Source organism: Rhinatrema bivittatum, chromosome 6, assembly GCF_901001135.1.
Source record: "Rhinatrema bivittatum chromosome 6, aRhiBiv1.1, whole genome shotgun sequence".
NCBI lineage: Eukaryota > Metazoa > Chordata > Amphibia > Gymnophiona > Rhinatrematidae > Rhinatrema > Rhinatrema bivittatum.
In genome coordinates, this window is record NC_042620.1 from 159226307 (window position 1) to 159298395 (window position 72089).

A 72089-nucleotide genomic window follows, 5' to 3' on the forward strand; every position below is an offset into this window, starting at 1 on the left:
ACCTTTAATTATAGTATTTCCTGACACCGATCTAATTTTGTTTTGGTTGCATTGCTGCTACGTTGGATCGGCTTCCATGTTGTTTTATGGCACTACTGTAATGTCCAATTTATCTTGACATCATGATGAATCTTCTCTCTAGAAGCTTTCAACATTGCTCTCATGATTGCACTTTATTTTTACAAATTATGATAACAATGGTAACTGTATTCTCTCTGGTGTAAGTTAGGAGCTATGAAAACAAACAGCAACTCAGATCTATACTCTAAAGAAAATACTTTACCCCTAAAACCCACTCTGTAACACATTTTGCAGAGACTCCAGGTTACGGCGAATGGCTACCATGTTTTGTTTTCAGACACTCTTTAATGGATTGTGTGGTTTCTTCTGCCACCTACTGGTAGTTAAGAAAAAACAACATACCCACCCTGCTTTTCTAAATCATTTTTCAGCTCCATAACAGAAACACAGATTATCAGACGTGGCCTAAAAGTCAATCGGATATCAAGTACAGCAGGAAGGAATTGACATTTTCAGTCAAGCATGATCTTTTCTTTTTTGATCCTAACCATTCTCAATTCTCTTCACGGCCACCCTCAAGTCATTGCATTCTAGTAATAAAGGACAGTATAACATCTGACTGCACTTTAAACAAATGAAGGGTAGGCCATCCACCTTCTCAGCCAGGTTCATGCCATAACCGATCTTGCTATAATGCACTTTTACATGGCCAGGAAAAAAGAAACTGAAATGCAAGCAGAACTCAAAACAGCAGGCATCTAACCATCAGTCAGACTTCTGTCATAAGCAATCCATGTTTGCATCATCTAGTAGTCTAGTTTAAGGAAACAGTCATTATTCTAGGCAAAAAGACTATAAGGTCAAATGCCACTCTCATTGATCTAGGCACCTGTTCTGCTTATTTTCCACTAAACTCCTTCACTGGTACTGACAACAGTAATTCTCTTTCACTAGTCTGTGGATTTCAAAAAGAGTTATTTTAAGAAAGCAGACAACCTGTTCAAAAATTATGGTCTTCAGCCCAGCAAACTCTACAGAGGGATGAAGTACCGATGTATTCCTCCAGGCTGGAACGCTTTCATTTGGGCATCAGTGTGAAGAGACCCTCCCTTGAAAGGAATCTGACCTGCTGTACATTCCACCAGCCAAAGAAAATTCCCAGTTCTTTTGACATTCTTCTTTAGGCAAACAGTTGTTTCTGTCCACCGGTCTCATTTCCCTTTACCCCGTGTCTTCTGCCAGTGACACAGGAACAATAATCATAGCGCTATGAAACCCAAACCATCCCCAAATGGCGAATTCATTCCCTGCTACCAAGGTTCAAGATGAGAGAAGGCAAGAATCCTGGGCCCTTAAAATCCTCTGAGGAACAAACTGCTGAGAGGCAGGACTTCTCTGTCAGCAGTAAAGCAAGCAAAAACTGAGATATTATAATGACACTTTTTTTTTTAATACAAAAGAAGGGAAAAGCACATGGAACAAAAATCCTATTACTGTACCACACATTATCTAAATTTAATAGCTTCTGTTTCAGAAAAAGCAATGTATACCTGCACCCTAACGGGTAATTTTCAAAAAGGATTTATGCACATAAAAGTAGCATATGTCTTAATTTTCAAAAGCCCATTTTCACGCTTAAAGAGCATTTAAGCACCTAGATCCTTTTAAAAATTACCCGGTAAGGTTCCAAGTGCAAGAGCAACATTTCATTCAAATTTCATATTCCCTTGTTCAGACTGTGTCTAATTACCCAAATAAAGAAAAAAAATCATAGGAAAGATAAACTAACTTGCAAACTGCAATGCTCTACTGAATTTCCATATTTTCTTAGTAATCCATAGCTAACAAAAATCAGACCATTAAACACCCGATGGCGAGATCAGATCCAGGGAGCGCCCGAACTTTTTACAAGGAGGAAAAGGGCAAAGCTGGCAGGCAAACATTGCACGGGACGTGCCTCAAACGCAGACAATACCCTTCAAAATAACTGGCTCCAGGAAAACTGAAACAAACAAATAAATAAACTAACACGTTCAGCGTTCCCACTGCAGCAGAGCAGGCAGGGGAAAAGTTTATCCCTTGCAGCCAATAGCCCGCGGTGGCTCCGAGCCAGGGCTGCGTGTTTATCTCCGGCAGGATGAAGTCATCATTAAAAAACGGCATTCCACTTCTAAAGAAGAAAGGGGGGAAGAGAAGGGAAAAAAAAAAAAAGGTTAACCCTGCACGTAACACTGTGCCAGGCAAGGGAGGAGGGAAGGCCAGCTCTGGATCTGACGATTAATCACAAAAAAAGTTGTAACTTTTGCAGCGGGTCTCGCCTCCCACTGGGTGGAGTGGAGCCCTGGTTAAAGACACAGCCCGGAATAAGGTTTGCTGTCACTTTCCGCGCACCTGCTCCATCTTTTCCGCGCTGTCTCCCGCAGGGCGGACCCGCCGATCGATCGCGGCCCCCTCCCCCCCTCCCACCAGCCTTGCCCTCGCAATCAAAATCAAGCCTTGCGCTAAAACGCGACTTATTTCGCCTGTTTGGGGGGAGCTCGCCGCTGGAAGCGGGGAGGAAGGGTGAGACCGTCTTCTCTCAAAGCAAAGCACCGTCATGGGGGAAAACGCGGCGCAGGCCGAGAAGAGCAGCGCCCCGGCTCGCCGCAAGAGCTCCGAGGGGCCCGAGAGCCAGGAGCTGCTGGCGCCCAGCCCCGCCGAGTCCCCTAGCCCCAGCCCGCCGCTGGGCGACGGCTCGCAGGTGAACGCCATCACCGTGCTGACTCTGCTGGACAAGCTGGTGCACATGCTGGACGCGGTGCAGGAGAACCAGCGCAAGATGGAGCGGCGGCAGATCGAGCTGGAGCAGGCGGTGAAGGGCATCCAGGGCGACGTCACCAAGCTGGCCAAGAGCCACGGCGCCACCGGCAGCGCGGTCGGCAAGCTGCTGGAGAAGTCGCGCAAAGTCAGCGCGCACATGCGCGACGTGCGGGAGCGCATGGACAAGCAGTGCAGCCAGGTGAAGCGGCTGGAGAGCAACCACAGCCTGCTACTGCGCAGGAACCACTTCAAGGTGCTCATTTTCCAGGTCAGTGCTCTGCCTGTGCCCCTCTTCCAGTCCCATTCCATACCCCGCCCCCCCCCCCCCCATCCCCCCATAACAAGCTGGCCCAATCCAGTTTCTGATCTTCAGAAAGAAGGGTCCAGGAGAGTCCGATTTGAAATTTGAGTACCGGCCTTTCCAAAGACCTGCTCAAAGCCAGTTAAAAATTCAGGTACAGCAGATATTTCCCCTGCTCCCTGAGGGCTGCTTTCTAAACTGGTACCAGAGGCAGTGAAGGGCAAAGAGACCTGCCCAAGGTTACCAAGAACATCAGTGGGAGAAGTGGGATTTGACTGAGGACTTCTCTGGTTCTCAGCCCACTGCTCTAATCAGCTAGCCCACTCTTCCAATTGAAAAAGCAAGTGCCTCCACCCCTGCCCCTTTGTTATATTGTTCCAGCATATACCCAAACTGTTCCACAGGCCTTGACAGACCATCTAAGATCAATTAACATCACCACTCCCTCCCTGTCTAACGGGCAGATTCAGTAGAGTCCGCTGGAGAGCAGACGAACGCCCGCTCTCCCAGCGCGCGCACAGGCCACTCGCCTGTGCACGTGATTCTGTATTTAAATTAGGTGGTGCGGTAGAAACGGGAAAAAGGAGGCGCTAGGGACACTAGAGCGTCCCTAGCGCCTCCTTTTGGCCCGGAGCAGTAGCTGTCAGCGGGTTTGACAGTCGACGCTCAATTTTGCCGGCTTTGGTTCTCGAGCACGCTGACAGGCACGGGCTCAGAAACCGGATGCCGGCAAAATTGAGCGTCTGGTTTTCGACCCGACAGCAGCCGGCCCATTTTAATTTTTTTTTCTTTTTTACTTTTTTTACCCTTCAGGACCTCCAACTTAATATCACCATGATATTAAGTCGAAGGGTGCACAGAAAAGCAGTTTTTACTGCTTTTCTGTGCACTTTCCTGGTGCCGGCAGAAACTAGCGCCTACCCAAAGGTAGGCGCTAATTTCTTAAAGTAAAATGTGTGACTTGGCTGCACATTTTACTTACTGAATTGCGCGGGCATACCTAATTCGGCCCTCAACATGCATTTGCATGTTGAGGGCGCTATTCGGTGCCACGGGTTGAACGCACGTTTTCCACCCCTTACTGAATAAGGGGTAAGGGAAAATGCACGTCCCTGGGTAGGTTAACAGTGCGCTCCACTGATGTTCTTGGTACTGTATCGGCCTGTAAGTAATCTGGTAGACTCTGAGGGCAAATAAAGATCATGCACCTATCCAGTCTGCTCATTCACATCTCCTGCTCAGCTTTATAGTCCCTCCCTCTCCATAGGGTATCTAAAACTATATAGTTTCTAGGGTGGGGCCTTTGCACTTCAGATATTGCATTTTTGTATAGTTTGAATTCAAGTTAACTTTTTGGAAATGAAAAGTATTTCCCTTTATCCAGACTTGAAAATATTCTTGTATTTTCAAGACTCACCGTAGTAATTCTGATTTTTAAAGAAAAAAATAATTTTTCTGGAAGTCCATGTACTTAATTCTAAAGGGGTTTTGAATTTTAAAACTCCAAACCTGAGCAGAACTGAAACCCCAAATAGACCCCTGAAATCTGTATGTTGTGCTCTGCATATGACCTGCCCGTTTCTAAACAGTGAACACACAAAACTTGCCCTCCCTAAATAGGGAAGTAAAGTCAGATCTGTTCAGTCACTGGTTTACAAAAATGAATGACTTGTTGGAATATTGTACAGTATCCCATCACAGCTTTAAACATTTTCAACAGACAATAAAGTACAATTCCACAATAGCCTGCATAGTAATAAGCAATTTTTTTTGCTTCACTGGACAGTAATGTTGCTAAATTTGGTTGGTCTTATCATTTGTCTAAAAGAAAATATCTTTTGTCTGAGCCACTTAACTTCAGGTAAACCTATTTCTGTATCGAACACCGTTTGGTATCTGTGGGTGGACACTGCCTCCAGTTTGGGGTTTTGATAATACCATTTTAATAGTATGGTACAATTTATTGTGCCTTAATTGTTAAAGCCATTATGCAATACAGATTTATAAAGATAATAATTCCAACTTTCTATGGGGAGCATGCAGCGTGAAAAGTAAACTCCTATTGCCTTACATGGGCCTGTGAATAGATTTTCCAGAGATGTGGAACAGTTTTGGCACTCGGAACCTGCCAACATATTTACAGACGTATAAACACTGAGGGTAGGATTAAAACTTTTTATCCAGTTACAGTTGCTGCTTAATCTGCTGAAAATGCTCAAACTGATGAATCTGGCTGCTAGAGGCTTTTCTTTTATATATTTTTTTTCAGTGAATAAAGTCCTAGCTCGCAGGTGGTTGTGTAAAATAAAGTACATGGGAATAGTTACTTAACATAGTAACATTGTAAATAATGGCAGAAAAAGATTGAAATGGCTCCTCCAGTCTGCCCAGCACGGTTGTTAGGGTTGTCAACGCAGCTCTGTGCAGGTTACCATTGTGCTTTCTGTTTAGGGTTGTAACTGCCACTCCATGCAGCTACCCTGTGTTTTTGCTGGAAACAATATAATCATTTCATTGCTGTTGGCCCACTGTTACATGTAGGTTACCTCAGTGTTTTGTTTCCAGCTTCTTGCCAATAAGGGATCCTCTGTGTTTTATCCCATGCCTTTTTGAATTCTGCTCTTTTTCTTGACTCCACCACCACCCTTTCCATATAATAATTTTATCTGATGTTGTTCCTGAATGTATCTCCCTGTAGCTTTATTGTTTCCTTTCCATTGGAAAAGGTTAATTTGTTTGTTAAAAGCTTTCAGATATTAAAATGCTATAAAGCTGAAAAGAGCCACTGAGATTCTGTAAAGTGTTAAAGAATGGAATTCATCGATTTCTTTTAACATTGATATAATTTCTAGGTATAACAAAGTATCAATGGCAGCAACTTTTTTTTTTGCTAGAGTTGTTAGGTTATTCAGTTGTCATTTAAACAAAGCCAGACTATGAGTTACCTTTTTTGGGTCTCAAAATTTCTTTCATTCCTCATGAGATGCTAGTGTTTAAAAATTCCGAAGGTTGTTTTTCCATAGCCACGCCTTTTATGACTTTTAAGTAAACCAAGGCGTTACTGTGTTGATTCTCATCCGTTCTCTGCTGACAGCAAGGTCCTTCATGTTTATTTATTAATACATTTAGCTCACGCCTTTTCGTTGTAGCTCAAGGCCAGTTATATATTTCCATGCATATAATGTGTATAGAAAAATTCAGTAGGGACGCAAAAGAAAGGAAATCTAGAAATATCAAGAGATGAAGCAACAAAACCAAGAAATAGGCAAGTTAAGTCGGTGCCAGAAGAAGCTCAGCAGCCTGTATATGTATTTTAAAGAAACTAATATTCTGCTTTCACCAAGGAGCAACTTGTTTTGCTGCTGTATATGGATCAAGCTGGTGGAGAACTTAATGTAATTTTCAAAACTAGGCCCTTTAACTTTTGAGCCTTCTAACAATAATTTGCAACAGAGTAAATATGTTCTAGAAATCCACAGAAGTAGCTACAGGACACACAGACACCCTATCTTATTGCTGTTGTAGCTCCTGCAGCACTTAAAGCAAACATTTCTTCTCTCACATTATCCTGCCTCACACCTTTCTGCTATAGACGCCACAAACTGTATCAGATGGCTAATGGTAAAGCTTCAGCAATGCTTCTTATTGTTCTGCTCATAGTTGTTTTATTGCAATCCCATGCACTCGGTTTTCTATAGTTCTTAATATCAACTTACCTGGAGTGTTTTGTGTCATATCACAACAATAGCTATGGAAAAAAAAATTCTATGCATTCCTGGGGCTGAATAGCTACATTGGCATTTTGTATCTGTATAGTTCTGTGCACAGAGAAGTCCCTGACAATGAGGTCTCTGAAAGATCAGACACCCCTGTTTGGTATGCGATAAAAAAAATAAAGGGGGGAGGGGGTATGGGAGCGGCGGGGCCCATTATAGTGACGGAAAAAAGCGCACACGGGCAGTTCAGCACATTCATCAGTTACATATGACACACTACACAATACTTTTGTTTCGTGCCAGGTCAAAAATACTAACCTGTTTATGTAAACTATTATAAAACAATAGCAAGGGGGGGGGGGGGAGGAAGAAGCAGTTTGACAGATGCGTTTGCCAGACTCGGGAAAGCAACAGTGCTAGTGGTTTGGCAGATGACTCGGAGATAAGGAGAGCCGCAGGGAATTGCAAAATCCGGGATTGGGAGGAGCTCGCATGCCTAGAGCCGGATTTACTAAGTATTTGCTCCCACTCGGAGCCTACGGGGGGAAAAAGAAATGCTTGGTATACGCGGCGCTTAGTACGAAATGGCGGGGGTGCGACTGTGCGAATTCCCTTAAGGAAAGCGAACCCCAGCCCAGGGCGAGGCCTGGCCTCGCGGTTGCAGCCTCGGCGCTGGCCAGCGGGCGCTCCGCCTGCCCTGGCGGGGGCGCTGTGCTCTCCCAGGTGAGCTCGTGCTCTTTGTTCCTCGGTGCCCGCCGGAGCTGACCGCACCCTTTGCTTGTTCCACAGACTCCAGGGCTTTCCTCAGGAGCCCAAAAAGAGGGCTAGGATGAGCTGTACATCTGGGCTTTTATCTTTCATTTCTGAAACGGAAAAGAAATCGGTGAAAAAAAACCAAAAATCCCAGGCCTCCTCAACAGACTTTGAGAGGGGCCCAGCTGTTCGTTCCTGCTTTGTCCGTGAAAGTGTGAACATCCGCAGTTTTGAAATTTAAGATATCTGAATCTAGAAAACAAGATCCAAACATGGTTGCGCGGGTCCCTTTCTTCGTTGTAGGCGAACTTTAAAAAGCAGTGGAGAATGCCTGAAGTATTAATCTTGTTATGGTCTTTATTTGTTCGACTTCCCAGACAAAAATGTAAAATGAAAGAGAAAGAAACTGATAAAGACTTTCTACCTAAATGCAACTTATTCGCACATTAGCAACATAGGAGTTTAAGCGAACGTGCATTAAATATTTATTTCTCATAAGGACTTTTATATTGCTTAAAACCGAAACTACAGAACAATTTACAAAATAAAATACATTAAAATAATAAAATGCATTACATGCTAACTCATTGCTACTATAATCTATGCTCAGCTCTGCTTAGTTTACGAGTGAAATGCTATTCTAAATAAAATCCCTAACAAGCATTTTGCCACATCATAAAATCACGGGTTTTTTTTTTTTCCTGGCACTTTCCTTTTGCTTCCAATTTAATTGAATAAGGCTTTGTGGTGGTAACATAGTAATGACAGCAGAAAAGGGCAAGATGGCCCATCCAGTCTGCCTAACAAGCATCTTATGGGTAGTATCTGCTGCTCCATGCAGGATACTCCCTTGTTTCTCTCAAGGGTAGTAACAGCCACTCCGTGTAGTTAGCCCCAAGCCTTATAAGTGCAGTAATATTTACAGTCTCTCAAAACCAAGCAACTGTCAAAACCCATAAATTACTGCTAGCAACATTTTTACTGCGAGAGGAGCCTTCTTGATAATTCAGACAATGCTGCTTCTTTGCTTTGGGACTTGGCTGTAGAAGCCGTCCTGTGCTTTTTTCCTCTTATGTCTGTATATCAGTACTGCAGACTGTAAAAGTCAGGGTCCATGTTGGTTGTTGTCTGTATCCAGTTCCCCTCCCCCCTCCCCCCATCAAAGTGGTGAGCAATGTTCCAGTTGTATGTTATGACCTTTGATTTGGAACTTGACCCCTTTTTTTTTTTTTTTTTATAAGTGCACCCATCCTCAGCCAGGTATCTGGACACCATGAGCCTGCTCACTAGCTGTTACCCTTAGACCCTGTCATAACTCCTACCACTCTCGCATGCTGAGAACCCTGTCCCCACAGCATCCTCACTCCTGGCACTGGCCCTAGGAGCAGAAGCTCAGAAGTCGCAGCTGGATTTCCTGCATGGTGGTGCACAGCAGAGCCACTGGCCTGGCCCACCCACTATGTTTTGAGCAAACGTGTTTGTATTTCAGAGAAGTCCCAGCCTAGAATGAGTAATGATGGTCAGCACCGAGGGCCATTAGCTGTGCAGTGTTTTCTGTACTGTGCCCAGATCTAGAGACATGCTTCTTCCAGCTGCCCTGTCCTGAATCTACAGTGCCTCTGGGTGTGTACAAAAGTGCTAAAAGAAAGAAAAAGTGAAAATAAGGTGAAACCACCAATTGGACTAACAACCACCAGCGTGATCTCAGAACTTCACAGTACACTCAAACTAGCTGATATCAAGTGAAAATCCCCAGGGGTCCCTATTCACTCCCCTCCTCTCCAGCCCAATCCTAGCACTGTCCATCCTGTCTACATATCCTGACCCCAGAATTCTCTTCTCTCTCTTCTCAGCCCACTTCAGTACATTCTGATCAGTCTCCCCAGCTCAAGCCCAGAATGCTCTCCTCCTTCCCTAGCCCTTCTAGTACACTCTGACCTCTCTCTGCAGCCCAGAACTCTCTTCCCCCTCCTCACTCTGACCCCAGTGCTCTCAGCACACTCAGACACCCTCTCCCCAATCCAATCCAGAACTCTCTTCCCCCTCCCCAGCCTGAATCTAGTACACTTTGACCCCCTTCCCCAGTCCAACCAGAACTCTTCCTCTCCCCAGTCTTTCCCAGAACATTGAACCCCTCCCCAGCCCAAGCCCAGAACTCTCTTCACCCCCTCCAGCCTGAATCCAGAACTCTTCTCCCTCCTCAGCCCACTCCAGCACACTCTATGCTTTCTCAACAATCTTAGCACTCTCTTCCTCCAGCCCCAGCACATTCCAACCCTTCCCCAGCCTGAGCCCAGAACTTTCTAGCTTCCTGCCCCAGAATGCTCCAGCCCCATCTGTAGCTCATCCAGACCTCTGTTGCCCCCCCCTCTCCAGCCCACTCCAACCCCCTCCCAAGCCAAACCACAAGAATTTATAGCCCCTCGTTCCCCAGCCTGATCCCAGCATACTCCATCTCCCACTCCCCAGCCTGTTCCCACCACACATAAACCTCCCTCCCCAGCTCCACCCCAGCATTCTGTTCACCCCTTAGAAGCAAACTCCATCTCCCCATCACCTTCATCCTGGACATTTTCCACCCCCTCCACTCCCCCTCCCCATTTCTATCCTAAACCCAGCATTGTGATCCTCCCTCTGCCCTCCCCCCCCCCCCCCCCCCCCCAGCACCAACTTTACCCAATCCAACCAATTTTGCTATTTACTCCTCTCCAGTTCTGTGGCCCTCTTTTCCAGGCTGCCCATCACTGTGACTGACTCCATCTGGTTCCACGGCTCTCTAGAGCCTCTTGTGTCTGCTACGCATGAGGGCTTCTCAGCAGTGGGTGAGGTGTGCATGCTCATCTTACCAGTCTCCATGTCCGCTGGTCTCACAACAGAGCATGCGCACATAACTTGGAATATCTGTGCATACATGTATGCCTGGTACTCGGAATTGACAGCTGTACATTCTGAGCTAGGCGCCTAGCTCAGGGAGTACTCATGCAAGTTCTGAGCTTTGTCTGCATTGCACTCTGCCCCACAACCAAGTCTCTGACAGACACCACTTTAGTCTAAGAGGATGCCTTTCAAACAGCTGTGTGGTGGCATATTCATGTGTATATGGCCGTGCATCGTTTTACCATTTTATAACCCATGCGTATGTTAGACACACTTTTTACAACATTCTCACATTTCTACATTGCAACATATGCATGTGTGTAGACTTACACATGAACTATGCAATGCATTGACACCATGGTCATCAATGCATTAAACACACGTACCTTTCTGACCCATTTAAAAAATATACACGTGTATATTTTACACCCAAATGCAAAGTAAGAATTACTCGTGCAAGTCCCAGTTTATGCACATAAGTTGACCAGTTTTAAAACATGCAAGCGTAAATGAAATTAAACAGTTTACCAATTAGTCCACCAGTTCACCCAGCCCTTCTCCAGGTCATCAAGACCTTCCTGGTTCTCTAGCCTGAACTCCCCCCAGTTTATCCAGACTTCCCACCCGCTCAGTACTATACAATGGGGTAGATCTTAAAAAAGTACGCGCGGGCGTACTTTTGTTCGTGCAACCGGCGCAAACAAAAGTACGCCGGATTTTATAAGATACGCGCGTAGCTGTGTGTATCTTATAAAATCCAGAGTCGGCACGCGCAAGATTGCGCAAAATCGGCAGCCTGCGTGCGCCGAGCCGCACAGCCTGCCTCCGTTCCCTCCGAGGCCGCTCCGAAATCAGAGCGGCCTCAGAGGGAACTTTCCTTCTGCATCCCCCCACCTTCCCCTATCTAACCCACCCCCCCAGCCCTAACTAAATCCCCCCCTACCTTTGTTGTGCAAGTTACGCCTGCTCGAAGCAGGCATAACTTGCGTACACCGCCTCGCCATCCCCGGCACAGGCCGCAGTGCCGGGGGACTCGGGACCGCCCTCCCGGCCCGCCCCCGAACCATCACCACGCCCCCGGACCCGTCTCAGACCACCCCTGACCCCCAGACACGCCCCCGGACACACCCCTGACTTCCGACATGCCCCCGGACAAGCCCCTCCCGCCCCTTTTACGAAGCCCTGGGACTTACGCGTGTCCCGGGGCTTTGCTCATGTCGGCAGCCTATGCAAAATAGGTGCTCAGGGCTTTTAAAATCTACCCCAATATGAATAAACACATTTAATATCACTTACGCCAGATAATTAGTAGGTGTACAAATACATGAGTAAGTTGGATAATGTGCGAACGTGTCTTTTAATAACTTAATGCGGGTAAGTGTTGGCCCCACCCCAGAACGCACCTAGATCTCCCCTTGTTATTTTTACACGTGTATGTGCAAGCAAAAGTGAAAATACAAATGCATTTCTGACTTTTGTAAAATACGGAGTATGTTAGTAGAGGCTACTTATGTGTATATTTGCTAATTTTTATGTGTGTTTTATATTATATTTTGATATTGATTCTTTTACTGAATACTTGTAATCTTGGTCACAGCTGCAGTCTGGACAATGTATTTTTATTAGAGGGGGCAGGGAGGGGTTGCACTGACAGGCTGCTTTAAGAATGTTACGTTGGCTTGCTTTATTTTTTGTATTTAATTTTTTTTAGCATTTATTATTTTATATATTTGAATTAAAATAGTTGCAATAATTTGCACACACTGTTACAGTCAGCATGGTGGCTGTGGCACCACTCCCACAGCCCTTACATCACTGCTTTTCTAACCCACATTAAACTCTGTTTTGTCCTGGGACCACATCACTATTGTGCTTTTGGTTCCCTTAAGTTCAAGATAAGCGACCCTAACATGCAGGGCCATCCAGTATAAATAAAAGCGCCAGCGTGAGATCATGCAGTTCACAAAGGATACATGATTGGTTTCAGCATAAACTACAATATAGTGTTTTGGGTTGTTATGTAATGCAATTTTGATTAATTTATTATTTTATGCAAACCACATCAATGTTTTTTTTAATGATTTCGCAGTTAATCAAGAAATAAATAAACTAACCTTAAACTACTCTAAAAACATAACTTAGCAGTAGATGAGACTTGAAGTTAATGGTGTCAGGGGGTTAGTAAACACTCAAAACTTTGTAGACTTCAGAATCTAATATATTATAATCAACATGTATACATATCTGTTCATTTTCAGGCTGCAAATGAGATAATGATACATTGTATATCAATGACCTTTTTAAAGCAAAAATATTCTGAAAAGTAAAGAGAAAGGTAAAAAGAATTAGGAAGGCATAAATAATGGATGCCAAACCACTGACGAGTGCCTGCAAAAAAAAGAGAGCAAGAAAAATAAATAAACTTGCTCAGACTTCAGTGGTACATTAAGGGCTGGCTTTTAAAAGGGTTACGTGCATAAGGTACGCGCGTAACCCTTTTAAAATACCCCTGCGCGCGCCAAGCCTATTTTGCATAGGCTCGGCGGCGCGCGCAAGCCCGGGACGCGCGTAAGTCCTGGGGCTTGCAAAAAAGGGGCGGTCGGGGGGCATGGCTAGGGGGCGTGGTGTCGGTTTGGGGGCGTGTTCGGGGGGCGTGTGGGCGGTCCAGAGGCGTGGCCGAGTGCCCCGACACAGCGGCCTGTGTCGGGGCCTGCCGCGCCAGAAGACAGCCGGCGCGCGCAAGTTACTACTGCCCGGAGGCAGTAGTAACTTTTGGAATAAAGGTAGGGGGGGGTTTAGATAGGGCCGGGAGGGTGGGTTAGGTAGGGGAAGGGAGGGGAAGGTGCGGGGGGGTGGAGGGAACGGGCAGCGCGCGCAGGGCTTGGCGCGCGCAAGTTGCACAAATGTGCACCCCCTTGCGCGCGCCGACCCTGGATTTTATAAGATACGGGCGGCTACGCCCGTATCTTATAAAATCCGGCGTACTTTTGTTTGCGCCTGGTACGCAAATAAAAGTACGCGCGCGCGCTCTTTTTTAAAATGTACCTCTAAGTGTATTTGAACATATTGAAGCTTCTGGAGTTTACAGAATCATGGGGGAAGGGAATATGCTTGCTTAGGTCTTTCTCAGTATTTTTTGTTTTATTGACAAGTTTCTCCAGATTCTAGTCCTGGTGGCGAAATCTTTGAATCTGGGATGGAGAATAATCAAACTGCCTCATTTGGGTTGGACCATAACGTTTCCTGTGCTGGTGTCACAGACTTCTAAGGCTTCGGGAAAATGTCTGATATAATCAACCAACTGCTCCTGGAACACTAACGTTGAGGCGATGTCATTTCTATGCTTGGTATGCTACTTATACAAAGGGTTATTTAAAACAAAAAAACAAAAATTATCAGTAAATGAACCTAAACTGAAAGGTAATTAAGTCTCACTTTCTAGTGCTACATTTAAATGTCTCCCACTTAATTATTTTATAAACTATAATTCAACATAAAGTTTAATTCCCATCTCCTGGTAGTTTGAAAGCTATTGTTTACCTTCTATCATGTGCTTATTTATAAATCGAACATAGAAAGCATGTGAATACCTATTAAAAAAATGTTTTCTAGTCGTAAAATCAGTGGTATGTGGTGAGATTCCAAATAAGGGATTAAGTACATGCACAGAAAGGAGGAGGGAGAGATGGGGAAGGTGCAGAGAAGAAAGGAGGGGGAGAAGAGTGAGACTGAACTGCAGGAGTGACCCTGGAAATGCCAGAAAAAGAGTGAGAAGCATAAGGACTTCCATTTCTCCAGGATAAGACTTTACATCATAGGGCCTACACAAATATAGTTCCACCCAGGTCATTTAATCCAGTTGTATCAATCTTCTACATACTTGGCACAGTCAAACTTCACAATACTTTTAACCAACAAGACTTTCACTGTATTTACAGGAACAGGTATACAGTTACATAGGTATGAGTACTCACGGGTCAAATGACTCAACTCATCTCAGCCCTCTAACCCTCAAGTTGCCAGAATTGTTCCCAGCATTCAGTTTTGAACCCCCTGAGGAACAATCCAGATCCTCACAGGAGTGGGGCCACATACCAGGCTAACAGCTGTCTGAGCCTGTCTCTGCTTAAGCCACTCTATGGCTCTATATGCAAGGCACCAGCCTCTGAACAGGCAGACCCTGGTGTGAGGCCTGCCAGAGCACCTTTTGTTTGCCTGGGGATGGGAGAAAAGAGCTGAAGGGAAATGAGAAAGGGTGGTACAAAAGAGCAAAGGTGAAGAAAAAGAGAAGGTTGGGGCAACAAACAGGTGGAGGGGAGGAGAGAGGCTCAGTTTCAGCAGAGCTTCTCTTTCCCTCCTCACCTAAACCAGTGCAATCATTAAGAGCACTTTCCACTCTTTCTATCCTTTGCAACCTTCCTCCCCTCCAGGCCAAGACACTTCATCTGCTGCAGACTCCAGCATTGGCATTGCTAGGTACTTTAAAGATACAGAGCATGGACCCATGGGTCCTTTCTTTCTCCCCCCACCCCAGAGTTGCCAACATTTCCACAGGCCAGGACTGGACACTTGAGGACCAGGGAGAAGAGAGACAACTGACCTCCCCTCATTTGCATAAATGTGCCACCACTGCCCCTGAACCTGCCTTCTTTCTCTCGTCTCTCTGTTCCTTCTATTCTAGCATCCTGAGGACAGTGGCAATGGACAGTCTACCAGTAAATCAATACAACCGACAGAACTATCAATGATGAGTGATGCACTAATGAATCTATTTGAAACACCATAAGAATGAAAGAGTATAATCTGCATTGTTGCATGCATTCCCTTAATTGTGTATGCACATGTGTATTATGGGCACAGTGATCATTTTTCCCAAAGTTATGTAAATATGAGTGCATCAATCATCCTCACCCTTCACTGATCTCTTCTTAAAGTGCATTCACAGTTGGCTGAGGGACCCAGATACAGCACAGCACACAGCCACCTACATTCAGCCTTTGGGTTAAAGATTTTTAAAGTATACTGTCTTTAATTCAATGCTGACGACAAATTGTCAATGAATCCTCTGAAAAAAAATGAATTACAATTACTTTATAGTAAACCTTCCATTCCAATATAGCACTAACTCTCAGCACTCAAATAGTAACAACCATACCTATAAAAAAGGTAACACCTCAAATATTACACTAGATCCTACAACACCAGTACACCTCCTATCAGGAAAATAGAACAAGCCAAGCTGCCATAGATCTTTACACAGAAGCCACATGCTAACAAAATGCCTCATCTTGGTCACACATGAGGATGCACAGACAAATCCTCATCAAACACAGACTAAAGAGACTATAGATGTGCTTCGGGTAAAACCGCAGGAATTTAATTTTTCCTGCGGTTTGGGGTTTTTTTTTCAGGGGCCCCAATTTTCGGGTTAGTGCGCACTATCGGGAGTTAGCATGCACTAACTCCAGTTGGTGCGTGTTGTGTTCCGCGGCCGTGGAAGGCCACGACCACGGTCCCCTACCATGCCCACGATGGCGACCCACCACAGGAACTCCGGGAGAAGCCCCAGATCCAAGCCCCAGATCCAATTCCCTTCACTCCACATTGAACCCCAGTGCTGGTCGCCGGGTGGGGAGCCGTCCCTGCTCCTCCCTCGCGGAGTTTCCTCCATGGAGGAAATCCAAGATGGCCGCCACCATCCTTAGGTGCGAGGCCACGACTCCTTGTCAGATTTAAAGGGACCTGATCCCTTTAACTACACTCACCTGTTTCCTATGAGCCAGAGCAGAGGAAGTATAAAAGGAGGCTTCCTCTGCTCATTCCTTGACTTGGCAACGTCCTTCGTTCATCAGGTCTGCTTGCTTCGGTGAGTCTTCCTGTCCTTTGGATCCTCGTTCCTGTCGTGTCTTGCCTTGGTGTTCCTGGTTCCTGACTTCGGATTGGCAAGCGGTGATTCCTAGTGTGTGACTTCGGACTGGCAAGCGGTGATTCCTGGTGTGTGACTTCGGACTGGCAAGTGGCGATCCCTCGGTATACGACCTCGGACTGGTAGTGGCGACCCTCTGGCACGTGACCTCGGACTTCTTCTGGACCATCGTTTCCAAGGGCCCACCTAAGTCCCAGCGACCCGGGTCCCTACAGGCTCCTCCCGGGGGGACTGCGGGCTTCCAGGGGTGAAGCTCCAGTCAGCCCTTGCATCGAACGCCCGACTCCTTGACCTCTCAAAGGTCCACCTAAGTCCCAGCGGCCCAGGTCCCTACGGGCTCCTCCTGGGGGGACCGCGGGCTTCCAGTGGCGAAGACACAGTTCCTTTCCTCGACGTCACGACTCTTCGTTTGCCTCCACAGTCGCTCCAGTCTCCAGTACCGAGGGTCAGCTGGTCACATCTTCTGTTACTGCCTCGCCACCCGATGGGAGAATCTACGGATCTTCCTCCTAAGGTATTCCATCCTCCCGTCGGCCCAAGGGTTCACAAGCCTGAGCATAACAGAGCGCACTAACTCAAAAATGAATTTTTTCTGAAATTTCGGAAAAACTTAAATCGTTTTTCAGTTCTCCCGAACCATTCAGAATTAGGCAATTTCGTTGACATTGCCTAATTCTGGAAAAAACGATTGCACATCCCTAAAAGAGTCCATTCAATCTAAATAGAAACTTGAAAGCGCAGCAAGCCAGACTCTGTATGCAGACATCATCATTCCACATGAAACATAAAAAATAAAACCAAGAATTATAGAACATCGTAAAAAAATCATACTTGGAGAAAAAAATAAACATTTCAAAACAGCTGACAAAAAGAATATTCAATAATTAAAAACTTGTACAAATTTAAAAAAAATTCTTAAATACCAATAAAATATTTCAAAACAGCAGACACAACAAATAACACCCCAATTATGAAAAGAATTAAGGATAAAAAGTATCCCTTGCTCTGCATCCCTGGGAAGTTTTCATTAACATTCACCCTTAGATTCTCATGGATTAATAGGAGAAGGGAGTGTACAAACTTTCTTCTTTCTCATATACACACACTCTCCATCACATATACATTTTCTTGCTCACACACATATTATCTTTCTCTCTCTCTCTCTGCTATGTGCTCTTTCAAATACACATGCACAAACACACATGCTCCTTCACATGCCTTCTCTCACACACACACACGTGCTTTCTCTCTTCCTTGAACATACAGGCAACTGCAGCCTCCTCCTTGACTCATGCAGCATCTTTCTCACACACACATACACACATGCTCTCTCTCACACACAAACATACACACACATGCAATCTCTTTCATATACACATGTCAAACACACACACACATACATGGTGTCTCACACATACACATATATACACATGCTTTGTCTCTCATTCATGTATACACACATGTTCCTTGTCTCTCTTTCTCTCTCTCACACACACACACACACACACAGATGTCCTCTCTCTCACACACATACACACATGCTCTTTCTTACACACAACCACTCCCATGCTCTCTCATACTTACACACTCATGCTTTGACTCTCATACATTCACATGCAGACATACGTAGTCATGCTCTCTGTCTCTCTCTTACACATATGCACAAATGTTCTCTGTCTCCCTTTCCCCAGAGTATGCAGGGTGCAGGCAAGAGCAGTCTTCTTCTTCAGTTCAGCAGGTTGACCAAAATTGCAGTCTCCACATGGGCCTGGCCAACACAGCAGCCACCTCCTTTGTTCTTCCTTGCCTTTCCTACTCTTCCTTCCTCTTCTCTCCAGTTTCCCCTTCTCTTCTCCTGTCCTGTTGCCTCTCTCTTTTTCCTTTCTTCGTCTTTTCTCCTCAGTCCTCTCCTTCCTTCACATCCTCTGCTGCTCTCTTTCTGTTCTACCCTCCTATCTCCTGCTTCCTTCCCCTTTCTTCTCTCTGCTGCTACCCCCTCTTCCTGCCCTCCACCTCTCACTTTCTCCTGTTCTGTTTTTTTTCTCTTCCCATTCTTTTTCCTTCCCTCAGTGACTTCTGTTCCCCTTCCCTTGTGCTGTTCACCCCTCTCTCCTCCATCATCAGGGACATGGTTAAGATCAGCCAGTGCAGGGAAAGCCATAAGCAGCAGAAGCGGGAATGGAAGGAAGTTGCTTCTCAGCATATTTCCGCTTTTCCCACCTCCCTCGGCTCATTGGCTGACCAAAGCACAGTTAGCCAATGAGCTATGGGAGAAGCTGCAGCACACTGTGAAGAGCTTCCTCCACTTCCCAATGGCACCGCGGGCCCAACCGCCTGTGCTGCATGTCACTGTTACTAAATGTTTCACTGCTGGCATGAGGGAGGAGAGCCAACCCTGCTGGGAGTCATGAATGTATTCATTTTTTCAGAGGACACCCTTCTCACCTATCCCCTTTCTCATCTCTTCTCTTCCCTTCCCTACCTCCCCTTCTCATCTGTTCCTCTCATTCCTTCTCCTTCCTTCCTTCCTTCCTCCACTTACATATAGTTGGCTCATCTTCAGGCCAGCCCAGGGAATTCATTGACTGCCCCAACGATCCTGACCACATACCACTGTTTAAAATGCTACTCTTCTTTACAGATCCCTGTATCGCACACTACTAGTGAGATGTGATTTTCCTCAACATACATTTAGAGTTAAAAAAAAAAAATCCCTTAAAACAGGCTGTCTACACTTAGCTGAACAACATAGGGAGGGAAATTTTCAAAATCCATTTTCTCGTGTAAGTGACTACTTACCCAGGTACAAGAGCTATTTGAAAACTGCCCATCTTATATGCAGATAAAAGGAGGTATGTTAGTCCATGGGGCATAATCCAGTTTAATTTGCATATTTGGGTTATCCTGGAAACTTCCTGATCTGGTAAGGGTGCTGGGAACTGAATTTAGAAACCCTGCCTTTTACATTTCAAAGTGCTACAGCTGCTACAGACTTTAAGCTGATTCATTTATTTGCATAAATGAAAGAAGTAGAATATACTGTGGATATTTCATGGTCTGTGTTACTAGTATGGAGCTAACCCAGCTGAGTTTCAGAGATAAAGCAACTTGAGTTATATTGAAACTCAAATTCTCCATCCTCCCTTCAAAATCACTTAAAAAATGTAAAAGGTTATCCAATCCTTCCCAGTCTCAGAAACCAAGAAAAGGATATGTATTGTATGTTCAGTGTAAACATTAATCATTCCTATCGCTAAACCTTTCTCTTGGAAGCTCATCAAACAGGTGACATAGAGATTTGGGTAAGCAAGTGTCTAGATCCTAATTAACTATGTTATGATAAGAAAAATGCTTCCTTTTTCAAAGTCTAAAACAATAGTTACTAAGATTCAAACTTTTGTTTATCACATCTGTGCTCCAAGATTTATGACACTTACACACTGTCAACTCTTTCAGGAGGAAAATGAGATTCCTGCCAATGTTTTTGTCAAAGATCCTGCATCCGTTCCGAGCATAACAGAAGGGCAGGAAGAACCTGTGGATGAGAACAAAGCTCTGGAAGAGACCTTGCACACAGTGAGCCTGTCGTCCGATGAGGAGATCACTCATGAAGATGATGCTTTGGAAGACAGCACAGAGGAGAAACTTGGGGAATCAAGGGCTGAAAAACTAAAGAAATCGAGTCTCAAAAAGGTGGATAGCCTCAAGAAGGCCTTTTCTCGCCAGAACATTGAGAAAAAGATGAACAAGATTGGAACCAAGATTGTATCCCCAGAAAGAAGGGAGAAGATTAAGAAATCATTTACCTCAACTCACCACAAAGCATCAGGAAAAGGGTCCTCTTTCAAAGTGACGCCACTCACATTGAGTTTGAAGAAAGCCCGCGAAGGAGAATCTACTGCAAAGAATGATGAAATATCCGAAGAAACTTCCACGGATGCTCAGGCTGTCACTGAGCCCGATAAGACCTCATTAGGTGAGGTGCCTTCAGAAATGCCATCTTCTACACCAGAAGCAAAAGCAGAAAGTGATTTTACAGAGAAAGAAGTGAAAGCAGCAGAGAAAGTAATGATGAACAGTAACATAGAGCTCACAATTGTTGAAGACAATGAAGAGTTTAAGGCAGGGTTAGACATGTCTAATGAGAAACACTTTGAAGAAGAAGACGAGGTAAACAATACTGACAATGCAGAAGAATTTTTTGAGGAGCCAGCTCATCCAGCCATTCTCCAAATAAACCAAAATGCATAATGACTGACGTTTCTTCAAGATTATTAAAGGCAGATAATTTTAAGTAAGTGAATAGCACAGTACACATTTAAGTATGCTACAGATAGGAACTAATGGCTGTATTTTTGTAGATCATGCCTGTTTATTGACCTCATTTAGTCTGACACTGCAAGAAGGTAAACCATGGGTGCTTCACAACAGCAGCCTCCAACATACTGTTTCAGTTGACTGGGCCCACTGTGTAAGCACACTCGAAAGTTATCAGGAAACAATATTGGAAAAAGAAAACGAAGCCGCAAATGGTCATCCAATCATTTATCAGCTGGTATCCTGAAGAAAAAAGAACTGATTTATTCCAGTACAATTTCAATTCTAGCAGTTGCCATGTTCAATAACATCACCTAGTGACAACTCTTGTAAGCCACAATGATGGTTTTCATTATGACTTATTATTCCAGGATATACAGGGTTTTTTTGTATTTTTGAAGAGGAATTTCTCAATTAGGCTATCCAGCATGATAGCATACACATATCTGCTATACTCACTGTCTATGTGATCTTCTTACTATGTGTTTTCATCTGCAATGGAAACAGGCAATTCCATTAGCCTAGTATATCAGAGAGCCATCTGCATAGTATTTATTTGATGTACATGATGGGGGCGGGGATGCTGATGTCTTGCTTATGTTAATTTCTAAATAGCTTGAAGTGTTAGATTAGTAAAAATCAACAGCAATGCTGTGTTTGTAGATGCATTCCCATATCCTGTTTATGCCAGCAAATCATTCAATGTGTTATTCACTTATTAAAAACACCTGCTTTTACTTGGCAAAATGGCATAAAGGATGATAGAGGAGAAAAAATATATAAGCTACTGTACCTAAAGTGATATAAAAGAGATGGAAAAAAATATATATAGATAGATAGATAGATACATGAGATCAAGCACTCTAACTAATAATCTGATTATTTGTTTATACAATAGCAAATTCTAAATCATTGTACCTCCACTGAATTATATTAAGGAATAGTTGTGAAGTATAATTTCTCAGTATAAGATTTTTGAGCACCATAATTTCTATATATATATATAATCATACATATATATAGATATATATACTTACCTATCATAGAACTATAGATTTTGCCCAGAGAATGCAAATAGATAGTGATAGTAAAGTAGAAACAAAGTTTAAATGAAGATAGAAAATAAAATTTGGAAGTCAACGAGAGGAAATCAAACAGGATTACAGTATGTTGCAGGGAAATAGCATAGCAATGACGAACAGGAAGTAGTTTATCTCCCACATTCTGCAACACCTTTGTGCCAGACTTTATAGGGGGGATGGTTCCCTTAAGATCTACCTTACAAAAAAACTCATTAAAAAACATCTTGTACAGTCCATTATCATAATACAGAATTCAGTTCTTCAATTCCTCCCCCCTCCCTGAAAACAAAGGTTCCTTAATATATTATCATAACTTGTTTTTCCTCTTCGAGATTTCATATTTGTCACAATTTAATTCTGCAGATATACAGAGATCTGTTAGTAAAATGCAATGTATTGTTAACTTTTTTTCTATCGCAGTGTAACAATATAACATTACACTAAAGCCTGCTTTCTTCAAAATATATAAATAGACTTGTAAAATATGCACACATCTGTCTCCTTTTGTTTTATAGATTTTGGAGCTCACCACTAACCGGGGGCAGCTTTCAGTCAGTACGTCACAGTGCCCAAATGCAACACTAGCCCTGAGAAGGCTCCACAGTGAATTTAACTCATAGAGGCATATACAATAAAATTCATGCTAAAAAACATGTTCACATACAAATCAGGAACATTTTGCATGCACATTAAAAGAGGACTGAATGTGCTGTGCAATAAATTTTCATTAGAGCAGGCTAAAAACTTACCCTCAGAGGTGTGACATTGGTAATAACGTGGACATTAACACATAAAACTGTAACTTTCACACCAGCTTCCAGGAAATCCTCCATGCTAACCAACCCAAAGCAAAAGGCCGGTTAGGGGGATTTCCATCTGCCTCCATCCTCTCCCCATCATCCTGTGGCAATTACTTAGCCCATCCAGGGGCTCCAAAATGGGACCTTACCATTCTTGAGGGGTCCACTTTCATCATCAATAGCTGCCTAACTCTGAATGGCGGTGCCTAAAAGGTGCTTCACCATGATTGATAGGAGTGGGCTTTGCAGTCCTTTCTGCCGATGAAGAAAGATGGCACCTCTAGAATGGTAAGTGCCCATTCTGCAGGGGGGGTCTTGGGTAGTCCCCAATGGGAGCTGTGCCACTGCTTTGGGGAGGGGGTGCCTCGGACAAGAGACACATCATTGTGTCGGGAAGATGGAGGGAATGGGATACCCCTGGGTGAGTTCTATTATTACTGTGGGGAGGAGGGGGATCTGTGATACTGGGGGTGGGGTGTATGGCACAGTCATTTTTGGGGTGGTTAGGTGGAAGAAATAACCCTGCTGATCACCCCTCAGCCTTTGGATTGGTTAGCATGGGGGATTTCCCGGCACCAGATCTGCCAAAAATATACCACCCAGTCAAAGGCAGGTGTTAAACCTTTGGAAAATAAAGAGTCAGGAGTGCACTGTTTGAAGCCTCATTTGCATATGACACTCCTGCATTTATATGTACTAAGTTTAATTCATGCATCTTAATGTATTGATGGGCCATCTTAAAGTGCATTTTAAGACCTTATTGCATAGCACAGTAGTTTTAAAATGCACATAATGCGTTTATCATGCGTGTTAACTTTTATTTTATTGAGCCCTTAATCATGTATCTTAAAAGTCCTGTAATTTGTCAAAAATATAATGGTATAATGTGTGAAAATGCATTTTTGTTATTTTCATATTATTTTGACAGTGATGTAAATCAGTTATATGGCTCAAGATTTCACAAAATCAGTCCTCAAGACTTTCAAGCAGTTTTGGTTTTCATGGTAACCAAATATGCAAATTAGCTTAGTTCTTAGACCAACAGAATGAATATTCATGGTTATCCGGAGAACCACATCTGGTTGAAGATCCTGAGGACTGAGTTTAGGAAGCCCTGATCTAATAGATGTAACCAATCAGTTTATGGAGGAGGAGAAGAAAATATATAGAAGCCTTATAGTATCTCTGTTGTTCCTGAAGCAAAGAAGATTTTTTTTAGGTAGAATTCTGCACTGCAAAATGAAAGATAATTGCAGTTTACCATGTGACTTAGCAGCTCAGCCAGTAAGAGCACAGGAAGCTAAATCTGACAGTGACCGAATCTGAAGAGGAGACCTATGTGATTTCAGAAGCTCAAACACTTCATTATCTTGGATGATTCTTACATTTGTGCAATAAAAGGTATTACTTACCAACACTAATAAAAGCTGAATTAGAATTTCAATAGGATGTTGTTATAGTTGGGGTGGAGTATCTGAAGGCAAGTTATTGTAATCAGTTTGGGAGCAGAAGGTAGAGAAGAGGATCAAGACTGAATAGACCAGTGTTTCCCAACCCCGTCCTGGAGGCACACCTAACTGGTCTGGTTTTCAGGATAGTCACAATAAATATCCATGAGTTCGATTTTCATACACTAGGTCTATGATATATGCAAATCTACTTCTTCAACAGTCATTATGGATATTCTGAAAACCAGATCAGTTAGGTGGGCCTCGAGGACAGGATTAAGAAACACTGAACTAGACACAAGCTGCAAAGCTCCTTCCCTCTTTTACCTCTTAGAGACAAAAGGCTGTTCAGCTCTGGGGCCAATCCAGTGAGCCATCCAATAACCTGTTATGGTAAGATATGCTCGTGAACAACCTTCAGCCTGCATTTCATACTCCAAAATGAACAGTACTTACACAACTTTGACCTGACTGCCCTGAGAAATAAGGGAGAAAATGAATATAGTGGCTACAAATTAGAGAGATGAACCATTCCATATGCATTAATAATTATCCAGAGTACTAACAGAGTTTATTTACAAACACAAATACAACTATGTCATTGATAAACAAATCGATGAATAATCAGCAAACAAAGAAGCAGCACACCTCTCCAATACTATCAAACAACCAGAACAAGAGAGGGAAAAGGATCAATCGTCCAATTCACAACTTTAACTGAATCATAGGCAGATGACAATATCATACAAATCTTTGCTTAGAAGTCTCAATCTGCGGCCTCTCGCCTCTCAATGGGCCGCAAGCCTTAATCAGCTTACCAAAGCAGCATATAATGTTTAATCATTTATCGTCATCTGCTCATGTCAGTATTTAATCTAATTAGAGTGTAATGATTTTACCACAATTTTATTTCCAACCTACCCTAAAAAAGGTTATAAATATGAACCAAAAACTATACTTCCCACCAACATTAAAATCTGAAAAATTCCCAAAATTCAAAAATTTGTTGAAAAAGAGATACTTAGCCGATGCCTTGTAGAATGTCACATTAACGCATTCCCGACACGAATCATGTTTCGGTTGCCGAAAGCAACCTTCTTCAGGGGATAACACTCAACAATATTTTACATGAAGCGGCCAAATTTCTTCAATCTCTCCTAAAGACAAACACAACACGTTAAAGATTAAAAAGTGCACTCATGTCCAGTTATACAAACCCACAGATATCCAATTAAACCAGGATTAATCCATACCTAACATGTATCTCAGAAAGAAGAGCTTACCCGGACAAACTGTGTCTCAGCTATTGTTTTCAAAAAATGGCGCCACGGCGTCTCTGACTCACACCCGATACCACATCCTTTTAAATCCTGCAAATACCTTATACGTCACCGGAAACCAACGCTAACCAGGCAATGAGAAAACTACAAATCCCATGATCAAGAAGTCGAAAAAGAAACACCACTTCCGCTACCCATTCACATCAAAACATAACCAGTCTGTACTGTCAAGAAAAATTAAAACACAAACCAGTCAATCTCTCTGTTCAATCCCTTAGGGGCCACGGTGTCGAAATAATAAATCCATTTCTGCTCCCTTCGCAGGAGATAGTTGTCAAAATCCCCTCCTCTATTACTAGGTGTCAGCTGTTCAATAACCGCAAATCGTAATGAATCAAACAAGTGTCCATTTTCTAAACAGTGTTGCACTACGGGTGCTTCTACCCTTTGCCTAGCGATAGCACTCTTATGTTCAATCATACGGGTTTTTAAGTTGCGTTTGGTTTTTCCAATGTATAATAAAGGACACTGGCACCACAACCCATAGATTACCCCTTTCGATTGACAATCCGTATATGCTTTGAATTTAAATTTACCTTTTGCAAAAAAAGGGAGAAACTCTCCTGAGAACGATTGGTTACAAACACTACACTTATTACAAGGAAAATGACCCTTAGATTCTCCACTATCAACTGTGATGCTTGAAAATTCATCAGAAATGTCAGAACATACCATCAAGTCTCTTAAGTTTTTATTGCGCTTAAATGCAAAGCGAGGAACTTGCTGCAACTCTGTATGTAAACTTAACACATGCCAATATTTCTTGATGATATTCTGAACAGAGTATATCTGCGATGAATATGGAAGTACACAAATGATATTTTCAGAGGCTGACCGATCTTGTGATTGCAAAAACAACAGATCGCGGTTCACCCACCTGGCACGTTTGTAAGCCTTTTTAATGATTGTTTGGGGATAACCTCTCTGTAGGAAATTAAACATCAATTGCTTCGCCTGTAGTTTATAATCTGCCAAATCAGAACAAAGTCTTCTAAGACGTAAAAATTGGCCATAAGGCAAATTTGATTTTAGATGATATGGATGGCAGCTTTCGAATCGGAGTAAAGTATTCTTATCAGTGGTTTTACGGTACAGGGAAAAAGTAAAACCAGTAGTATGTAGAGAGATGGAAATGTCCAAATAAGCAATGCAGGATTTATCAAATGTATAGGTAAATTTAATGTTTCTATCACAAAGGTTTAACCATCCCATAAAGGATTCAAACATATCTTCATCACCCTCCCATACTACCAGTATATATACTGGTAGTATGGGAGGGTGATGAAGATATGTTTGAATCCTTTATGGGATGGTTAAATCCTGCATTGCTTACTCCGATTCGAAAGCTGCCATCCATATCATCTAAAATCAAATTTGCCTTATGTAGGAAATTCAAACATATCTTCATCACCCTCCCATACTACCAGTATATATACTGGTAGTATGGGAGGGTGATGAAGATATGTTTGAATCCTTTATGGGATGGTTAAACCTTTGTGATAGAAACATTAAATTTACCTATACATTTGATAAATCCTGCATTGCTTATTTGGACATTTCCATCTCTCTACATACTACCAGTATATATACTGGTAGTATGGGAGGGTGATGAAGATATGTTTGAATCCTTTATGGGATGGTTAAACCTTTGTGATAGAAACATTAAACCTTTGTGATAGAAACATTAAATTTACCTATACATTTGATAAATCCTGCATTGCTTATTTGGACATTTCCATCTCTCTACATACTACTGGTTTTACTTTTTCCCTGTACCGTAAAACCACTGATAAGAATACTTTACTCCGATTCGAAAGCTGCCATCCATATCATCTAAAATCAAATTTGCCTTATGGCCAATTTTTACGTCTTAGAAGACTTTGTTCTGATTTGGCAGATTATAAACTACAGGCGAAGCAATTGATGTTTAATTTCCTACAGAGAGGTTATCCCCAAACAATCATTAAAAAGGCTTACAAACGTGCCAGGTGGGTGAACCGCGATCTGTTGTTTTTGCAATCACAAGATCGGTCAGCCTCTGAAAATATCATTTGTGTACTTCCATATTCATCGCAGATATACTCTGTTCAGAATATCATCAAGAAATATTGGCATGTGTTAAGTTTACATACAGAGTTGCAGCAAGTTCCTCGCTTTGCATTTAAGCGCAATAAAAACTTAAGAGACTTGATGGTATGTTCTGACATTTCTGATGAATTTTCAAGCATCACAGTTGATAGTGGAGAATCTAAGGGTCATTTTCCTTGTAATAAGTGTAGTGTTTGTAACCAATCGTTCTCAGGAGAGTTTCTCCCTTTTTTTGCAAAAGGTAAATTTAAATTCAAAGCATATACGGATTGTCAATCGAAAGGGGTAATCTATGGGTTGTGGTGCCAGTGTCCTTTATTATACATTGGAAAAACCAAACGCAACTTAAAAACCCGTATGATTGAACATAAGAGTGCTATCGCTAGGCAAAGGGTAGAAGCACCCGTAGTGCAACACTGTTTAGAAATGGACACTTGTTTGATTCATTACGATTTGCGGTTATTGAACAGCTGACACCTAGTAATAGAGGAGGGGATTTTGACAACTATCTCCTGCGAAGGGAGCAGAAATGGATTTATTATTTCGACACCGTGGCCCCTAAGGGATTGAACAGAGAGATTGACTGGTTTGTGTTTTAATTTTTCTTGACAGTACAGACTGGTTATGTTTTGATGTGAATGGGTAGCGGAAGTGGTGTTTCTTTTTCGACTTCTTGATCATGGGATTTGTAGTTTTCTCATTGCCTGGTTAGCGTTGGTTTCCGGTGACGTATAAGGTATTTGCAGGATTTAAAAGGATGTGGTATCGGGTGTGAGTCAGAGACGCCGTGGCGCCATTTTTTGAAAACAATAGCTGAGACACAGTTTGTCCGGGCAAGCTCTTCTTTCTGAGATACATGTTAGGTATGGATTAATCCTGGTTTAATTGGATATCTGTGGGTTTGTATAACTGGACATGAGTGCACTTTTTAATCTTTAACGTGTTGTGTTTGTCTTTAGGAGAGATTGAAGAAATTTGGCCGCTTCATGTAAAATATTGTTGAGTGTTATCCCCTGAAGAAGGTTGCTTTCGGCAACCGAAACATGATTCGTGTCGGGAATGCGTTAATGTGACATTCTACAAGGCATCGGCTAAGTATCTCTTTTTCAACAAATTTTTGAATTTTGGGAATTTTTCAGATTTTAATGTTGGTGGGAAGTATAGTTTTTGGTTCATATTTATAACCTTTTTTAGGGTAGGTTGGAAATAAAATTGTGGTAAAATCATTACACTCTAATTAGATTAAATACTGACATGAGCAGATGACGATAAATGATTAAACATTATATGCTGCTTTGGTAAGCTGATTAAGGCTTGCGGCCCATTGAGAGGCGAGAGGCCGCAGATTGAGACTTCTAAGCAAAGATTTGTATGATATTGTCATCTGCCTATGATTCAGTTAAAGTTGTGAATTGGACGATTGATCCTTTTCCCTCTCTTGTTCTGGTTGTTTGATTGATAAACAAATTACATACAACACCCACACACACACCAAGTGTATTCCAGTAACCTTACTTGTGTACCAACAAAATCAAAAAACATGGTACAACTGGTATATGTTTACACATAAATTAATGAAGCCATCAAAGTTTTATAGGCCCCTTACTGATAGAGTCAGTGATACCCAGCAGACTCTAAAATAGTATAGGGTCACATTACTTTATTAATATACTTTTTGTATTTTTATATAAATGTTTGATAAAATAGTCTCCAGATATACTGAATGTCCAAATATGCTGACGAACTCCAGGCTCCAACATCTACTAATATACCATGTTCCGAAAGTGCAATCGCAATTGATTATCATAAACAGATTACAGCAGAAATACTCATCTTTTTTTTTAAGGGTGAGATGAGTGAGATGGGTGAGATGAGTATTTCTGCTGTAATCTGTTTATGATAATCAATTGAGATTGCACTTTCGGAACATGGTATATTAGTAGATGTTGGAGCCTGGAGTTCGTCAGCATATTTGGACATTCAGTATAGCTGGAGACTATTTTATCAAACATATTATAAAAATACAAAAAGTATATTAATAAAGTAATGTGACCCTATACTATTTTAGAGTCTGCTGGGTATCACTGACTCTATCAGTAAAGGGCCTACAAAACTTTGATGGCTTCATTAATTTATGTGTAAACATATACCAGTTGAACCACGTTTTTTGGTTTTATTGATAAACAAATGACAGTGCATCACAGCATTATACAACAACATGGAATTTCCTGTAATATAATGCACTATGGTGATCTATGCTCTAATACTTAGCACACATGCTAAGGCTGCTTAGCATGCATGTTTGCGGAATAGCATGCTATCCACTTAGGCCCTAACATGTATGTTAAACTGATCTTGGAAGACGGGATACTTGCTAACATTTGTGGAAAGAAGAAATGTCATATGCAAATAAAACCTTAGACAAGGGCTCATAAGAAATAGCAGGGTATACACTTCTCTTCATGCTATTTAGCATGTTGAGACCTTAAATTTAACACCTCTCTTAGACCATAAGAACATAAGATATGCTATACTGGGTCAGACCAAGAACATAAGAACATAAGAAATTGCCATGCTGGGACAGACCAAGGGTCCATCAAGCCGAGCATCCTGTTTCCAACAGAGGCCAAAAACCAGGCCACAAGAACCTGGCAATTACCCAAACACTAAGAAGAACCCATGCTACTGATGCAATTAATAGCAGTGGCTATTCCCTAAGTATAATTGATTAATAGCCATTAATGGACTTCTTCTCCAAGAACTTATCCAAACCTTTTTTGAACCCAGCTACACTAACTGCACTAACTACCTTCTCTGGCAACAAATTCCAGAGCTTTATTGTGCGTTGAGTGAAAAAGAATTTTCTCCGATTAGTCTTAAATGTGTTACTTGCTAACTTCATGGAATGCCCCCTAGTCCTTCTATTATTCGAAAGTGTAAATAACCGAGTCACATCTACTCGTTCAAGACCTCTCATGATCTTAAAGACCTCTATCATATCCCCCCTCAGCCGTCTCTTCTCCAAGCTGAACAGCCCTAACCTATTCAGCCCTAACCTATTCAGCCTTTCCTCATAGGGGAGCTGTTCCATCCCCTTTATCATTTTGGTTGCCCTTCTCTGTACCTTCTCCATCGCAACTATATCTTTTTTGAGATGCGGCGACCAAGGGTCCATCAAGCTCAGTATCCTGTTTCCAACAGTGGCCAGTCCAAGTCACAAGTACCTGACGTATTCAAACATTAAATAGATCTCAAGCTACTTAATAGCAATTTATGGAATTTTCCTCTAGGAACTTATTCAAACCTTTTTTAAACCCAGTTACACTAAGGTCCGTAACCACATCCTCTGGCAATGAATTCCAGAGCTTAACTATGCATTGAGTGAAAAATAATTTTCTTCGATTTGTTTTAAATGAGCTACTTGATACCTTCATGGATTGCCTGATAGTCCTATTATCTAAGAGAGTAAATAACAGATTTACAACAACCTGTTCAAGTCCTTTCATGATTTTGTAGATCTCTATCATATCCCATCTCAGTCTTCTCTTCTCCAAACTGAACAGCTCTTACCTCTTTAGCCTTTTCTCATAGGGGACCATTCCATGCCCCTTATCATTTTGGTCGCCCTTCACTGCACTTTTTCCAGTGCAACTGTATATTTTTTGAGATGTGGTGATCAGAATTGCACACAGTATTCAAGGTGCGGTCTCACCATCGAACGATACAGAGGCATTATGACATTCTCCATTTTATTTGCCATTCCTTTCCTAATAATTCCTAACATTCTGTTTGCTTTTTTGTCTGCCAGAGCACACTGAACTGAATATTTCAATGTATTAACCACTATGATGCCTATATCTCTTTCCTGGGTGGTAACTCCTAAAATAGAACCTAACATCGTATAACTACAGCAAGGGTTATTTTTCCCTATATGTATCACCCTGCACTTGTCTACATTAAATTTCATCTGATATTTGGAAACCCAATCTTTCTGTCTCACAAGGTCTTCCTGCAATTCATCACAATCCGCTTGATATTAAACTAATCTGCATAATTTTGTGTCATCCACAAATTTGATCACCTCACCTTTCCAGATCATTTATAAATATATTAAAAAAACACAGGTGCAAGTACAGATCCCTGAGGCACTCCAATGTTTACCTTTTTCCACTGTGAAAACTGACCATTAAATCCTACTCTCTGTTTCCTGTTTTATTAACCAGTTTGCAATCCACAAAAGGACATCTCCTCTTATCCCATGACTTTTTAGTTTTCTTAGAAGCATCTCCTGAGAGAGTTTGTTGAATGCCTTCTGAAAATCCAAATACACCACATCTACTGGTTCACCTTTGTCCACATATTTATTCACTCCTTCAATAAAATGTAGGAGATTTGTGAGGCAAGACTTCCCTTGGGTAAATCCATGCTGGCTGTGTCCCATTAAACCATGTCTATCTCAGTGTTTAGTGATTTTATTCTTTATAACAGTTTTCACAATTTTTCCTGGTACTGAAGTCAGGTTCACTAGTCTATAGTTTCCCAGATTACCCCTGGAGCCCTTTTTAAATATCGGGGTTACATTGGCCAACTTCCAGTCTGTAGGTACAACAGATGATTTTAATGATAGGTTACACATTAATTGAAATATGTCTGAAATTTCATTTTTTAGTTCTTACAGAACCCTGGAGTGTATACCATCCAGTCCAGGTGATTTACTACTCTTCAGTTTGTCATTGTGGCCTATCACATCTTCCAGGTTCACCGTGATTTGGTTTAGTTCATCTGAATCATCATCCTTGAAAATTGTCTCCAGAATGGGTATCTCCCCAACATCCTCTTCAGTAAACACCAAAGCAAAGAATTATTTTAGTCTTTGCATGATGGTCTTATCTTCTCTAAGTGCCCCTTTAACCCCTCAATCATCTAATGGTCCAACTGACTCCCTCGCAGGCTTTCTGCTTTGGATATATTTAAAAAGCTTTTATTATGAGTTTTTGCCTCTGTGGCCAACTTCTTTTCAAATTCTCTCTTAGCCTGTCTTATCAATGTCTTACATTTAATATGCCAATGCTTATGCTTTATCCTATTTCCTTCTGATGGATCCTTCTTCCAATTTTTGAATGAAGATCTTTTGGCTAAAATAACCTCTTTCACCTCCCCTATTAACCATGCTGGTAATCGTTTGACCTTCCTTCCACCTTTCTTAATGTGTGGAGTACATCTGGACTACTCTTCTAAGATGATATGTTTTAAGAATGTCCACGCCTGTTGCACACTCTTAATCTTTGTAGCTGCAACTTTCAGTTTTTTTTTAACTATTTTTCTCATTTTATCAAAGTTTCCCTTTTGAAAATTTAGTGCTAGAGCCAAGGATTTACTTAATGTCCCCCTTCTAGTCATTAATTCAAATTTGATCATATTGGGGCAGATTTTCAAAGGGGTACGTGCGTAAGATACACGCGTACCCCCCGAAAACCTGTCCCAAGCTCCCCCTGCGAGCGCTGAGCCTATGTTGAATAGGCTCGGCGGCGCGCGCAAGCCCCAAGATGCGCGTAAGTCCCGGGGCTTTCCTGGGGGGTGCATGTCGGGGGGCATGTCGGGGTGCATGTCGTGGCAGCGCGTCGTCCTGGGGTGGGGCCGTGGGCATGGTTCCGGCCCGGAGGCGTTTCAGGGGCATGGCCGAGGCCTCCGAAACTGTTCCTGGGCTGGGGAATCGCACGAGTTATGCCTGCCTCAGGCAGGCATAATGTTTCGAACAAAGGTGGGGGTGGGGTTTAGATAGGGCTGGGGAGGTGGGTTAGGTAGGGGAAGGGAGGGGAAGGTACGGGGGGGTGGAAGGAAAGTTCCCTCCGAGGCTGCTCTGATTTCAGAGCGGCCTCGGAGGGAATGGAGGCAGGCTGCATGGCTCAGCACGCGCAGGCTGCCGATTTTGCACAGCCTTGCACGAGCTGACCCTGGATTTTAAAGGATACGCACGGCTACGTGTGTATCTATTAAAATCCGGCATACTCTTGTTTGCGCCTGGTGCACAAACAAAAGTACGCGCGGGCATAGTTTTTTTAATTCTACCCCATTATGTTCACTATTGCCAAGCGGCCCCACCATGGTTACCTGTTTCACCAAATCCTGCACTCCATTGAAAATTAGATTTAAAATTGCTCCCTCTCTTGTCGCTTCCTGAACAAATTGCTCAATAAAACTGTCATTTTATTCCATCTAGGAGCTTTAGCTCTCCAGCATGTCCTGATGTTATACATACCCAGTCAATATTGGGGTAATTGAAGTCCACACACAATGGGGCGGATTTTAAAAGCCTTGCTCGCGTAAATCCGCCCGGATTTATGCGAGCAGGGCCTTGCGCGCCGGCGCGCCTATTTTCCATAGGCCTGCCGGTGCGCGCAGAGCCCCGGGACTTACGTAAGTCCCGGGGTTTTTTTTGGGGGGCGTGTCGGGGCGGGGCCCGATCGACGCGGCGTTTTGGGGGCGGGATGCGGCATTTCGGGGGCGGGCCCGGGGGCGTGGCTGCACCCTCCGGAACCGCCCCCGGGTCGCGTCTCGGCGCACTAGCGGCCCACTGGTGCGCGGGGATTTACTTCTCCCTCCGGGAGGCGTAAATCCCCAGACAAAGGTAGGGGGGGGTTTAGATAGGGCCGGGGGGGGTGGGTTAGGTAGAGGAAGGGAGGGGAAGGTGAGGGGAGGGCGAAAGAGAGTTCCCTCCGAGGTCGCTCCGATTTCAGAGCGGCCTCGGAGGGAACGGAGGCAGGCTGCGCGGCACGGTGCGCGCCGGCTGCCCAAAATCGGCAGCCTTGCGCGCGCCGATCCTGGATTTTAGCAGATATGCGTGGCTACGCGCGTATCTACTAAAATCCAGCGTACTTTTGTTTGCGCCTGGAGCGCAAACAAAAGTACGCGAACGCGCCGTTTTTAAAAATCTACCCCAATGTCAACAGTTATGTTTGGGACACAACGAGCACAATTCTCACTAGAAAGAAGTCATGTAACTGTAATTTTTCTTAGTCAATGTGCTATCATTTATAGAGCCATCATAACACCTGCGGGCATACCAGCATGTTTTAGCTTAAGGTCTTGCCACTTCAGGTCATGTTTAATCATTGGCCCAAGTCCTTTATTCTTTTTTGCATATTTTTTTAGTAGTATTTTTGAGATTTTTGTAAAAATCTATGTCGGGGTAATACCTTCCTTGGCGTGGCTCAGACTTTCAAAGAAACGTGGTTATTTAAAGTCCAGTCCGACGCGCGTTTCGCATCGCTGCTTCAGGGACTGAAACAAATACACTTTGCTTCTGTATTTGATGATTGACAGGTATATTTATCACTGCCCCGTTACTTATTTACTTGCTTTCTGACCTTGCCGCCGTTTCCTCTTACCGGCGTCTGAGCGTCTCTCTCTTGAACAGTAGTTCTGGAAAACACATCCTCAGTGCGAGAGGACAATGCATCACCTGGAGAGCAGGTCCTTGCTAGAGGATCATTTCCTGCTGCACCAGGTTGATGCTGTCTGACCAGGAGATCTTCCTCCTCCAAGGCAGCACCACAGCTTCCAGACTGAAGTTGGGACTTGGCTACTATGTCCCTGAAGGTCTCATCTATATGCCTCGCTGTCTGCATCAGCTCCTCCAGGTCTGCCACTCTAGCCTCCAGAGATCAGACTTGATCTCTGAGAGACAGATGCTTTTTGCACCTGGTGGGTAAAAAATCCTACATGTGACACTCAATGCAAAAGACTGGAAGGCCCCCCTCTTGCTGCTGGACTGCTGCCTTTATCCTAATTTTGTTCAATTCCTAGTTAAGTTTAGGTTGCTATGGAAGTAGGAATGCGTACAATTAGGGTCTTTTAAATGTATTAGTATACTCACTATTTATCTGGTAGTGACCTACAAAGGAATGATTAAACTCTTGAAAAGGCGTGGGAAATTTCTGAATTTAAGTTAAAAGGCTGATTTTTTTTTTTTTTTTGTAGTGTGAAAGTGTTACCTGCCTATAAATCAAAGGATGAGCTAGTGGTGAGTGGTGAGTGGGAGAGGGGAAGGAGGGAGGGAAAGACAAACATACAAACTCCTGATTTTTGCCTGCCCTCTGACTTGCTATTTAATACAAAATACACAAAACGCCTGATTTATGTCTGCCTTCTGACTAGCTATTTAATACAGACAAACAAACACACTAAATAATATTCTCCAATAGTTCATTTCTCCCCAAATCTTTTAAGTTCTAAAATTTCCCCAAGCAGTACTTACCGATTCTCTTCAGTCACCAGCAAGGTGATCCTCTCTTTTCAGGGCTCCAAGTGGTTAACTTTATGGCTTGCAGGCTTTTTAACGGGCTCAGCTGCCAGCAAGCATTGTGGTTGAAAGATGAAGGTCATGTACAAGAGATGACAGTGTAAAAGTTTTCCCACAGGAGCCTTGGGCTCTAACATATATTTTTGTACTTCTCTTTGGAAAAGAAAAATACACCAACCCACACTTTAGACCTTCCCACAAAAATCCACATTTATTGACGCAATGCATATATCTTTTCAACAGAAGATCAACACACGACCCACATGATGTGGTTTTCAAATGTTGTAAGTGTAGCCTTGGCCTCAGCACTACAGGGTGCTCATATGTATGGTCAGATTCTGGTACCCTCCAGAGTCAAAGCTGGCAGATTTCCTTCCCTGATATCCATGAAATGGATGTGCTGGAGATAGCCGAGCCAACTTTGTAAACCATTCCTTCTCTCCTTGCAGACTCATATGACTGGATGTCATTTGTGGTACTGGTCTCTTATCCAAATTATACGTGACAAAGCCTTCAAGATAATGCCATTGGCTCCCTGCTCTGATTCCTCCACATTTTCCTTATCGTCCACCTCCACTACCTCTTTGGCAGACATTTGAGATGTGGTTTTGGTCTGATTTTCCCTCTTTTGGAAGACTCACTCACTGCTTTCTCTGGTGGTTCAAGATGCTCTCCCACTTCAGCCCTCAGTACTGGCAACCAGGACTAGGTACCAGGCTTAGGGAGATATTTACTAAGCTGCATTACATGCTTACCATGTAGTGAGTGAATGCCTTAACACAGCAGAATCACATGGTATTTACAATGCTCTGTGCAGTTTTCCCCTAAATATGAAAATCGTAATGAACTGCTATGCATCAAAAGGAGCTCATTACTAGTACATTTTATGGAAATAAAATAAAGCGTCTTGACTGAAAAATCACAAGCCATGTTATTTTCCTAAACATTGGCTCTTTCTCTGGGAGTATTGGGATACTAGTTTCTTAAAAGGCCATATCACCCACCTCTTCTCAATAAAATACACTCCCCCACCACGACTTTTGACTCCCCGCTACATCCCTAATTCACTCTAGCTCCCCTCCCCCTTCTCTAGCATAACTTTAAGACCTGGTGGTCTAGTCGGGCCTGGAGTGCCTCCTAAGTTCCGGTCCCAGCACCATCTCAATTCAAATTAGGACAGGCTGGCTGCAGTACAAGTTATGCCCCCTATCCCGTGGACCAGAGAAGATACTGCAGAGGTTTACTAAACTGCAGTACTGAGTACCACAGCTTAGAAACCTCTTGCAGTATTATCTGCTCCAGGAGAAAATACCATGGCTTAGTAAATGACCCCCGTACTTTTAAACAGATTTTTAGTAAGGTGGCTAAGCCTTGAGAAAAACTCAGTTTAATGTGAGTGTACTAAATTGTGTAGTGGCTACTAGGGATGTGCAGGCAAAAAGTTTTCGTTGAAACGTTGATACGTTGAAGGTGAGGGTCGATTCCGTTCAATATGAAAGTATGGAGAAATCCATAAGTTGTGGATCTGTCCATACGTTTCCCGGTTCCCTAAATAAAAATTTAAACCCCCCACCCTCCTTAATCCCCCCCCCCAAGACTTACCAAAACTCCCTGGTGGTCCAGCGGGGAGTCAGGAAGCCATCCATGCACTCCTTTGCGATTTCCTCACGGCGCAGATAGCCTGTGTCACAGGGGCTATCCAATGGCAGGGGGGCTGCCCCTGCCATTGGTCAGCCCCCGTCACATGGTCACGGCGCCATCTTGTGCTTCTACCACGTGACAGGTAGGTCATGTGGCAGGAGGTCGCTCCGGGACCCCCGCTGGACCCAACCGGAACTTTTGGCCAGCTTGGGGGGGCCTCCTGACCCCCCCAAGCTGGCCGGGGATTTATGTCTCCCTCCGGGAGGCGTAAATCCCCCAACAAAGGTAAGGGGGGGGGGTTTAGACAGGGCCAGGCAGGTGGGTTAGATAGGGGAAGGGCGGGGAAGGGAGGGGAAGGTGAGGGGAGGGCAAAAGAAAGTTCCCTTCGAGGCCGCTCCGATTTCGGAGCGGCCTCGGAGGGAACGGGGGTAGGCTGCGCGGCTCGGCGCGCCGGCTATACAGAATCGATAGCCTTGCGCGCGCCAATCCAGGATTTTAGTGGATACGCGCGCATCTACTAAAATCCCGTGTACTTTTGCTTGCGCCTGATGCGCCAGCAAAAGTACGCCAATTCGCACGGTTTGAAAATCTACCCCAAACATTTTAGTGTGAGTTTCACTGCATAGGCCTTCATATATAGTAAGACGAGATGAAAGTGTTTCTTTTTCCAGGGATGTCCCAGGATATCTCATTATAATTCACATAAGAGCTGACCAGTAAACAAACTGAACACATTTCTTGTGCATATTTACAAATTACCAAATCAGGTCTGTGGAAATACAAGTTTGAAAAGATGGATTTTCAGTTTGGATAAGGAGAGAGATGCCCCAGTTATAAAGCAGCCAAATTGACCACACTGATCATTTCAGCCCTTTTTTTGGATAAAGTAATGCTGCTTGTGCACTGTAAAGAATCTGATTCTCTAGCTTAGAACAAAAAGTCGACTTTAAAAAAGAACTATAAGCCAGATGCAGACTTTCTTTGGAACAGAAATTAGAATTATGGCAAAATCTCACAATCCCTCTCCACTGTTGAACATTTATAATGTGGTTCACTGAATTTCAGGTGTAAAAGTAAAGGAGCAGTGGGTAAGCGGTAAGTGATTATCATGATGATAGTGTCAGGAAAGTATGAGCGGGACGGTGGTACTGCAGGGGACTGCTCTATCTCTGTGATGTCTATATTGCTAGGGCAGCCACTCTTGAAGTGTAAGCTTTGTAGTTTATGCTTCCAGCGGAGCTCCCCAGCAATGCTGGAAAGCACTGGGCCCAGGTTGCATTTTAGCTGGTACAGTGATCCGAGCTGAAGAGGAAGAGTATAAAGATACTGAGAGAGGGAAGGGAACCTGGGTGGGAGGGGAGGAGAGAGGGAAGGACAATTTTGATGACATTTTTTGCAGGATTGAGATGCAGGGAGGAGGCTGGCACCAGCCCATTAAAATTTGCTTTTTTAAGATGACTTTGAGGGGTTGGGGAAGGGGGTGGCTACAGTTGTGGCCCATCCAACAGAACTTATGTATTTCTAGCTTGGATGGGCACCAATGATAGGGCCACTAGGCCCATAACCCTTTTTTTGGGGTTTTTTTTAACCTACAACTCGGCGCTTAGCTGGATATATTCTTTTGAATATAGCCGGCTAAGGCTAAAGTTATTTGGGAATACGTTCCCGGATAACTTGATACCTATTCTCGGGCATCTTTAGAGATAGCTGAATAGCTTATTGAGTAATTTCAGATAAGTTATTTGGCTACCTTGTCCCCACCACAGAACGCCCCCAACAAGCCCCTTGCTTATTTGCTAAATCTTACCCAGATAATCACTTATCCGGTTAACTTGTAGTCGGATAAGCAAGGGGGATATTCAAAATTTGCCATTTAGTGGGATAACCTTTTCAGTTACCCAGCTAAATGGCTTTGAATATTGCCTCCCCTTGAATATTGCCAGAGTTTATTGCTCCTATTCCATTTATTTATTTATTTATTTATTTATTTATTTATTTATGGTTTTTATATACTGGAGTTCCTGTATACAATATCACTTGACAGTATGGATTCTCCCAGTTTTGCTGAATTTTGGAGGAAATAGATTGATGTTTTGAGCACTTTCCTCATGGTATGACTATTGAAGAAGATTTTTAAACCTACATTATGCTGATGTTTGTCCTTTTCCTTGGCAAGACCAAGCTAAGAGAGAATCTGAATTTCATTGTATAGAATTCCCCCCCAGCTAGGAGTATTCTGTAATTCTTTGTCTGATATGGCGATATAGCCTACTGACTTTGAAACTTTGTTTCATCTGAAGCAAGGGAATATGAAAGATTTTTATTATAAAGCACTTTCCTGCTCTGACTGTGCCATGACTGGGCTAGATTTGAGACAGCAGTGCCTATATGCAGACACATTTGAATACAGCCTATTAGCCAGAAATGAAGTCTCCCGTGCAGTGCCACTAAAATGTGATGAACTTGAAAAAAAGCGCCTCTGCTAGCCTCATTTTTTTACAGGTCTTATTTTTGAATACCACTGCAAGGAGGCATTATTTAGTGCTTTTAATAATCTTAGGTACATGGAGAAAATAACGATACACCAGAGTTCAAGGAAACCTTTTTTTAAAACTTGGACAGATGTCTAAGAAAATCTTCCAGAGCCCAAATGCAAACCAAAAACTATGTGTGGGAAACCTTTTTTTTTTTTTCCAATCATTTTTACATTTTATTATTGGCATTTTTCAAAACAATGACAGGGAACATGGAAACAACATGATCTGTAAGGGTGTGGAATAAACTAATGGAGACCCTTTCCTTACCTCACTGAACAATCATGAGATCTGAAGGATTTCTTTTTTTAGGGATTCCTTCTTACGGGAAGAGCTATTGCTTTTAGTCACTTCTTTTTCTAACCCCAAGAGCTCTTAAACTGCATGTTCATATTTCCAGTGCCAAACAGTATTAGTTAATAAGAAAAAAAAAACAGCTTCATAGAATATATTTATTACAAATAGATAGTTGTGGGGTTTTTACTATTGTGAAAAAAAATAAAAAGATAAAAATATTAGTGGTTTAATAGATAAAAAGTTAGAGGGAACAATCCCCTGTTAACCAAATGCCAGTGTCACCCTTCATCCAAACGGCAGTGGCACCGTTGCTAGGGTTACCTAGAACAGATGCATCCAGTTTTTGTTGAACCCTATCACAGTGGTTTTTCATCCAATTCTCATTTTAACCAATTGCATAGATAGAGATGTGGTTTTGTTCACCATGTGAAAAGCAAGACAACATCTTTGTGCATGCAATGGGAGGCACACCTATGGAAGGGAGGAAAGTACAGCTGGAAAAATGACTTTACCTCCTGGCTCCAGTGTAGGGCGGTCAGGCCAGTAGGCAGACATAGAAAAACTCTGTGCTGCCTGCTCTCCATATCTATTGGCTGCACTGACAGCAGAGGTGGAACAATCAGTGCTCTGTGGGCTGGGAGTACTCAGATCAAGGTGAGCCACTTGATATAGTGTACCTGGATTTCCAGAAAGCATTTGACAAAGTCCCTCCATGAGAGTCTTCTTAGGAAATGAGAAAGTCATGGGATAGGTGGCAGTGTCTTAAATGGATTGCCAAATGGTTAAGAACATAAGAAATTGCCATGCTGGGTCAGACCAAGGGTCCATCAAGCCCAGCATCCTGTTTCCAACAGAGGCCAAACCAGGTTACAAGAACCTGGCAATTATCCAAACAATAAGAAGATCTCATGCTACTGATGCAATTAATAGCAGTGGCTATTCCCTAAGTAAACTTGATTAATAGCCGTTAATGGACTTCTCCTCCAAGAACTTATCCAAACCTTTTTTGAACCCAGCTACACTAACTGCTGTAACCACATCCTCTGGCAACAAATTCCAGAGCTTTATTGTGCGTTGAGTGAAAAAGAATTTTCTCCGTTTAGTCTTAAATGTGCTACTTGCTAACTTCATGGAATACCCCCTAGTCCTTCTATTATTCGAAAGTGTAAATAACCGAGTCACATCTACTTGTTCAAGACCTCTCATGATCTTAAAGACCTCTATCATATCCCCCCTCAGCCGTCTCTTCTCCAAGCTGAACAGCCCTATCCTCTTCAGCCTTTCCTCATAGGGGAGCTGTTCCAGCCCCTTTATCATTTTGGTTGCCCTTCTCTGTACCTTCTCCATCGCAACTATATCTTTTTTTAGATGCGGGCGACCAGAATTGTACACAATATTCAAGGTGTGGTCTCACCATGAAGCGATATAGAGGCATTATGACATTTTCTGTTTTATTAACCATTCCCTTCCTAATAATTCCTAACATTCTGTTTGCTTTTTTGACTGCTGCAGCACACTGAACCGACAATTTTAAAGTATTATCCACTATGATGCCTAGATCTTTTTCCTGGGTGGTAGCTCCTAATATGAACCTAAAATCATGTAACTACAGCAAGGGTTATTTTTCCCTATATGCAACACCTTGCACTTGTCCACATTAAATTTCATCTGCCATTTGGATGCCCAATCTTCCAGTCTTGCAAGCTCCTCCTGTAATGTATCACAATCTGCTTGTGATTTAACTACTCTGAATAATTTTGTAACATCTGCAAATTTGATAACGTCACTCGTCGTATTCCTTTCCAGATCATTTATATATATATCTTGAATAGCACAGATCCAAGTACAGATCCCTGAGGCACTCCACTGTTTACTCTTTTCCACTGAGAAAATTGACCATTTAGACCTACTCTCTGTTTCCTGTCTTTTAACCAGTTTGTAATCCACGAAAGGACATCGCCTCCTATCCCATGACTTTTTAGTTTTCGTAGAAGCCTCTCATGAGGGACTTTGTCAAACACCTTCTGAAAATCCAAATACACTACATCTACCGGTTCATCTTTATCCACATGTTTATTAACCCCTTCAAAAAAATGAAGCAGATTTGTTAGGCAAGACTTCCCTTGGGTAAATCTGTGTTGACTGTGTTCTATTAATTCATGTCTTTCTATATGCTCTATGATTTTGATCTTGAGAATAGTTTCCACTATTTTTCCTGGTACTGAAGTTAGGCTCACTGGTCTATAGTTACCCGGATCGCCCCTGGAGCCTTTTTTAAATATTGGGGTTACATTGGCCATTAGAAAACAGGGAGTGGGGCTAAATGGTAAATGGTAAATTTTCCTAATGGAAAAAGGTGAATATTGAAGTGCACCAGGGATCTGTTCTGGTACCAGTGCCTTTTAATGTATTTATAAATGACCTGGGAATGGAAACAACCAGTGAGGTGATCAAATTTGCCGATGATACAAAATTATTTAACATTGTCAAATCACAAGAGGTTTATGAGAAATTGCAAGAGGACATTGCAAAACTGTGAGACTGGGCGTGCAAATGGAAATTGAAATTTAATGTAGACAAGTGCAAAGTGATGCACTTAGGGAAGAGTAACCCAAATTATAGCTACAAAATGCAAGGTCCCATATTATAAGCCACCATTCAAGAAAAGGATCTAGGTTTCATTGTTGAAAATACGTTGAAATCTTCTACTCAGTGTGCAGCAGCAGCCAAGAAAGCAAATAGAATGCTAGGAATTATTAGGAAAGGAATAGAGAATAAAATAGATAATATCATAATACCTCTGTATCACTCCATGGTGTGACCTCATCTTGAGTACTGTGTTCAGTTCTGGTCACCACATCTTAAGAAAGATATAGCAGAATTAGAAAAGGTACAGAGAAGAGCAACCAAGATGATAAAGAGGATGGAACAATTCCCTTATGAAGAAAGACTAAATAGGTTAGGACTCTTCAGCTTGGAGAAGACAGCTGAGGGGAGATATGATAGAGGTCTATAAATTAATGAGTGGAATGAAAAGTGGAATGAAAAGTACAAAGACCAGGGGACACACAATGAAGTTACTGGGTAGTACATTTAAAATTAATAAGAGAAAATATTTTTTTTACTCAGTGCATAATTAAGCTCTGGAATTCATTGCCAGAGGATGTGGTGAAAGCTATTAGTATAGTTGCATTTAAAAAAAGGTTTGGACAAATTCCTGGAGGAAAAGTCCATTAACAATTATTAAGGAAGAGTTGCAGAAATCCACTGCTTATTCTTGGGATAACCATCTTAAAATCTATCTACCCCTTGGGATCCTGCCAGGTACTTGTGACCTGAATTGGTCACTGTTGGAAACAGGATACTGGGCTTGTTGGACCCTTGGTCTGACCCAGTATGACAGGCCTTATGTTCTTATATTCTTAGCATGTTCAGTGCTGTAGGTCCCTGCCACCCCCTCCTTCTACTCGCATGCTTCATGTTTCAAAGCAGAAGCATGAGTAGAAAGAGGAAGGAGGAACTAGTGACTATGCGAAGGACAGAAAAAAAGAAGCAGGGAAAGGGGGAGACTGGGAAAGGATAATGAGATGAATAGGAAAGGAGAGTGATGGAACAGAGGAAGGAAATGAGAAAAAGAGAGAGGTGGTATTGTAAGATAGGAGAAGGGGAGGAAAGGAAGATGAGAGATGGGAGGTGGGAGGTGGAGGGGAGAGAGATGTGAAGGAGGGGGTTGGTAGTAACAGAGTAGGGGGAAGGAGAAGGATGAGAAGAGGAGGTGTAAGGAAGAAGGAGATGTGGAGGAAAAGGAAGGAGGGAGAGAAAGTGGAGGGGAGAGATGGGAAGGGGTTGAGGAGGAGAGCAGAAAAGCATGGCCTCAGAGATTAGGAGGAAAGAGAAGATTCAAGGATTAGGTGGAGCAGTGGGGATGTGGTAATCATATGGAGTACTCAGGGATGAGGGTTCTACATATGGATGTGTTAGATGGGCCAGGGATGTAAGGGTGCAGAAAGGTGGGAAGAGGTAGAGAGATGGTGTGAAGGAGCTGGGGAGGGTTTTGAGGTAATGGAAAAGAATGAGGGCTTTGGATGGAATGAGAAACAGAAGAAATCTGGGAATAAGGAAGTGATCTTCCAGGTATTTCTAAATGATCTTGATTGGCCACTATCAGAGACAGGATGCTGGGCTTGATAAACCATTGGTCTGACCAAACAGCAAGGGGGTCAGAGATGGTGAAAATGAGGGAGCTGGTCCCATATTTCTTAAAGGAGTAATTTCCCATTAGGGTTCATTAAACATATTCCACATTTTACTTAGTACACAAGCATCATGAAATTTATTCTACCATATATCCTTAAAATGTAACTGACAATGTTTTTAATATGAAGTTTTGCTTCCACAGCAAGCTTCTTTTCAAATTCTTTTCAAAATGGTAAAGAGCATGGAACGGCTCCCCTGTGAGGAAAGGCTAAAAAGGTTAGGGCTGTTCAGGTTGGAGAAGAGACAGAACAGGAGGTTAATGACAGAGATCTACAAAATCATTAAATGACTTAAATGGGTAAATGTAAACCATTTCTTTCTGATAATACAAAGACTAGGTAGCACTCCATGAATTTAGCAAGTAGTACATTTAAAACAAATTGGAGAAAATTCTTTTTCACTCAATGCACAATTAAGTTCTGGAATTCATTGCCAGAAGATGTGATTAAGGCAGTTAGTATAACTGGGTTTAAAAAAGGTTTGGATAAGTTCCTGGAGAAGTTCATAAACTGTTATTAATCAATAAGGAATAGCCTTCTTGTTGCTGGCATTAGTAGAATGGGATCTATTTAATGTTTTGGTGCTTGCTGGGTACTCGTGAGTTGCATTGGCCACTGTTGGAAACAGGATACTGGACTTGATGGTCCCTTGATCTGACCTAGTATGGCATATCTTGTTTTATGTTCTTCTGTTCTATCTTTGCCTTCCTTATCAGTGCTTTGCATCTAACTTGCTAGTGCTTAATTTATATCCCTATCAAAATGCGGTCCAGGGTCATGCATGTTATGCTCTGCTCCAGCACTTCCCTTCCAGGCAGCCTACAGGGGAGAGAAGAGGAGGGCCTGAGCCTAAAACACACAGAGAAGACAACATCCATTCTGCCCCTAATCCATCCCCTTCTTTCTTGTTTCCCTTCCCCCTCTTCTCCTCCTGTATTGCAGAGGACGGAAGGGGAAGGTGTGGTACTGAAGTAGACATTGCAGTGCAAAGAAAAGACACAAAAAAATGTTTGAATTAGCACAAGGTTGAAAGCTGTGAGCAGTAATACCAATCATCAAGACCTCAACTTTCTCTTGATGAATGGCACTACTGCTCACAACTTTCAAACTTAAACTAATTCAACCCCTTTTTGGGCTCATTACCGAGGGCTTAATTTCTGGCCTTACAACGCAGAACAGAGTTCTGCCACCTTTTTCCTGGGAGCCAAGAAAGTGGAGCAGAGACGGACGTTTATATCAGTTCTGGCTCTCCTGAGGAAACAGTGCCAGTAGTTGCATGGATTATTTATGGACCCCCTTCCCTTGGAAGAAGGAGAGAAGAACAGAGTGTTGAAGCAACTAAACCCTGAGAGAAGGGCAGCCATATGGCTTTGATTCGGGGGTGTGCATGTGAGCGTGTGTGTGTGTATATATGTGAGAGAGAGAGGGAGTTCACACCTGGCCCTGGTCCTGGTCCCGCCCCTTTGTAGAGGTCAATCCTGGCCATGGTTTCACCTATCTTACCCCTCCGCAGTTTCACTTCCTTTCTGCCTACAAATTAAGCCCTGTTTAGACAAACATGCCCATGGCATCAAGTAAAGCTGCTGCAATAGGTTTGATGAGATACAGATATAATGAAAATAGATTTTTTTTTAAATTGAGTTACAGTACTAAGGAAAGGATCTGTACAGACTTGTATAAGAACAGCTACAATCTGTAAAATATAGATCCTCAGTAGCACACCCTTAAGCCATAGACCCATTCTTAGATTGTTTAATAATTGTTTCCCTTTTTTTTTTTTTTTAAGTCTGTGACATTTTTCTCCATAATGAGTGGAGATTACTGAAGTCCTGACACGTGAGAATCAGCCATCCATGTCCTATTAGACTATGATAAGTAGGTGGGATAGTTTCTTGTTAAAGGAATAACTTCCAACAGTATTAAAACATGCAAATGCCCACTGCCTGAAGAGTTATTGAAGTATTTTGAAATCTAGGTTTCCACAATAGAACCATCATGAAGTTGCAGCAGATCCTCAAGCTATAGCAGTGGCTGTCTAATCGCAGCCTCACAGTTCCAGCTGAGGACAATGCTAATAAAGATTTCACTAATGTGTTGGTTTTTTTTGGACTCAGCAGTTTTGTCTTGCTCCTTTGGGCCGCCAGCTCAAATAGAACTGGGACTAGAATCCGGCACCATGAGCCTTTGTTTGTAACTACCCAGGGATTTTTTCCCTCTGTTTTATATCTTCCTTCTAGCCCAGTCATCACAGCGACAGTCCTTGAGGGCTCCATCTGGAATCCTGCAGTCACGGGCCGTAAATCCAGCCACTATGTGTCAGTGTTGCATGTTGACTTTGCTTCCTTTCTCCCCTGGAGCTGTGAATGTTGACCTGTGGGAAGCATAAGATACTAGAGATGTGAATCGGAACCAGAATCGGTTCGGATTTCAGTTCCGATTCACATCTCTATAAGATACTTGTATTTTTAAGTCCTTTCTCATCAACTAGGATACAGGTATTGTAGACTTTATTTGACTGAATGTCTTTTGAGTAGCTCAGGCTGCTATGAAGATTTTTATTACCTCTTCTAGATTTGTATGATAAGGACACTGATAATGGAATATTATGGGCCTGGAATCATATAGTAAAAGGTACAGATTCATCATATCACACATAAGGTTTCATAAAATCACACTGAGCTTGCCTCAACCCTCCACAGTAGTACTGTTCTGCTACCTCCACCTGCTTTATTGAAATTCAAGAGAATGCAAAGCTCAACTCTTTCCTCCTGCTTACACTTTTTTCTGACTGCTGAACCTCACACTTATCCCAGGGCAGAGGAAGAACGGGGGGGGCTGCATGAATTTTTTTTTTCTTCCAAGAGTGTGAAGAAAAGGAGCATGCAAAACCTCCCTTAATGTGTCTTGGCATATTAATAGATGTTACTCGCAAAGGTTACAGTAATCAGCAGCATTCCAGTGCCAACACAGAATGAAATTAACATTTTCCTTCCATTGGGCATTCTCAAAATGTCCTGTTCCCAAAGTAACATTTCCAGTTTGTGGTCTATAGGAATTGAACATTTCACTCTTAACTTTTCTCTACAAAATATACAAAACATTGTTCCTTCTTCCTTCCTCTCATCTAAAGTTGCTGCTCAGTGTCCTTGCTCTGAAAACCCTCATGGCATCCGTCCTGCAGCTGGCTGAGAGCCCGCTTGCGCAGAGCTAGGCTTGTGCGTGTCATGTATTTGTTGGCACGGTGTTTCCTGGAAAAGGTTCTGCTTAAATCCCAATCACTGCCTTGACAACCTTTTGAAGACAATGATGCATCAGTCCATGTTTTCCCCCACATGCTGTGTGTTATCACATTAGTGGGAGCTGTAATTCCGAGCAGGCCTGATCTAACAGTGCACTTACTGCTCCCTGAAGCTCTCTCCCTTTTCTTTTTTTTTAGTTTATGCACTGGGTGTGGTTGGAGAAAGGGGTGGGGGAAACAACTTATTCCTTCTCCTCATCAAAATACAATAAAGAAACAGCACATATGTAATGATAAATGATAAAGCGGCAACTGCGTGTGATTCATTGTACACAGGGAAAGCGACTGAATGTCCTCGTGCAATGCGAGGAAAGGGATCTGCTTACTTCAAAAGTAAATTTAATTGCTGTAGCCCAAGACGAGATTTACATTCTTGCCAAGGCACAACCCTTACTGCCGGTTAACTTTAGGATTTTTCATTCCGCTATAAATATAGCGGGAATGAAGAGCCGCGGCTAGTAAAAGGGGCAGAGCGTGGATAGTGTGCACCCCTCCACGTCGCGGCCGTGCGTTTTCGCCTGCTGCGGTTGCGGCCGCGGCGCACACTATTGCCCCCATTAGTGCCCCTGCAAAAGGTGTAGCTATTTCCGGTGCTACTGCTGGCGATAATGTGTAAAACATTATCACCCATAGCACAACCGGCCCCCAAATATTTGTAATCCCGCCAAACCCCTCCCCTTTCCCTCATTTTAAGTATATCGTGGTGATGCGGTCATTATCGCATGCATTAGGGCATTATCCCATGCGATAAGGCCCTAACGCACATGATAACGGCCCATCGCATTTTGAAAAATGACCCCCCTAAGTTTGTTATGATCGATGAGCTCCTGGTTTTATGTTAATTTCTGATATTCAGTGTGTTTGTCAAAAGCCAGGATTTAAAAATACCACCGGGCTGATCGTCCTCACATACCCAAACAATTTGAGATCTGGGTAAAAGCTTAGCCAGCTATTTCAGAAGTAGGCTGGGGGCGTTTCAGGGTGGAGCAGCTTTATCCAGCTAATGTGGCCAGATAATACCAATTTTCAGTGTTCTCTGGATAATGTAACCGGATGACTTTAGGGCAACTCGTGAGCAGTCCTAACATTATCCAGATAAATGTATCCGGCTAATTTTAAGATAGCCAGGTATATTCAGTGGTCCACTTAGACTTAACTCCTGCCCTGACCCAGGTGCTAAAAAACTTGCTTAAAAAAACCCCTCAGTAATGGCAGCGCGGCTCTCTGCATTGCCCATGAATAGTTAATTGCCTCCTTTGCATGGCATTTTAGCATGGACTCGCGCCAAACCAGCCGTGGCTTTTTGAGCGGGTTTGTGCACGTACCTTTACCCGCACTAATGACATTATTACATCCAAGCATAAGATTAATGTGGAAAAATGCACATAATACCACACGCAAAAACCCGCGGCAGGTCTACCGCAGATTATTACATTGACCCCATAGAAAGAAGGAAAACAGCACAAAGAAGAGTTTGTTTTAAATAGTGGGCTCTGGCCTTTTAAAATTAATGCACACCTTTTATTCCAAGCAAAACTGCAGGAAAAGTATAAAAACAAAAAAACAAAACAAAGAGGCTGATGTAAAAACCTGAGAAAAACTTTGCATAACATGACAGCAGCTTTCAAACCGGCATGCGGGTGCATATTTGTGCATATGCATTTGCCCGCACTCAGGGACACGGCTATTCTATAATTTGCTTGTATACATGTGCGAATGATATAAAATAACCTGGCTGCATGCACATGCGCAATGAATTTTAAGTGGGTGTACGCATGGGTGCGCAAATCCCGCCTCTACCGCATAACTCAGGAGATTTTAAAAGGGGCGCGTGCCCACGCCATTCCCAGTTTACCAGTTCATTCACCCAGCTAGGTCCTCCAACACCCCCTGGTTTGATAGCCTGCACTCTTCCATTTACCCCAGGCCCTTTAAATCCCTCAGAAATGACTCGATCCTTTTATTTTACAACTTACACATCATCCATAGCAGAAGTAAAGTTACATGCAGGGAACCTCAGCGTGTGCTGGGGCATGTAAGTATTTATGTGTGCATCTCATGACCAGGCCCCAAAATGCCCAAGCCCCCAGACCATGCCCACTCCACACCCCTCCCCTTTTTGAACATTTTTGAGATGTGCATGCCACTGCATTTACATGTGGCGCTTTTTAAATATGTACAATGTATGAAACCCAGCAAGTTGATAGGGTAAATAGTAGAGATGTGCATCACTTTTTATGTTTGTGTCGTTCTTCATTTTTCGGCCGCCATGGAAAATGTCGTTTTTTTCAGTTCAGGTCTTTTTTTCGCGAAAAATCGAATTTTAGTTAGTGCGCGGTAACTCCCCGTTAGCGCGCACTAACAAAAACCATTAGATTTTGTTACTTTTTGTTAGCTTTTGTTAGTGCGCACTAATGGGAGTGTGCACTAACGGGAGTGTGCACTGACTCCTGTTAGTGCGCACTAATTGTAAAAACAAAATTTTTGCAAAATATTGGGAAAATCCCAATCTTTTTTGGGCTCCCTGAAACATGCCAAATTGGACAATTTCATTGAAATTGTCCAATTCAGCAAAAACGAATGCACATCTCTAGTAAATAGTGATTTTTTACTTTGTGGTGACCTCATATAGTGCCGCTGGGGGCTACAAGCTTTTTAAGTGAAGCTCTAGAAGGCGCTAGGGCTTTTCTAATCATTGGTCATGGAAAGGCTATGATTCTTCAATAAGAAGCTATCATACATATATCCAAACATTAGGCTAAAGTCCACCTTCTAGTCAAATATCTAATAGAACTTTATGTTACCAGTCCATATGTAGTTCACAATCAGGTCATGCTGAGCTTTTTTGATAAGATGTCTTGTTCTGTCCAACACTGTACAATGTTTTGGAGGACGCTCCTTCAGCAGGGAAACAGAAAATGCTTAATGCCAGCTAGTGACGACTGGTGAACAACTTGATCTATGTGAAAACGGTCATTGCATTATTGACCAAGACTTCATCGGCGATGCGCGGTGAAACGATCTACCTGCTGCATCTGATAAGTCCGGCATTGACAGAACAAGACATCTTATCAGAAAAGCCCGGCATGACCTGATTGTGAACTACATACAGACTGGTAACATAAAGCTCTATTAGATATTCGACTAGAAGATGAACTTTAGCCTAATGTTTCCTCCCTTTGTTGTTTCTAGGTATCAGCCGCCCAAATCAGGAAAGGAAAGGAAAGCAATGCTCGATAGCTTGCAGCAGGAATTTGCTCTCCTCTCAGTCATTATTCTAAATATTAAATAGAATGCAACCGTTAACTATGGACAGAACTCTTGTTTTATAAAAAAAAAAAAAAAAAAAGCACTTATAGGGTTATTCTCTGGCATTCAGCACTCTGGTAATTTGTTATTTTGACCTGCCATTACCGTTTCTCCTGTGAGTGGAAGGATTCAGTGAATATGCCTGCAGCTGAGAGCAGGAGGTATAATGTCAGCAAGCTACTTACACAATAAAATGTAAGATAAGAGAAAGAAACAAGGCTGGTATGTTGCCATCCTATGCAATACACAAAGGATGCTTTATAATCAGAATTCCAGGTAAGTACTTGCCCTGAACAAAAACATAAGACATTTTCTACAGAAGTACAGTTTCAATCAACTGTTCCAATATTGATTTATGAAGAAGGGTAGGAACACAAATAGACCTAAAATGATAATCTTTAAAGCAGCATCAACATAACCAATCTAAGGTCAGTTGTGTACTAAAATGCATGTATACAGATGTGTAGCGGTATTCTATCAAGCAATACCTCATATAAAGGACATTGAATGTTTTTTGACAAGTTCTATATTAATTAGGTGCAATCCTTCTTCTAGGGTTTTGTACCCCAAAGTGGTATTTGCTTCCTACCCATTTGGCAGCCCATCATCCTTTTCCTGCAGTGTCTGCTTCAGGGAAACCATGCAAGTACAACAGGGAGAGGAGAAGCAAGAGGAAGAGATGCCATGGGAAACAGTTAACACCTAGGATCTTTTACACAACCCCAGTGCTGACTGCTTGTTTGCAGGCACCATGCTTTTGAGGTATCCCAGCTGGGCACATAAAAGACCTGGTGAAGAACATAAGAACATAAGAAATTGCCATACTGGGTCAGACCCAGGGTCCATCAAGCCCAGCATCCTGTTTCCAACAGTGGCCATACTGGCCAATGCAGGCTACAAGTACCAAGCAAGTATCCAGAAACTAAGTATATCCCACGCTATTGATGCTAGTAATAGTAGTGGCTATTTTCTAAGTCAACTTGATTAATAGCAGGTAATGGTCTTCTCCTCCAAGAAGGTGCTTGAAAAAAAATCAAAAGTAGCCTCTGAGAGTCACACTCACTCACAGCCACCATATTGCTGGAAACAGCATGAACTGCTGATATCATTAGCGACAGCAGCAGTACCCAATCAGAAGCACAAGGAGCTCAAGCCATTTCACACTTTTCCCAGCTCAACCAAAGCCAGCAAGAGAGTATAAGAGCCAGAGACAGGTGCTGGAAGGCTGAGAAGTGGAGGAGATCCTACTCACATAAATATATAGGAATGCACCTCTGGGACCTTCCATCCTTAAACTGCAATCATGATTCACAAGATCCATTGCATTGAAAAAGGTCAAAATACTCTGTTCTTTTTAAATTCCAAATGGGAGGGGCTTTCTTATAGCATTGTACCCAAATCCCTGGCCTGAGAGGAGAACTGGTAATTGTAGGGTGAGGGCAAATCTAATGTAAAGTGTTATCTACCGTCCCTAATCTGAATATTTAGCTAGCACGTCAAACATGGGATCACATGAGACTACAAATAACATATTTTATATCTATCTATATACATATATATTTGTGTGTGTGTGTGTGTGTGTGTGTGTGATTTAGTGCCCATGTTTTTTAAATGTTTTTAACCTAAAATAGCTGGGGAGTTTTAGATTAGTCAGATAGCAAAAATACATACAATTCTGATCACTGCCTTATTTCAATAGATATAAATGGATGGCACTGGCAGCTTCACCAGAAATTCTGAATGATTTGCCCCTTAGAAAGCATCATCCAACATGAATCTATACTGGCATTAAAGTGCCACTTGTTTTCTCTAAACCAACATGCTGGAGTTTTCAGGAAGTGAAATGGATATCATTCAGAAATAGAACAAGACATTGAGCTGAAACCTGAAAGCTACAAATAATTCTGAATATGGTAAAACATGCTGCATAGTACCATATATGTCCTGTGGGCATCAAAAAGCATACACCCCTCTATTAGTCACCTCAAACATCAGCACTTTCAGAGGAGTATGAGCAAAATCTGAATCCCAACATGGCAATTACACTCTCAGAGTTGTTGATATCCAGTAGACGGTTGGGCAATCAGAATATTAATTATATACCCAGGGCTTAATTTTGGGGGGAATGGCCAGGAATGACGTTCTGGCATTTCTTTTCAAGCTTAAAAGGCAGAGCAGCAATGTATAATCAATTTATACATTAAACATTTAAAAAAACAATACACATCTAAAGTAGACATGAAATTTTAAATACCACTAAAATCCATCACTAAAAAGAAATGTTTTTAGTTGCTTACAAAAAATGTTTGCATCAGTCTCAGCCCTTAGCTGTGCTGGCAACCTATTCCAGAGGGTTGGGCCAATGTAAGAAAACACTTTCTCCTGCATAATCTCCAAATTACAATGACGAACAGAGGGGACACTAAGCAAATTTGCATCAACCAATCTGAGTGACCATGCAGGAATATAGCATTTAAGCTTAAGACCCAAAGTACTCACATTTTCATAATAAGGCAGTTTGTGAATCATTAACAACAATTTAAATTGAACTCTAGAATGCATTGGTAACTAGTGGAGTTTCTTTAACATAGGGGTTATGGATTAATATTTACCAATTCCCTTTATTAAATGGGCAGCAGCAGTTTGTGTTATCTGTATTGTGCGTTCCACGTTTTTTGACTAGTCTAAAAAAGTTAAAGAGTGTTTGGCCCCCAAAGGCTGAGGAGTGGCTGGGAATGTGTCTTACTGCATCAGATCTTCCAGTGCTCCCCCATTGCTTCCTTGTTCTCTGTATTGTACAGGCTTAAATTTGCCTTATTCAGTGACTTCATGCAAATTAACTAAGTCCATGATTCACAGTATGATTGATCTACATGATCCTGCTTCTTCACAGTGTTTATTCTTAAAAATGCGAGGCCATCTCTTGGATAGAGAGACATTGACCTGATGTTTGAAGTAAACATCTTTATAATAAAGTCATCACTGTTGGACTTATGTAGCGAGGCTGTAAAAGCTAGTTTTAGGGATGCCTAGCTATGTCTGTTTTCCACACACATATAAGCGGACATGCTGATTTTATAACATGTGCACATTTATGCACGCATGTTAAAAAATCAGCTCCCCACGTATACATATGCACATGATTTTGTATCCACACCATCCACAGCTGAAGTAAAGATACATAGAAAGGTGGGGAGAACCAAGATGGCTGCTACACTGTGAGCATGTAGGCAACTCGGCTCCCTGGAAAATCTTTGAAAAACCCTTCTCTTTACTCCTTTGAAGCTTTTCTTCGTTTAGCTATGCCCCACACTAAGAGAAAGGCAAAAATCAGGGAAAACCTTACCTCTACTCCAAATATTGCCTCAAGACAACTGAGGATCGAGGAAGTCTTCGTGAGAACCATGCACCAGAAACCGGAAAGAGGAGCCGTGAGCGAGCCCAGCAGAGAGCAGCCGCTGGAAGCTTTGGCAGAGGAAACATCCCTCAGCCCCGGGGCACCAACAACTCCTTCCCCGCCATATGGACTCCCAGGAGGAGGGGGGAGAAAACAACATTTGGAAACGCCATTGGAACAAGTGACACCAAGGACCTTTTTAGCTCTGAGAAGTGAAGGCGGCTTGCCGAATACTTCAGAGAGCCCTCTAACCAGGGCTCTAAGGGCAAGAGCGAGGAAACAGGCATTTGGAGTGAGGGGGGAGAGATCCCTTGGACATAGGAGGTAAGGAACCTGATTTGCAAGTAATTGTTAATGTTCCTGTAGAAATGCCAGCAAAAATTACTCTGGAAGAAATCTGGAAGGCACTAATCACTATGAGTAGAGCTATAAATGATTTGACTACTGTTGTGAAGGAAAATATGAATAAAGTCCAGGAATGGAAAATAAGATTTTGGCGGTAGAAACAATGGTAAATCAGATAGAGACTGAGATTAAAAATATTAAAGAAGTGCAATGCAATCTGATTAAATCTGAAAATCTAACTTCGAGAAGGATGGAGTATATCGAAAATGAGTTAAGAAGACCTAATTTGAGGTTTTTAAACTTCCCGAAGACCAGGTGGATGGCACCTAAGGACCTTCTTAAAAGTTATTTAATCAATATCTTGGGACTTTCGGAACTGTCCATTCTGCCAATTTCTAAAATATTTTACTTACCCTCTAAGGAGGAAGAAAAGAGAAAACAGGATCAACTTCAAATATCCTCTGATAACTTAACGGATATATTGGAAAAATCATATGAGACTAAGATAGAATCTAGGGCAACTTTATTGGTGTCCTTTATACAGATATCAGACAGAGATACTGTTCTTAGACTATTCTTTCATAACCAGAATCAACAGTTTTATGGTCAACAAATCAGAGTGTTTCCAGATATTACAAAGAAAATGCAAGAAAGAAGGAAGTCTTTACTGATGATGAAATGTGAAGTAATTTCAAGAGGAGCTAAGTTCTTTCTAAGATTTCCATGTCATTGTATTATAGTATATCAAAATGACAGATATATTTTATTTATTATTTATTATTTATTTATTTATTTTTAATTTTTATATACCGATGTTCCTGTATAATATACATATCACATTGGTTTACAAGGAACTAAAACTGTCGCCTCAGGGGCGGAATACATTGGAACAAATAACAATGAAAGAACTTACAGATAAATAAAAGGCCTAATTTAACTGAAATATATTTTTGCTGAGTCTGAGCAATCACGAGTATATTTAGATTCCCACTCCTAAAATAATCTCTAAGGGGGTTTGGAAAATGAAATGAAGGTACATGTTATAATCAAAGTGCTGTAGTTAATACCTTGCTTAAAAATGTTTCTTGAAATCTGCTTTAATATTTGTGTTCTCCCATTATTCTTATAATATTCGGATAATAAGAATATTTCTTATATGATGTAATAGTTACATTAGAACATAAGAAATTGAGATGCTGAATCAGACCAAGGGTCAGTCAAGCCCAGCATCCTGTTTCCAACAGAGGCCAAACCAGGCCACAAGAACCTGGCAATTACCCAAACACTAAGAAGATCCCATGCTACTGATGCAATTAATAGCAGTGGCTATTCCCTAAGTAAACTTGATTAATAGCCGTTAATGGACTTCTCCTCCAAGAACTTATCCAAACCTTTTTTGAACCCAGCTACACTAACTGCACTAACCACATTCTCTAGCAACAAATTCCAGAGCTTTATTGTGCGTTGAGTGAAAAATAATTTTCTCCAATTAGTCTTAAATGTGCTACTTGCTAACTTCATGGAATGCCCCCTAGTCCTTCTATTATTCAAAAGTGTAAATAACCGATTCACATCTACTCATTCCAGACCTTTCATGATCTTAAAGACTTCTATCATATCTCCCCTCAGCCATCTCTTCTCCAAGCTGAACAGCCCTAACCTCTTCAGCCTTTCTCATAGGGGTGCTGTTCCATCCCCTTTATCATTTTGGTTTCCCTTTTCTGAACCTTCTCCATCGCAACTATATCTTTTTTGAGATGCGGCAACCAGAACTGTACACACTATTCAAGGTGCGGTCTCACCATGGAGCGCAATTAGAATGATATTTTCTTTCTGTATTTTTCTGAAAAACATTGTTTTCAATGTAAATTGATTAAAGTTCAATTAAAAAAAAAAAAAAAGATACATGGAAAGGGACCCCAGCATGCACTTATACACATAATGGTTATGTGCTAGTGTCATTGGGAAAATCAGGAACGCCCATGCTCCACCAAGACCCCACCCATTCCCCGCCCCTTTTCCGCAATACATTTTTTATCTGTGTACTGGGAGATACACTTGTAGCCGCAGGTCTTTTAAAATCCGCGCGGCCCATGCATTACAAGTCACGCGCATGTCGCCCGGTTTGCCACATGCAAACCTTTGAAAATCTATCTTTATTGTCCTTGCTTTTCTGTGTGTGTTCAGAGAAGAGTTATTCCTTGTTTCTAAGTGGGTTTGCAAATAATCTTTCTTTGCAGAAAAATATATACCAGGTATTCAGCTGCTTTGTCAGGAAATTCCTTGAGGTCTGCATACCCATTGCAGAGGAAAACAGGTCCAGCATCGGATTTATTGTCAGGCCAGAGACTCCATTATGGCAGCATACACAGTTAGTTCTAAGGTCTCAGGGCTTTGCTCTTACAAGATGCAAAGATGGCATGAAATTGTTGAAGATCTTAACTTCATATCTTCAAGACAGTGACCATATAATAAAAGACTGCGCTAGACTCAAATATAAAGAAAAACAACTAAGCTTATTACATTTAGCTGAATCAGAAACTATTTCTTGGTTGAAATCTTTGGAATTGGACACTAAATTGCTTTTATTGCACCATTTGCAAGAAAAGCAAGATACGCCCATATAAACTCGCCTACTGTATATTGGAAAGACCAACAAAAAGTTGAAGACTAAAATGACCGAACATAAATGCATATGAAGGGTTGTACTGAATGGGTGCTGTTAATGGAGTACTGGTACTTTATTGCAAAGGAGTGCCCATTTTAGCCTAAGCAGAGCATCCCTGCCCTTTACAAACTTGCAGAATGTGGCTTCAGCTGGTCTCAGTGCTCTCAAAGTGACCGAAGTCTCGCCAGACCCTGCCTGTTGGTGATGGCAGGTTAGCGTCATTGTGTTAGGGAGGAGCTCCACTCCCCATTGGGAGAGGTAAAATAGTGGTATAAAAATCCCTGCTCCCACGTGAGTAGGAAGAGAGTTTTTGAGGATTTGAAGGAGTAGGATTCTAAGCCCTAGAATCCTAAGTGTTGTCCTAGAGCCCTCTCCTACTGAGGCACATCATTGGGCCTATCTCCTGCTGAGTGTGTCCCAGACAGATTTAAGAGGAAGAGTAAAATTCCAGGGTGGAAGTTGCTGGGAGTTCAGAAGAGAAAGAGAAAGAGAAGAAGTTCTCGGTACACCAGTGTGCTTGGAGGTACCAGGAGGAAAGGTAACCTGCATGGAAAAGTTCATCAGATTCAGCTAAAAATCAGCCCATGACTCACATGAAACTGAAAGAAAGGATATCGGAAAACAGATTACATCGGCCAAACAGGTACTGGGAGGGCCAGGGTAGTGGAGGGTACCTTCCCCAAAGAGCAGACCTGTTGGATGGCGAGATGGAAAGAGTATGGTTTTTGTTTTTTTGTGCTGTAGAATTTTGTTGGTACACTATCCTATGTGCACTGATTTTTGGACCTTGTTTTGCCACCAATTTCTGTGAGTTAAAAACTTTATTTTGGACAACAGCCTGGGAATGCAGAGTGATTTTTGATGGGACTGACCCAATTGCAGAAGAGCCTCCCCCAGAAACAAAACCCGAAGGACCTTGAAAACTTGTCCCGTCCCCCCCTTGTGTGGGAATATTTATTTATTTATTTAGTATTTTTATATACCGACGGTCGTTGGGAACATCTCATCGGTTTACCTTTGAACACAATATCGCAACAGGCTTTACATAGAACAATAACATGAGAAATTGTAGGGAGGAATAGGGGGAGTAGAAGGTTCAATCCAACAACAGTAACTACAAATATAATACTCAGAAGCAGTAATTGTGGATCCTTGCATGGTCCATGGCTTTCCCTGTGTGCCCCTTTGCCCAGGACCTGAACGGGACATGGGCTACACAGTTAATAAATGTAATATAGCCACACTCAAAGCTCAAGATCTTGAAAGCATAGAGAAACACAAGGGGTGCTGACAGGGAACAGTTATCACTTTGAGGAACCTTTTGGATTTTTGAAGTAGAAACATGATATTTAAAAGGTTTGATTAATGAAAGGGATTCTTCTTTATTTCTGGATAAAAGATTGCATATAGTGCCTGAATATGGTTTTGAGACCAGGGATTTGTGATGCCTGCCTTGAAGGGCCAGTATTGTAAGCTTTCCATTGAGTATATATTGCAATGTTACTGAGGCTATCATACATGAGGGCTTGGGCCTCTATTACCGTATCAAGCTGGTAAAGAATAAACAAGGGCACATGAAATTGTGATTGGCAGGGAATTTTTACATTATTTCAAGCTGCTTGGGCTGTCTTTATGCTAAATTCTTTGTTTAATGCTCCCTAGCCTTCAGTAATACAGATCTTGGAGAGGGTTTTAAGAACTCTTCTGTACTTTAATCGGACTTTAAATTGCGTCACAAAGTGGAAGAAAGCTTAAGAACTTATTTGCATCTCTATAAAACTGATTTTTTAGATTGCATCAAAAAATCACTAAAAAAAATTAAAAATGGTATACGTCTTGAGTGAAGATATAACCTTAGAGGTGGCACATGTCCTACTAATTAGATACTGGACAAACTTTATAGCAAGAAAAACATTTGCACCCTTTTTGGTTGGTTTGGTGTTTGCATAGTATTCTTAGGGTGTTTTCAGATTAGAGGCTTTTGGCATCCTTTAGAAAATAAATAAAACCTGATTTGTGAAACCTTTTTGAAGGAGGATCTACAGACCCCATGTTTATGCAGCACGCGTTTCTCATTAATTATTGGCATGCTACAATACAAATGTGCTACTGTTTCCGGTCACAAAGAGGTAGATTTTAAAAGCGTTGCTCTCGCAAAAATGGCCACATGTGCGCATATGCGGGCAGTGCGCAAGCAACACAAATTTTAAGAAGCCGCAAAGTACGCGCGTACACACCCATGTGCACGTCAGGAGTAAGGGGGAGGAAAAGGGGTGGGGAATCGGCATTTCAGAGTGGGGCTAAGACTTACACGTGTAACTTCGAATTTTAAAAAAATCTGACCATGGCGTGCATCTGCGTGTTAACTGCGTAACTTTACTGCAGGTCCTGATGAGGAGCAAGTCTAGAGATCTCGAGTTTTAGGGCTTTCAGCACAGCGTGAAGGTTCGGGGTCAAGTGGGGGGCTTTCAGGATGAAGAACCAGAGGGGTCTTGAAGACCTCAATATCAACTGGACAAACTGGTGGGCTAATTGGAAAAACTGGTTTTTTCCTCGCGCGAGCAGGTTTTAGAATCCGCCTGCATATGCCCTAGCAGAAATATGCACAGGACGTTTACTCGAGTCGACTCTTAAGATTACACACACACATATGCACAGCAGGGGGATTTTAAATGATAAGTGTATACCGGTACTTGTGCGCACAATATAAAATTGCTGCGTATTTCCGCTCGCGCACCGATACATGCGTTTATGGGTGCACGTGCATTCCTTTTAAAATTACCCAGACAGGTTTGAGTAGATAAGCAGTGCTTATAGTGTTCATTGCCACTGCAGTAGCAGAATGGATGATGGAAAGCTCTCGCTTGGATTTCTGATTATGCTTTTTGCCTTGAGATCTTACAACTGTATCAGTGCCTTGTTGTGAACAGTTTATATAAAGAGTGAAAGGACTGTATTTACAGCCAGTTTACACACTTGGGTGTTTAATTATGATCCATCTGTTTTAATATATAGAACTGGCCAAAAACAGAGACTGTTATGTTATCATATTCAAATTTCCAGAGAGAAGTATTTACATAATAAGAATCTCTGGTTATGGTAATGAAATGAGTCAGATTTTTAAGTGTTCAAATGAAAAACATTATTGTTATTGACATAACACTAGAATACTTGGGGAGTAGGTACTTGCAGAGATCTTAAGTCTATTACCTTATTCTGACTCGACTAGACTTCTGCAATGTAATCTTTCATGGTTTTTCATCTAAACAAATCAGAAGATTTCAAACCATTCAAAATCCAGCTGCCAAATTAATCTTTGGTAAACAGAGATCTGATCCTGTTACTCATCTTCCGAAAGAATTGCATTGGTTCTCTGTCTCCATGCGCATCCAGTTCAAGATCAGGTATCTGACCTTCAAGGCCTTTTGCTGGGATACTCCTTCCTATTTCGCTAGGCAAACCATCCCTCATTGTCCCTCCAAAGTATTACGTTCATCCCAACAAGAACTATTAGTTCTCCTTTCCCGGAGGAAAATTAGCCTAGAGCGGACTAGAGAGGTTTGTTTCTCATCTCTAGTCCCCAGACCTTGGAACTCTTTTCCACCAGCAACACATGGAAAAATATTATACCAAGTTCATGAAAGCCTTGAAGACACATCTATTCTTACTACCCTTTTCTTCAGATTAGGCTTTACTTAGCCAGTATTACTTAAAATTCAAGACTATTATTTTTTTTTCTCTTATGTTTTACACCATTTGGCTTCTTATTTGTTTTCAAATGTTCTCTGTAATTGACCCTATTTTCATTTTAGGGTTGTCAATTTTATTATGTTCTAGCGTGTGTTTCTCTTTAATTTTTATATTAAATGTTTTTTATAATTATTGTTTTTATTTATTTTTTGAATTTATTTAATTTTATTCTGAGCTCTTCATTTTATTACATCATGTTCCTTTATTATACTATATTAATTTTATTTTATTGGACATCACATTGATTTGCTTCTGTAAGATTTGCAATTTATCAATTATTAAATAAACTAAACTAGACAGATGCCAGCATAAAGCATTTTTTTGCTGTTGTTTCAACAACAGCTATTCTGTTCCCCTACCATAGTGATCCACAATAAACAAAGACAATAAAATTATATGAGTGGAGTGTCGTGGAGTGGCATTGCATGGCATGGCATGGAAGAGTAGTTTAGTGGTTAGAGTAGTGGGCTACAACCTAGGAAAACCAGGGTTCAAATGTCACTGCTGCTCCTTGTGACCTTAGACAAGTTACTTTACCCTCCATTGTCTTAGGTACAAACTGTGGGGTAGATTTTAAAAGCCCTGTGCGCATAAATTCTGCCAGATTTATGCGCGCAGGGCACTCGCACGCCAGCGCACCTATTTTGCATAGGCCACCAGTGTGCGCAAAGCCCCGGGACGTGCGTAAGTCCTGGGGCTTCATTAAAGGGGCGGGAGGGGGCGTGTCTGGGGACATGTCAGCAGGCCGGGGGTGTGTCTGGGAGTGCGTTCGGGTCAGAGGGCGGTCTGGAGTGGGTCCGGGGGCGTGGTGATGGTTCGGGGGGCAGGCCGGGAGGGCGGTCCCGAGTCCCCCGGCACTGCGGCCTGTGCTGGGGGATGCCGAGGCAGCACGCGCAAGTTACGCCTGCCTCAAGCAAGCGTAATTTGCACAACAAAGGTGGGGGGGGATTTAGGTAGGGCTGGAGGGTGGGTTAGATAGGGGAAGGGAGAGGAAGGTAGGGGGACACGGAAGGAAAGTTCCCTCTGGGGCCGCTCCGATTTCGGAGCGGCCTCGGAGAGAACAGAGGCAGGCTGCGCGGCTGCCGATTTTGCGCAGCCTTGCATGCGCCGACCCTGGATTTTATAAGATACACACGGCTACGCGCGTATCTTATAAAATCCGGCGCACTTTTGTTTGCGCTGGTTGCGCGAACAAAAGTACGTGCGCGTGTACTTTTTTAAGATCTACCTGTTAGGACCTGATTCACTAAAGTTTTTTCCTAAGACACAAAATGGAAGAAAAGCCTTAATGAATCTGGTCCTTAGATTGTGAACCCTCTGGGAACAGGGACATACCTACAGTACCTGAAGGCAATCTGCTTTGAAGTGCCAAAAGCAGAATATAAATAAAATAAATATATAAGGACGCAGCTCTATGCAACATGCCTCAACATAAATACCTGGCCTGAAAAAACAGACCGATTAGCCTGGCTACACAAGGTGAGTGAACTTGGTGATATGAGGCATATTGCATATTAGCCATCAATGACATGGCACTGTATGTAGACAGCCACAGACAGATGCCATCAGCTTGCCATGGGATCCCTGGAAGGGCTTCAATAGCCTCATAGTCATAAGACAATGCTGAATTGAGAGTTGATTGAGGCTGCTATGGAGACTCTCCATCAGATCATGACTGATTTCATCCAAAACTGGTAGGGTGTAACTTCACCTGCAGAACAGCAAGTGGAACATGCAGAAGAAGTAGAGACATAGAAACATGACGACAGGAAAAGACCATTTTGCCCATCCATCCAATTAGACACTACCATAAAGCATTGTTTTGCTATGTTATGTGTTCACCTTGAAGAAGGAAGGCCCATGCTCTGGACTGAAATGTTGGAATGGTCACAAGTAACACCCTCTAATATAATAATAAAATTTGAATTTGTTTGTTTATTTCATTTATATTCTTCTTTTCAGGCACTTCAAAGTGGATTGCATTCAGTACTGTCAGGCTTCTGTTTTTGCTTCTATTCCATGTCACCTGGGGCATCCTAGTCCAATCTTTGTTGTACCTCATTGCATTAGAGATGTGAAATTGTTTAAAATGAAATGAAAAACGCTAACAATTGCTGTTTTGTTTTGTGTCGTTTCTAACCAAAACAGAAAAACCTAGTACATTTTTGTTTAGGCTCTGTGCTGTAGTGCGATTAAATGCAGAAATGAAATAGAACAAAAAAATGACAATAAAATGAATAACAAAATGAAACCAAAGTTTTCAGTCTTGCTTGTTAGAGAAACCAGATCTACAAGTCCATGCCTACAGTGGAATTGGACCAGTACTGAATCAGCCTCTCCAGGGTGACAGAGTTATCTGATAATGCTTCTTCTCAGATATTTTATTTAGCATTTCACACTAAGGGGCACAGGTGGTAAGCTTTTTTTTTTTTTTTTCCACATAGACACAAAACAGGAAAAATCCTTCCTGTATCTGTTATCATAGCACAAACCATGGTGAACAATGTAGGCATTTTTCTACCCTCGTGCACTCAAATAAGGTCATCACTGTGTGACCTTATGGGCAGAAGTAGGGTTTCGTGATCCCAGTCTTGGGGCTACTTTTGGAAGAATAGGGAAAATCGTCAGAAATGAGACCGGTTTGTTTTTAACAGTCATCTGTTCACCACGCATCACCCGCCTTGCCCCAATACAACTGTGAAAAGTAAGAATGAAAATCATTTTTCAAAAAGGGAAGCAGCTAACTAGCAAAGCAAAAATCTTTCTGAAAACAAAGTGGTGGTCTTGAGCTGCATATTTTCTCTTCCAGTAGACGTGAATGCTCTCAGTAATAGAGTAATGCATGAACAACATATGGGTGGGGTGGGGTCGGATGGGGGCTCAGTGCCCGGAGTTTCATGCTCAAGGGGAATTGAACCTTATTTCCCATCTTGGTACTGCTTCAAAATCTATGTAATATTCAGCCTCCCGTCATGAAAGAAGTTTGCATAACTGCAAGAAGACTCTCGGGAGGTCGGCAAAAAAAAGGAACACAGGGCAGATTAAAGTAGACAGTTAATTTGTAGCTGTAAGAAAATAATATCATAAAGATGCTCCAAGATTAGATCTCTCCCTAGCACTCTAGGATATGCAGAAAACGTATTCGGCACATATGCAACATAAGCAATGAGAAACCTTTTCAGACCAAGGCAGGGTTTTGTTATGTTTCAATAGTGCATTAGTACCACCTGCTGGATACAGCTAGAAAGTACCCATACAGTTCAGAAGCTGGGCAAATTGTCTTTTTCTTTTCCTATATACTTCCAGTTTTGCTGCATTGTTGTGCTTGTTGTCAGCTTCGGGGCTTTAAAAATCACAGGAGCACTCAAGATCTCACAAAATATGAGACTTGTAGTCCCGATTTATAATCTTTGCAATAGCCCCACTTGTGATCATGGTTGAGGGAGGGTCATGCCCCCTCCCCCTCCCCATGCAAGGAAAACCTGAACACATATGGAGTGTAGGGGTCTGAAGAAAGATGCTTGTCTACAAAAGGTGGTAAAAAGAGGCTAAAGGCAGCACGATTTGTGAGGGCCAGAGTGCAGCTATGATGTTAAGGTCTGGACATCAGTGACAAGCGCAAGCATGGCTGAACTAGAAGTGCTTCTGATTTTCATTCAATGCCGCGTCAGCAGCCTCAGAGCCGAGGCCAAGCTTTTCTATGTGCCTTCCTTTGCACATTGTGTGCTCTGGCTAGATAAATTACTTTTTCTTTCAGTTAGATCATTTATAGTCTTGACATTTTCGGATGCCAAAATAATTATTTTTAAAAACACATTTGTCACTTCTCATTATTCCTGAAACATGTGGCATGCAGAATTAATACCATTTCTCTGAGAAGCGGAGATGAATTAAAAATCTGGTTATGGTGCTTTGTTTTAAGTGCATTATTCATTTTAGTAAGTAATCTGAGTCGCCAAGGTAATAACTTGAAATTGCTGGAGGGATTTGAAACGGAATGCTACAGTGAAGCACTTCCAAAGAGTGATGTACCAGAAGGATCCTCAGCCATAAAAATAGCAGCTAATAAATGCTGGGAAAGAAGGGAGGAGGCACTAGATTGCCTATGGACACCCAGTGCTAGAGAGGACTTCCACACTCACTCAGGAGTAAGGATCTATGCAGAAAAAAGTTGCTCACAGGCTAATTCAACAGATTCTTGCAGGACTTGCAAACCTTGAACTAGTTGGCAAAAAAAAAAAACCACCACTTTTTTAACAGCAGAATTTGCAGCAGTTGGTTGATCATGCAATGAATCAGGGCCTTCCCAAGCATGTCCTGGTGACCCCATTGCTATTTGGGTTGTCAGAACATCTACAATGAATTGTTAGGGCTGGATTCTGGGTAACTGGTGCCCTTGGCGAAAAACACCCTGCCACCATCAGATGGCACCCCACCCACCTGATGTTGAAAATGCACCAGGCCTCTCTTTAGCTGCGGTGGGATGGGATCTGCCGCAGCCATGGGAGGACTAATGCCGGCAGTGCCCCCCCCCCAGCTCGCGGCGCCCAGGGTGGCCGCTCAGCTCACCTACCCTTAAATCTGGCCCTGATGAATGTGCATGAGATACAGCTGAAGACCCAATATATGCAAATGTGTCTCATGCATATTCATTGTGAATAACTTAAAACCCATCTGGCTGTGGGGTCACCTGGACAGGTTTGGGAAGCCCTGAAATAGGTGGTGCTACACTGGTGATCTCTTCTCTCTCCCTTGCTTCACTCCATTCGCTGCCTAATCCTTACATCTTCCTCCCCTCCACTCCTTTTTTTATACCACATGTCATCTTGGGACACAACACTATAGGGGCAATTCTGAAACTCCATTTTCAAAACTCCATTTTCAAAAGAGAATCTCCCAGTGAAATTTCCCTTTGAAAAAGCAGGGACCAGCCATGAGTACATTTGCAGCAGGGACAAAGTCCATGGCTTAAACCTGCTTCAGGTATTTCGAAATGAACTCCCCATGCAAGCTCCGCCAGATCTGTTCTCCCCCCACCCTTTTCTACCATGGGTAAAGGTGCCCATGTGGTCAAACAGCTTGACTGCTTCTACCTGCAACGCAGAAAGGCAATTCGCAGCTGGGCTTTCCTGCGGGTAAACAGCTGTTTACCCACAGGAAAAAAAGCTTTGAAAATTCTCCTCTATAGCTTTCAGGTGAAAACATGAGTAAGCAGTGAATTCTCGCAAGACTGAAAGTAAATTTGAGGAAAACATTATGTGAAAAAATAAATGGGTTAATGCCAATGCATTCCACAGATGTGCATAAAGTGAAAAAACAATTGTTCATTTTGCACATCATTTGTAAGCGTGAAATGGCAAAGGTTTTGGGGTTGTTTTTTTTTGCAGATCTGTATTTCCAGCAGCTGGAGGCTGCAGCAAGAAGCTGTGGCAGATGGGAGGAGAGTGGTGGTTCTGCGGCCTATTAAGGGTTAGACCTCTACAACTAATATAAATCTTTTTCAGAAAAGAATCTGGAATCTGGGAATCTGCCACGCAGTTGGAGCTTGTAGGTGTCAACCGAGGTAAAATAATCAACAAAGCTCCGTTATGGACTGCAATCTCTGGAGCAGTGCCAGAACTTCCTTCCCATCACCACCATCATCACCACTTGTAATAGCAGCTACCCACTCCATTCACTCCCCTTTCAATTCGAAAGTTTTACTTTCTGCTGCAGTCACAGTTAAGTTGTATCTTGATGCTGATCCTTTTCCAAGCCAGTTGGTTCAGGGCTGCATTTACTCCCTCTGCCCAGGGCTTTCACAGAACCAGTATCTTGCTGCAATTAGCCTTTCCTTAGCTGCTGTTCTCTGCCTTTCAAGACACCAGGACTAAAAGCAGCAATAGCAGTATTACTGTCATTAATTCACTTTTAACACAACTGGGCTGATAGCGCAGCACTCAGTTCCTGGCAGTGATTCAAATTTTATTTGAGAGCTATTTAAACTACTCCTGTAGTACTGGGTTCCCCAGGGGCCTTGTCCCTGAGTTTTGTTGAGTCATTTAGCAAAGTACTGTAAGCTGCATTTAAAAAGAAAATCTTAAGACACCTGGGTAACATCTTAGATCCTTTTGTATGGCGCTAAGTTTCATCACCAGAGTAAAAATTTGAAGGGAAATAAAATTGAATGATGCACATTTGTTGCTATACATCAAGTCCATGTTATGTTTTAGTGATTGTAGGGGGATAATGCAAAATTTAAAAAGATAGAGAGTCTGACTGATATTTGAGGTAGAAAGGTAGCATTTTGGTCACAGTACTGTGTTGTAAAACTGAAGACCCATGTTCAGTATCCTGAACCCTAGTCAGTGTTCAATGTTTATAAGGGGGTCCCAAATGTGGTCCTTTTCTAGTGATATCAGTGTCTCCAAGGACCCTGGATGATGAGGTAAGAAGGTAAGAGTGTATTGGTATGTTCTAACATTCCTCATTGGGAGGTGTCTGTCTTTCTACTGTAAGTAATTTAACAAAACCCATGCGCCCATTTGGTTCTGGGTTCTTCAGTTTTTCTCTTTCAAAGGGAGAAGGTCTTTGTGGGTTGCCTCTCCAAGGGAAGAGGACTGCCTATCCTGTCTCTTGTCCTCGAAAGGTGAGAAAGGCCCAAGGTCAGGGTGCCCAGGCCACTAAACTTGAGACTATTGGAGATCCAGAAAGTAATCTGTATCTAGAAAGGAGTTAGCCTCAGGAGTTGCCTTGAAAGATCATTCAAGAATTTTAAAGTGGAGTTTCAAGTTGGAGTCAAAGAGGACTGCTATACTTAGAGATCTGCTATAGAGCTGCTGCCTAAAAGGGAAGCACCAGCCAGGAATTTCTGAAGTGTATCATCGGGAGTTCCAATTCCTGCTGAAAAGGTGTCTGCATCCAGCTGGCAGGTACAATTCGGGAAGTGCCCATGAAGGTTTCCTTGTGAAGAATATTTACAAGGAAGCTTCCACTGGATGGCAGATTTATCAGTGACTGCAATTACTGCTTTTCTTCTGGATTTTATTTTTTATATTGATGTGTACTAAGAAACAGCATCCAATTCTATGATTTGCACCCACAATTAAGTATTCAGTAAAGGGATTTTATATTTTGAACAGCAGCCATGAGTGCCTATGTGTTTTGGGTCTAATTAATTACAGAAGGCCTCTAGAAAGACCTTTACCTTTTTCCCTTTTCCCAAGAGTATGGGAGCTAAAATTGTCCATTATCTCCCCGTGAGATTATGCTGCCAAGAAAGAGTTGGAGCTGCAGAATATTTCTCCTTCCTCCAGTATCGGTTCTGGCCTAATCTACTTGTTCTTAAAAACATAGAAACATGACGGCAGAAAAAACCATATGGCCCATCCAGTCTGCCTATCTGTCCAATTAAAGTTAGCATTATAAATTCTCATCACTTCCCTAGAGATTTCCTGTATTTATCCCATGCTCTTAAATTCAGATAATGTTGTCGTCTCGACCACTTCCATTGGGAGGCTGTTCTACACATCTACCACCCTCTCTGTAAAGAAATATTTCTTAAGATTACTCTTGAGTCTACCCCTTTCATCCTGATCTCATGACCCCTAATTTTTGAGTCTCTTTTCCATTGTAAAAGGCTCACCTCCTGTGCATGGAAAATTTGAATGTCTTTATCATATCTCCCCTATCTCCCCTTTTCTCTACGGTATGCATGTTTAGCTCTTTAAGTCTATCCCCATAGGCTTTAGAAAAGTGACTTCTTAACACTACAGTTCCAAGAAGTCAGTGCTATTTGCAGATGAAATAAAGAGTTGGGTACATCTCTGGGTAAGTTCAATCCACCAACCTTTTGGTTAACAGCCAAATCGGCTCACCAATTGCACCATAGAGACAGGATCAGAACCATGTGTGTGTGTGTAGTTGGGAAGTTCATGACTTCAGGAGAAACATTTACTGTGAAGCAGAAATGACTCAGAAGTCTTCTGTGACAGTGTCCAAGGATTCTTTACTTGGAAACTCAAATAGAAAATAAGCATTATATATACAGTTCCAATGATTTGTACAGGTTATTGTGTGGGTGTGACCAGCACAATAAGCAGAGAAGAAGATGGAGATGACTCACTAGCTCAGGTTACTTCCTGTCTAGATGCTTTTACAGACCCATCCCCTTCTCGTACAGGGTCAGGTGACACATATTGGGGAATTTTAACACTTTGCTTTCGATTTTTGAGATGGTGTTCTGTTATTGATCCTCCAACACTCCTTCTCAAAGGCTGAATGATCAATCTTCAAGACCCATACTCTCCAGGATGTTCCTGTGGCAGTCTCTAATGGAAACTCCACAACTGTCCATGCTATGTTTTCATGGGGAAAATCATTTAATTCTCATGCTACTCTCCTCCATTCCCTGCTTTCTCTCATCTGAGCCACCTTTTGACATCTTGTCAGGTTTAAAACTCCTTTATTTCTTGGACCTGTATTCTGCATTAGAGTCTGCAAGCTGATATACCCTTTGTTGTCCAGGTAGATCTTTGTGGTATGGTTTCATTTTTAGGTTCCACTCCTTCAGTATTAACTGGACTGTCTGAAGTCTTGTCCTTTTTTGTCTCAGCTAGTTGCTCTACAGTCTCATCTGAGATCCCATCTTCAGTGACATCCAATTGTTCTGCAGTTCCATCTCAGTTTATACTGGTGTCAATACCAGATTGTTCATGACTTCATGTCAACCTGTGTTGATGGTGATGCTTACAGGAAATATCTGCTCAGGGCTCATTGGAGCTGTGATGTTCAGTGAGGGCACTTCTTCAAAGTGCACACTCCAGGTTACTGTTGACTGGGGAGAGCCACTGACACAGCTCCAGAGGGAATCCTGCTTTCCCACAAGGAGCCAGTAGAATTCTGTATCTCCAGTCTTGTTTGCTATATCCCAACAGTGTGCCTTCTGTGGTTCTGTCAACATCTTGGAGCATTTTCTATTTGGGACATGTATGCAGACCTTGTATCCGAATGACTTCAGGTGACTCATGTGAGGTTTTCTGCTGTACTACGTTTCATACACTGTAACCTTGTTTGCCTTTGTTGCCAGCAGATTCTGTAGATAGTTTGTGTCATCAGTGCCTCTCTACAGAACTTGTCAAGATGGTTGGCATCCAGCACCATGCTCCTTGCCATCTCCATCAGCATGTGGCTCTTTCTCTTTGCTTCATGGTTCTGATTGGGAGGACTGGGCACTGTAGTCTGATGCTTGATCCTTTGTTGCTTGAGGTATGCTTGAATGATTCTATCCAAGTACTCTCCTTCATCAAGTATACAAATGGTTCCAAGTTTACACTAGAAATTGTTGGTCATCACTGCCATATACTCCTTGAGTTTTCTCAATGTTTCAATTTTGACTCAGGAGGTAGGTCTTTGTGTACCTGGAATAGTCATTAATGAAGTGATGGTAATTATAATGCTAAATTAATTGAACAGATGAGCAGATTGGGTGGGCCATAAAGTCTTTTTCTGCCATCATGTTTCTATTTTCTATGAAGGTCAAGAAGTACTTGTTCCCAGAAGGGGGTTGCTATCTACATTGGTCCGCAAAGATCAATTAGTTCCAGTGGCTGACGTGCTCTGTTGTGGCTTGCCTCTGGAAGTGATGCATGTGTCACTATGATTTAAATGTCAATGTCTCTGCATGGGAATATTTTTAATCCATCATCATCTGTTTGTCCAGTATGTGATTTATTGCATTTGTGCCCCAAGTGTCTGTGCATGTATGCATGCAGTTCTGGTGTGGGGTTTGGGTAGCTGCTTTAGCTTCCTTATCTGTAGAGATGATTTTGTACAGGTTGTCCCAGAATCAATATGCCATCCCCCTATATATTACTTCCCTCAAGGAGTTTAAAACTGCAATTCCAAAACAATTCAGTGTTTCCCTAACTGCTTGCATGTTTTCCTGTTTCTATTGTCTCAGCTAATGAGTGATTGTTATCAAGTTTCTAGTCTGGGCAATTCCTCCTGAAGTGGCCCATTTCTTTGCAATGATAATATAGCTTGGGCTACAATAACACTCCTTCTCTGTCACTGTCTCTGCCTCTTCCAGACACTGATTGTGTACAGGCTTTATCCCCTGCTATGTGAGGAATTTTTGCTCTTCTTAGCTGCTTCTGTAGATCAGCCCCTCCCCCTGTACCAAGATCAGTTTTAAGATCCTTTATTTCTTTTTTCCCTTCCCTGTGCAGGGCTATCTCATGGTGCTTGTGATGATTGCCTTATTCTTCTTTTCATTTCTACAAACAAATTCATCTATGAGTTTGCCTTTCACATAGTCCAGTGTTAGTTCACATTATAGTATAGTCTCTAGTGCATTTATGAGTGTATCATATGTATCATACAAGCTACACAATAATATTGCAATCACATGACCATCTTTCAAATCTTGACCCATGTTTCTCAGTATCTCTGCAATTTCAAACACAGCATGAATATGCTCAAGCATTTCTTGGGATTCTTTCAGTCTTAAACTGTATAATTTGTGAAGTAGATATAGTTTGCTGTTTAAAATACACCTCTGATGTAATCTTTCAAACTTTCCCACATCTGTCTAGTGGCAACACAGCAGCAGATGTGTATTAATTATCCTCAAGAAGAAGACCATTTTTGCTTCGATATCTTTCTGGTCCCAAAGTTCTCCGTTTTTAGTAGGTCTATCCTTGCATATTATCCCATAATTTATCCTTATTCAACAACATTTTTACTTTCCATACCTGGTAATTTCTTGCATTCAGCTTGCTTACAGTTGTTTTGAGAACTATGCTGGACGCCATGCTTTGTGAGTTAATTACTTTCTTTTGTTGT

At 42.2% G+C, this 72089-nt stretch overlaps 1 protein-coding gene across 1 annotated transcript; it reads left to right on the plus strand.

Annotated features, from left to right (window-relative positions):
• The first annotated feature begins 2240 nt into the window (after positions 1–2240).
• On the plus strand, positions 2241–22283 carry CAVIN2 (caveolae associated protein 2). Its single transcript, XM_029606084.1, has 2 exons — positions 2241–3088; positions 19850–22283. Exons 1-2 carry the CDS (start codon positions 2618–2620, stop codon positions 20642–20644), a joined length of 1266 nt encoding a protein of 421 aa, XP_029461944.1. The 5' UTR covers positions 2241–2617; the 3' UTR covers positions 20645–22283.
• The last annotated feature ends 49806 nt before the right edge of the window (positions 22284–72089 follow it).

Excerpts from the sequence above, each read along its gene's own strand:
- CAVIN2 (XM_029606084.1), top strand. The coding sequence starts at position 2,618 with ATGGGGGAAAACGCGGCGCAGGCCGAGAAGAGCAGCGCCCCGGCTCGC. Across the intron at positions 3,089-19,849 it reads TCAAGGTGCTCATTTTCCAG|GAGGAAAATGAGATTCCTGC; the intron begins GTCAGTGCTCTG and ends CAACTCTTTCAG.